Source organism: Anolis carolinensis, chromosome 6, assembly GCF_035594765.1.
Source record: "Anolis carolinensis isolate JA03-04 chromosome 6, rAnoCar3.1.pri, whole genome shotgun sequence".
NCBI lineage: Eukaryota > Metazoa > Chordata > Lepidosauria > Squamata > Dactyloidae > Anolis > Anolis carolinensis.
This window is the reverse complement of record NC_085846.1, coordinates 42,642,864-42,713,223: the sequence shown is the minus strand read 5'-3', so window position 1 is coordinate 42,713,223 and position 70,360 is coordinate 42,642,864. Positions and strand designations below refer to the sequence as shown.

The following is a 70,360-nucleotide window of genomic DNA, read 5'->3' as shown; positions in this document are numbered from 1 at the left end:
GCCACACGGTTTACAGAAAGACTACGCACACTGATGGATACCCAGATAAAAACTCCAACCATCACCCAGGTCAAAAAAACAAGCACAATTAAAGGATCTGCAAACCCCACCTGCTCCAATGTGAACTAAACCACCTAAACTGTGCTCTACCGGCTAGTGGGTATTCTACGACAGACATCAGGAGAGCTGCAAGAAGAAGAAAAGCCACAAGAACAAAGACAAAGATCCACCAGAAAGAAAAATATTTTTACCATACATCAAGGGAACCACTGATCACATAGGGAAACTGATGAAGAAACACAACCTCCAAACAATATACAGACCCACAAAGAAAATTTAACAAATGCTACATTCAACAAAGAATAAGAAGGATCCTCTAACTACTACAGGAGTCGACCGTATACAATGCTGCTGTGGACAAGTCTACACAGGGACCTCAAACGAAGCGCTCGGACACAAATCAAAGAACACAAAAGGCATTGCAGACTAATTCAACCAGAGAAGTCAGTTATAGCAGAATGCTTGATGAACCAACCAGGACACAAAATATTATTTGAGAACACACAAATATTAGACCACTCTGACAGCCTTTATGTCAGACTACACAGAGAAGCCATTGAAGTCCATGAGCAGGTGGTCATTTCAACAGAAAGCAGGAAACCGTGAAAATGAACAAAATCTGATTACCAGTATTTTAAAAAATCAGAATCAAGAACACCACTCAGAAACAGAACTCCAGACAGCCTCCAGGCAACAAAGCCCAGGCTACCTCTATGCAGATACTCTCACTGATGGACTTTACAGGTTCATGACTAGTTTTGTTTTGAAGGGATTTGGAGGGGTTTATACTTTTTCAAATAGGGCAAATGGCAAATGCAAATGGGCTTGAAATGGGCCACTGTGTATCCCAGGGGGTGGAGTATAGGGGGCACTCGCGGAAGACTATTGTGATCTCGAGGAGGCAAGCTAGGTGGGGTGCACAGTTGTCCCATTTTTCTATACCCATTGCCCCTTCAAAAGAAACCCTGAAGGAATAAAATATCTTTTATGGGAAAATATCATTTCCCCTTCTTTCTTATGCCCACTTTCATTGTTAAGAATGAATTGGGATGGAATGAGCAGGAGTCCAGCTGGCTGATCTAAAAGGCATGTGATCCATTAGCCTCTTGACTTCAGTAAGACAGAAAAATCCTGACATCCCAGCCTAATGCTGAACCTCGATGCAGGCTGAGACCGGGAGAATGCTGCATGTTGCTGGCCAGCCTGGGGTCGTCCTGGTTGCCGTTCAAGGGGTCCCAGCAATGGATAAAGGAGAACTTGCTTGGTTCTTATTTCCTCGGTTTTTGTCAGCATGTCTCTTTCTCGAATAAATTGATTTCTGAAATTGTTACCACTTGTTGTGCTTATTGCCTTTGGACCACAAGGTTGATTGTGTTAGAAATCCGGCTAAGTTTTACAGAGGCGTGCTGTAGTGTTGCCCACAGTAATATCCCCTTCACCCTCAGGACGCTCACCATAGATCAGGGGTCCTCAAACTTTTAAAGCAGAGGGCAATCCTTCAGACTGTGGAGGGGCCGAATTATCATTTGGAGGAAAAAAATCGAACAAATACCTATGCACACTGCACATGTCTTATTTGTAGTGCAAAACAACAACAACAATGAAAGAACAATACAATATTTTAAAATGAAAACAATGTAACCAGCATAAACCTATCAGGATTTCAATGGGAAGTGTGGGCCTGCTTCTGGCCAATGAGATAGTCAAGTGAATTAGGATTGTTGTTGTTGTTGTTGTGTGCCTTCAAGTCATTTCAGATTTTGGACGAGCCTAAGTCTAAAATTATTTATTTATTCATTTACTAAATTTATTTATTACGTTTATATCCCGCCCTTCTCACCCTGAAGGGGACTCAGAGCAGCTGTATGTACATACAATATATTATTAGCATAGCACAATATTAGCATTATATATTACTATATTGAACTATACCACTATACTGTAATATTATATGTAATATATAACATATTGTAAAGAAGTATGATGACAGGGATGGAATCTTTTTGGATCCCACCTCTGCCACCAAATTGCGAAGGATTCAACTTCTACCTCTATGTATTCTACTTTTCAATGTTATCGCTGCCACCACCTTTGAAAGATGCTTTGCTCAAATAATAAGCAACAATTGAAGAAACAGTAACTTGTTTATTTATAGCACAAAGCTTGATGGTCGCAAGAATGTTATATCTTGAGTTGAACGATGTTACTTCTGCACAGTAAGTGTTGCAAGATTTCTCAATAGTTTCTCTGAGCTTAGTATGGTATCAGCTTTATATGATTTGGTTCTTTCAGTTAGGAATACTGTCCTTCTTGAACTTAGTTGATCTGTACCCGATCAAACTTGGACTGGGGAGTTTAACTGGTTAACCCTAGTCCTCCTTGACTTAGGGATGTAGCCTCAGCTCTTTAGTTATCTCTACTAAAGGCTCAGCAACTTTAATTTTAGCCCTTCTCCGCTAAAACTCTCTAGCTGCTCAACTTCCTCCCACAATCCCTTCTCTCGATCTCACTCCTTTCCCACTGAACAGAACCAACTGCTCTGGTCAACCGTCAAACTCCAACTGCCCAATTCCAACTGCTAAATTTGAATTCCAAGGCTTCCACCAGCAAGGTGAAGCCACGCCCCTTTTCCTGGCCATGCCTTAGAGGCTCCCAACTTCTGTATAAGAATAACTGAAATATATAACCTTAAACAGTCAACCTAAACATAGCAATCATGAATAAAACACAATGATCATGACATCTTTACACATATAATTAATATTATTATAGGGTATTATTATTAATATTATATTGTATAACATTATAAGATTATTATCAAAATTATATATACATACAATATATTATATTATTAGCACAGCACAATATTAGCATTATATATTACTATACTGTAATATTATATGTAATATATAACATATAATTAATATTATTATATGGTATTAGTATTAGTATTATATTGTATAACATATTATTATCAATATTATATGTATATACAATATATCATATTATTAAAAATGATATAAAAATATTATATTATAAAACTGAGGGCGGGGGCCAGGTAAATGACCTTGGAGGGCCGCATCTGGCTCCCGGGCCTTAGTTTGGGGACCCCTGCCATAGATAGTGAAGGCGAAGTCAGTGCCACTTCCTCGGCCACTGAAGCCATCTGGGGTCCCCTCAAAACAGCGAGTAGCTCCTTAAATCAGTAGATTTGCCATGGTATCAGCTGGTAGAAGTTCATGTCAGAATAGGATGAAGCTTTGCACTCAGTGTTGTCTCTGTCCCCTGCATTTTTCTGTCAAGAGGCCGGGGTCAGACCTACCGAATCCAGAAAAGGAGGCCCTAATTCTTATTGTCTCAAGCCCACTAGAGTGAAAACTGACGTCTTTGAATGGTAACTGCCAGGTGGACCCATCCTTAGCTAAGCTTGCTAGGACTGCTGGGAGATGCAGTTCAAAATATAGAATGGTTTCATATTTAGTGCCCTAGGGAATCACTCAAAATATTCGTAAACAAAAGGACCGATCACCAAATAGAAGTACACAGACCAAAACAGGCACACTGTGTCATGTTTTATTTATGATCAAGCAAAAATGGTAACTCGGTAAATCAGTAGCTTAAGTTTTTGTCCTGGTATCAATTGATAGAAGTTCATGGAAGTGCTGACAGAAGAGGAAGCCTTGCACTGAATATCGACTCTGTCCCCAGGATTTTTCTGCAAAGAAGCTGGGGTCTGAGGGAATTGGGAATGGGATGCAGAGCCTTGAAAGATTGCAGATTGTCTGCCCCTATTGTAGGGGGAAAGTAGGAACTCCGTCAGCCCAATAAATTTACAGAATTATGGTTCTCTGAAGTCAGATTTTGACACAATGCTGAAATTATTCCATTCATAGAGCCAAAATAAGGCCACTGTTCAAGAATACAGAATACTTTGGGGAAAGCAATCCTTAAGGGATAGTGTCTCTGTTAATAAAATATCCAACCAAGACAACACATCAAAGACTAAATATGTTCAACAGCCACAGAGATCTTTGAGTCACACATCAGTATATATACAACTGTGACTGGAGAGAGAGCAATGAAGTATCCTAGAAAAGCATTAAGTCATTTGGCTGGCACATGTTCCACATTATTTATTTAATATCCTGCTTTTCTGCTAACAGCACAATCACATATTGTAATAACCACATGTTCTTCAGTCATTGGTGTTGATCTCATTCGATTCAATTAAAACAGACTCACAATTTCAATGGGATTTATCTATGCACTGACTCAATACTCAACATGTAACTCAGTAGGTCTACTCCAGTGGGACGAATCAGCAGGATTCAAAGCTATGTTGTCCAAATAACAATCATACCATGAAGATCTTGTAAGATTCAAAAAGGTGGACAGGTTGTATTTATAACGAAAAAAGAACAGCAGCACATACACTTCAAAGTAGACATTTACGAGAGCTCTGCTGATTAAGAGTGAGGCAGAGAGCATACCTGTTCTGGGCTCATGTAGAGCTTGGTCCCAACTTGCCCAGTGTGCCTGTCATAAGTTGGCATTGGTGTTAGAACAGATTCTTCCTCCTCATCTTGGTCCATTGCAGTCACTAGGCCAAAATCCCCGACTTTTACTATATCATCCATTGTGAAAAATATGTTGGAAGGCTAGAAATATTAACAAGTGAACACACAAATAAATTAACACAGATAACATATTATCCACATAATATTTCCTATGTCTAGTCAGTTCACTGACTTCTCCCTATTTGTGAAGTTCTATCATTCTTTGGGAAAGAAGCTCCTATTTCCTCTTTTACCCAAAGTGTAAAATATATGATTGCAACTTGAAAGTCATGTTGTTGTGAGATTGCATATTCCAAACCTGCTCAAACGAAAGGAATAGAAAAGTAGCAGTAGCACTTCACTGGCATAATGAACAGGCTGCACACTGACAGCAACAGAAAGCAGGATGTTACATAGTGGTAGTGACACTCCCTCTCCTGAATGAGACTTGTCTTCAGAGGCTATAGCTCCTACTCCTCTGCCTAACTGGCCCAATCACATCTGCTGTGAAGCATGCACAACTGCAACCAAACCCTTGGAGTATGTATTTTTCCCTCCTTAACACCTCCCCCCCCCCAATACACCATATTTGTACTTGAAGGGGACAAGGAATCCACAGCTGATCTTGACCCCACACGTGAACCTCGCTCAACGTCCCTCCAGTCCCTGCATCTCCGTTCAAGACTTCGATCTCCCCATGTCCCTGGTGTATCCGTATTTGGCCATTCCCTTGATGCAACTTCAGAAGCTGGCTCTGCACTCACATTTACTTGAGTCCAATCTGCAGCACTTTCCATCTCACTCCCAGACCCATCATTCCCAGAAAAACCCTCAAATGTTTAATCTTCCTCTCTCTCCTAAACCTCTTTCCAAGGGCCCGTCCAGACAGAACCTTTATCCCAGGAGCTCCCGCAGAAAACAGGAGGGTGGCCAGACGCCGTTCCCTGTAAACACAGAAGCAATCGCTACAAAAGGCAAAAAACACATTTCCAGGTGCTGGAATATCATGGTTTTTAGCCGAATATCTTTGCACTTCTGTATGTTCTGCTATTGGAAATCACATAATATTTAATCTGGGTTTGTTCTCAGGTTTTAGATGTTTGTTCCTGATTAGTCGATTCCTAAAAAGAAGGTGACCTTTGTCTAGAAGGCAAAATCTTTGTCCTGGGAAGAGTAACTTTGTCCTTCACCTGTTTAATGAAGTATGTGGCAAAAAATGAAGTTCCTGGGATGCAACAAGTACTTTCACATTAAGCAATACACAATGAAACAGGAACAGACACTTTCAAACCAGGAACAGAATGTCATCATTACTGCAATTAGTCAGACCTTGTTGTATGGCCATCTGTGCAGACAGGTTTCATGGTGTACTTGTGCTAGGGAACAACAGGATGGTGTTGCCGAGTTATACATCTTGGTTCCTCATTGGATGTATGCTGATAACATCCGTAAAAGGTAAAAGTTTTCCCCTGGGGTTTGGTGCTCATCTCCATTTCTAAGCCAAAGAGCCGGCGTTGTCTGTAGACACCTCCAAGGACATGTGGCTGGCATGACTGCATGGAGCGCCGTTACCTTCCCGCCGGAGCGGTAAATAATAATAATAATAATAATAAGTTTATTTATATCCCGCCTCCATCTCCCCCGAAGGGGACTCGGGGCGGCTTACAGCACAATCAGATACAAAACAATACAAAATAAAATATGAAACATCAGAAAACAAAACCAATAATAATATATACACAGCAACCGGAAAAAGAAAAAAAAAACACAACACGGTATTAAAACATCGAATTAAAAACAATGAGGTTGCAATAGTACCTATTCATCTACTCACATTGGCATGTTTTCGAACTGCTAGGTTGGCAGAAGCTGGAGCTAACAGCTGGCGCTCACTCCGTTCCCGGGATTTGAACCTGGGATCTTTCGGTCTGCAAGTTCAACAGCTCAGTGCTTTAACACACTTCACCACCGGGGCTCCGACATGGGTACAGTTTAGTAAATAGCAAAAACGTACCACTGGCTGTTGGGACATGGATGTGCTGGAGAGGAATGTAGATACTAAGAGCCAAGGTCATGCAGGTGGCTAATAGAAACAGCCATGTATAATCCAGACACAGCACCCTACCGTCCCATTTATTTTTATTTTATTTACAGTATTTATATTCCGCCCTTCTCACCCCGAAGGGGACTCAGGGCGGATTACAATGAACACATATATGGCAAACATTCAATGCCAACAGACAAACAACATACAGTATAGACAGACACAGAAGCATTTAACATTTTTTTTCCAGCTTCACGATTCCGGCCACGGGGAGCTGTTGCTTCACCGTCCACTGGTGGCTGTACGTCCCATGCCACAAGTACGGAACCAAATCTGTCTGGACAGATTGCCAGGCTCTAAAAAGTGTCAATAATGACACACCTCTATTCCTGGCTTGAAAGTGTGTGTTCCTGTTTCATTGTGCAGTGCTGACTTGGGCAGAAGTGGTCCTACCCCGTGAGGTTTGTTTGTGTGGCAGAAACTTCATGAAACGCCTGGAGGGAACTGTTTTTCTGAGCAGGACCAAGAACGCAACTTTTGCAGAAATCCACATGTCCGTATCGCTGCATCCTGGGGCTTTTAAAAAAGAACTGCCGAGGTTTCCTGTGGAGCCTCTAAATCTTGGAACAAAGCAGCAAATGTGTCAATCGGTCCTGTAGAATGTATGCCAAAACAGCCGTCAGAGCAGGCATCAAGCCTGGCTCCGGAGGGTGGGTCTTTGAAACGTATTTTGGAAGGTGTTCTTTTTGTTTAAAATTAGGCTGCCAGCGCAAAGGAGGAGGAAGGTGAGGAGGAGGCTTCAAAACCACCTGCTTGATGGACACTCCTTGCTGTTGCCACTCGCTGCTTGTCGGCACAGAAGCTACTCACACCGGGAGGGGCTGAGTTTCTGCGATTGCTGCTGCCTCGCCAATCCGGGGGGCTTTCGAGACCATCGACCATGGTATCCTTCTGGGGCCGATTTCGGGAATGGGACTTGGGGGCATTGCTTTGCAGTGGTTCCGCTCCTTCCTGGAGGATCACAGCCAGTTGGGGAATCTGGGGGATGCCTGCTCGAACTCCTGGCCACTCATCTGTGGGGTCCCCCATGCTATTTAACAAGTTGTATTATTATTATTATTATTATTATTATTATTATTATTATTATTATTATTATTATTATGTATGACACAGCAAACAAGGTAGATATGCTGGATTTCGTATCACAAAATCAGAAGTCAAACACTTCCCAAGTGTCTAGGACTGTGATGTATTTTCGGATGATGCGCGCAGATCCCAGTAGGGTGGCCTTTTGCAGTTGGCAGATCGTAATTTTCTCAATGCCATTTTGCCCCCCACACTGTTTGACATATACATGAAAGGTCATCCAAAGTTTTGGAGTTCGGAGCCACCTATGTGCGGATGACACCCAACTCTACTACTCCTTTCCACCTAAAGTCAAGGAAACTGTCCTGATCCTAAAGCAGCGTCTGTCATCAGTAATGGACTGGATGAGGGAAAACCAATTGAAATTTAATCCAGACAAGACACTGGCTGCCAGTCTGCTTCTGGGCAGGCACAAATCCAAATTCTGGTTGTGACATTTAAAGCCCTAGACGGTTCAGGTCCGGGCTATCTGGCCAACCGCATTTCCTTGTACGAATGTGCCCGGGTCCTGAGATCTTCAGGAGAGGCCCGTCTCTCAGTCCCACCTCCATCTCAAGCCCGGTTGGTGGGAATGTGAGTGAGGGCTTTCCTTCTTGGCGGCTGCCCCTCAACCCTGGAAGTCCCTTCTTCCCAGGAAAGCCAGAACGGCCCCCTCCCTGCAGTCCTTCCAGCAGCAGGGCTAAGCACTTTTTATTCACTCAGGCTTTTACATATAAAAATGTTCAGGGATCAGTTCAGGGAGTGCTGTGGTTTTTCATTCAGGGGGTGCTGTGCATGGGATGGGGGGACCGCTATAAGGGAATAGTTTTGGATGTTTAGATGTTTCTAAATCTTGTTTGATTCTTCCACACCCAGTCACTCTTCTTGGTATTGATAGTTTCCCTTTGTATCTTTCCATTAATTTTTCTTGTTTCAAATAATCCTTAAATGGATTTTTTGGGGGCTTTCCTTGATCATTTTTAAGTTGTTGGGTCAGGTTGTCTATACTCATGATGTCTAATGAGAACGCATGCCCAGTGTGGAACACATCTCACCACGTTAAAACAGTGGATGTGGCTCTTAATGAGACATGCCGCCTTATCACAGGATGCCTACACCCTACACCACTGGAGAAAATATACTGTTTAGCCGGTATTGCACCACCTGACATCAACTTCGAATATCAACCAGCACGCCAATGCCTTACATCAAAAAATAGCTTTCTAAGATCTACAAAGATACTCGCAGGAAGACCTCAGCAAGTGAGAGTCCAAAAGTGGCAGGCTAAAACCCGGAAACTCAATCCATGGCTAAGAGCGGATGAGAGACTCCCCCCTGAGCACACAGAAGATTGGGCAACATGGAAGGCACTGAATAGACTACCATCGGAAGCCCCTGGTGCAAATCCCACTCTCAGAGTCAGAGGAAGGCAAAGACGGCAGCCTCCCTCTTCAGGAGCCTCCCAGCATGGCCCCCGTTCTTCTCTTTCTCCACAACCGTCTTCCCAGGACCCCCACCCCCAACAGACCCCCTCCCCCTCTGATGTCCCCATCCCTCCCCCTCCCTCCCTCCCTCCCCCTCCCTCCCTCTGATGTCACAATGTCTCCCCAGGCGATTGGACGGTTGCTGCCTCTGGGGCTCTTCCAGCTTCCTCTGGCCTCATTCTGCCCTCATCCTCCGCTCATCGCTGCCCTGCCCTTAGCCTCGGTCCTTGCCTCCCATTGCGATTCTAGTATTTGTGTTTAGTTTTGGTTTATTGGTTTGTAGTTGTTGTATTTGTTGTAGTAGTTGTTGTTGTTGTATTTGATATTTGTTCTCATTATTGGTTTGTTTGTGTATTGTTAGACTGTTAATTGTTTTTGTTATTGAGTGTGTTTTATTGAATATATTTATTTGTAGTATTTGTTAGAGTTTAGAATCGTAATTATTTAGCTTTTTTCTAAAATATAGTATACATTTATTTTATTTTATTTTATTTATTGGTTTGTATTCTTTTTATTTTATTTATTTTATTTGCCGTATTTTCTTATTATTATTTATTATTTGGTTGTTTTTGGTTTGTTTTGTTTTTGTTTTGATTTTGTTTGTTTTTGTTTTGAGTTTTGTTTTTTTTTTTTGTTTTTTTTGTAATCGAAATGGAGGTATACGACCTGCTAAATACCGGCTGCCTGCTTCCCGAGATCCGGACGATCTATTTGCGTCCCCCTGAGCCCGAAGAAGCCTCCATCAAGTGGCCAAGGCCACCCGTCCATCCGCAGCGGCCAAGCAGGCAGAGGCGCCCCTTATGGGAACTGGCCCCACAGAAAGCAGCCCAAGCGGAAGTCCTGAGGGAGAAGGTCAAGAAGCAGCGGGAGGAGAGGCAGCTCCGAAGACCGACACGGCAGGAGCCCCCTGCCTTACAAAGCAAGCCCCACGGGCTTGGGAAGACCGGCAAGGAAGGCCAGAAGGAACAGCAGGATTCCATCAAAAAGGATCTCCGGCCGGGGTTTGTGCGCCGGATGGCCAATGTGAAAGAGACAGAAGTCAAAAGGCAACAGTCATTTCTGCCAAAGATGCCTCTGAACACGGAACAGTGGAGCCCGCCCAAAATCATTCCTAAGCCTCGAGCCGGTCCACGCCCTCCTCCCGCAAAAACCCTCGCACCTTACCCTCCCACCTGGCCAGTGACCTGGATGTACCGTCTCCCACCCTTGATCTGGACGTCATAATTCTCAGACCATAATTATCTGATCGATGGGCAACCCTCAGGCAGCGAAGCATTCATCTGAGCAAAAGGAGGAAGAAGCGGCAGAAGTTAGAGGGTAACATTAAGGATCCTCAAGAAACAAAGCGTCCATCCAGCAACATAACAAGAGAAGAAAGAAAAGCCATTTGAGAAAAAGGCCCTGGAAATAGCACCAAAAAAGCCCCCGTATGGTTCCGATATTTGGATGACACCTTCACCATTTGAAGCCATGGAGAAGACAAACGGAATAAGTTCCTGGATCACATCAACAACATCCACCCAAACATCCAATTTACCTTGGAAAAAGAAAATGAAGGAAATCAACCATTTCTAGATGTCCTAGTCATCAGCAAACCAAATCAACCATTGAGCCACACGGTTTACAGAAAGACTACGCACACTGATGGATACCCAGATAAAAACTCCAACCATCACCCAGGTCAAAAAAACAAGCACAATTAAAGGATCTGCAAACCCCACCTGCTCCAATGTGAACTAAACCACCTAAACTGTGCTCTACCGGCTAGTGGGTATTCTACGACAGACATCAGGAGAGCTGCAAGAAGAAGAAAAGCCACAAGAACAAAGACAAAGATCCACCAGAAAGAAAAATATTTTTACCATAGGGAAGCTGATGAAGAAACACAACCTCCAAACAATATACAGACCCACGAAGAAAACTGAACAAATGCTACATTCAACAAAGAATAAGAAGGATCCTCTAACTACTACAGGAGTCGACCGTATACAATGCTGCTGTGGACAAGTCTACACAGGGACCTCAAACGAAGCGCTCGGACACAAATCAAAGAACACAAAAGGCATTGCAGACTAATTCAACCAGAGAAATTAGTTATAGCGGAATGCTTGATGAACCAACCAGGACACAAAATATTATTTGAGAACACACAAATTCTAGACCACTCTGACAGCCTTTATGTCAGACTACACAGAGAAGCCATTGAAGTCCATGAGCAGGTGGTCATTTCAACAGAAAGCAGGAAACCGTGAAAATGAACAAAATCTGATTACCAGTATTTTAAAAAATCAGAATCAAGAACACCACTCGGAAACAGAACTCCAGACAGCCTCCAGGCAACAAAGCCCAGGCTACCTCTATGCAGATACTCTCACTGATGGACTTTACAGGTTCATGACTAGTTTTGTTTTGAAGGGATTTGGAGAGGTTTATACTTTTTCAAATAGGGCAAATGGCAAATGCAAATGGGCTTGAAATGGGCCACTGTGTATCCCAGGGGGTGGAGTTGAGGGGGCACTCGCGGAAGACTATTGTGATCTCGAGGAGGAAAGCTAGGTGGGGTGCACAGTTGTCCCATTTTTCTATACCCATTGCCCCTTCAAAAGAAACCCTGAAGGAATAAAATATCTTTTATGGGAAAATATCATTTCCCCTTCTTTCTTATGCCCACTTTCATTGTTAAGAATGAATTGGGATGGAATGAGCAGGAGTCCAGCTGGCTGATCTAAAAGGCATGTGATCCATTAGCCTCTTGACTTCAGTAAGACAGAAAAATCCTGACATCCCAGCCTAATGCTGAACCTCGATGCAGGCTGAGACCGGGAGAATGCTGCATGTTGCTGGCCAGCCTGGGGTCGTCCTGGTTGCCGTTCAAGGGGTCCCAGCAATGGATAAAGGAGAACTTGCTTGGTTCTTATTTCCTCGGTTTTTGTCAGCATGTCTCTTTCTCTAATAAATTGATTTCTGAAATTGTTACCACTTGTTGTGCTTATTGCCTTTGGATCACAAGGTTGATTGTGTTAGAAATCCGGCTAAGTTTTACAGAGGCGTGCTGTAGTGTTGCCCACAGTAATATCCCCTTCACCCTCAGGACGCTCACCATAGATAGTGAAGGCGAAGTCAGTGCCACTTCCTCGGCCACTGAAGCCATCTGGGGTCTCCTCAAAACAGCGAGTAGCTCCTTAAATCAGTAGATTTGCCATGGTATCAGCTGGTAGAAGTTCATGTCAGAATAGGATGAAGCTTTGCACTCAGTGTTGTCTCTGTCCCCTGCATTTTTCTGTCAAGAGGCCGGGGTCAGACCTACCGAATCCAGAAAAGGAGGCCCTAATTCTTATTGTCTCAAGCCCTCTAGAGTGAAAACTGATGTCTTTGAATGGTAACTCCCAGGTGGACCCATCCTTAGCTAAGCTTGCTAGGACTGCTGGGAGATGCAGTTCAAAATATAGAATGGTTTCATATTTAGTGCCCTAGGGAATCACTCAAAATATTCGTAAACAAAAGGACCGATCACCAAATAGAAGTACACAGACCAAAACAGGCACACTGTGTCATGTTTTATTTATGATCAACCAAAAATGGTAACTCGGTAAATCAGTAGCTTAAGTTTTTGTCCTGGTATCAATTGATAGAAGTTCATGGAAGTGCTGACAGAAGAGGAAGCCTTGCACTGAATATCGACTCTGTCCCCAGGATTTTTCTGCAAAGAAGCTGGGGTCTGAGGGAATTGGGAATGGGATGCAGAGCCTTGAAAGATTGCAGATTGTCTGCCCCTATTGTAGGGGGAAAGTAGGAACTCCGTCAGCCCAATAAATTTACAGAATTATGGTTCTCTGAAGTCAGATTTTGACACAATGCTGAAATTATTCCATTCATAATTTTAAAATACAAGACAACCACCTCTAAATAAAAAAAGATTTTATTAAATCAGACTTGAAAGAAGTCACAGTAATTAAATGCACCTAACAAATTGTTCCAAGTGCATACTGTACACCACCAACCCCAAAAGGATTGATTTGCCATTTTATAAATAAAAAATTAACATATTTACAGTGAGAAGGAGGTGTTTATCAAGCACAATCATCTCATTTCGGGAATGTATTAAGACCTGATTACTACATTCTTGCAAGGTAACGTTAGACACAATGTTTTAGGAATTACAAAAATATTGAATAAATGCTTCATTTGTTACTGTGGCAATTCAAGCTGTTCAAATCTTTTTCCTTCCTCATCTAATTTTTTTCAACAATGTCTACTGAGCAGAAACAAATCACAATTGGTCTAAAACTGGCTAATCACAGTAAAACTACTTTCATTGTGCATGTTATCCTCCAGGGACAAAATTGTAAGTTTGCTCTAAAATAGCTTTCATGTCTTACATTAATGTAATCAAGGCTATATGTCAAGATTAGAGACCAACTGGTTCTATAAAAATACAGAATTTAATTTTATTTACATAATAGCCATTCTTTCCAATTTCCTAGAATATGTACAAAGTTCACATACTAGACAGTGTATCAGAATTTAAAATATACCACATTATGAAGTGAAAGTCATGTGTTTCAAGAGATTAGAAAATATTAAACATAAATTCTTAGCTCCATCCAATGGTAGCTTACATAAATATGACACCATAAAGCTGAGAATATGCATATTCCAGGGATGCTGCTGGACACTGAATTCTTCCTGTTGAATTACCACAGTAAAATCAATCCATCATAATTATGCCAAATTATTTATTCAGCTATCTTGAATGCTTCAATCCAGATAAACTCATTGTCCGTGATCTCTGTCGCAGCACTGGTTTTGCTGGGAATTCCAAGTCTTCAAATAAAGGGTTTTCTATAATGTCCGCAGCCTCTGGTCTTTCCGTGGGACTTGGAGAGAGCATGTGCTTTACCATTGCATACTAAACAGAGAATAATACACTATATCATTTCATAAAATGGAAAGCATTGTTAGCATCAGTGCCTATATACAATCTCCATACCCATTGAAAGATACTTTCCAACCATTTGCAAAATATTATGTGGCATAATAGATTAAAGTAGAGATTTTAATTCCTGTGGTTCCTCCAGGTAGAAAAAGAGATAAAAGGATAGAAGGAAACTACAAAGTAGGTAGATTTTTTAAAAGAAAACTAATAAACAGAAAAAGAGAGAGAAACATCAAAGACAGAAATAGATTGAAGAATAAAAATGCCTACAGAGAGCTCTGGGTGAAGTAAGGAAAGAAAGTGGAATATAGGTGTATATGAGTCTAAAAAGCAGAAAGATCTGTGATCATATGAACCCTGCCTCTTTCTGGGAAATGAGAAGCATATAAATTGTTTGTAGATTCCCCATTGCATCCACAGAGAATACATCCACAGTATTATGGAAGAATAAGAGTATGCTTTTTCTATCCTTTACTATAACCATTAAAAAACCCTTATAAATGTTTTGCTTTGAAAAATTAAATGTATATTGACACAGGTTTGGCCATGAAAGAATAATTTAGGGCAGAGGTCTCCAAACTAAGGCACACAGGCCGGATGTGGCCCTCCAAGGTCATTTACCTGCACCCCTGCTCTAAGCTTTAGACTTAGAGTCGCCCTAATTTTGAAATGAAGACACATAATCCTAATTAACTTGACTATATTATCCACTGTGGAATTAATGCAGTTTGACCAAATTTTAACTGCCAAGCTCAGTGCTATGGAATCTTATGATTTGTAGATTATGAAACCGCTAGCACTATTTGGCAGAGAAGGCTAAAATTATATACAATTACAACTCCAACAATTCCATAGTATTGTGCCAAATGGTATTAATTGTACAGTGCAGATGCACCCAGGGTCACAGAGTACTATGTGCTCAGACAAGGACTGCAGCTGCCTCTTAGCTGACAAAAACTGTTCTCCACCATAGATGCCACTTAGGACTTCATTAACAGAGCCACAAACTGTTTTTCCCCTAAGAAGCTTTAAAGTAAAAGGATTAAAAAATGTAGCTTACTAATAAAATCAAGATCATTTTTAACTATACAGTTTAGCAATCACTCACTCATTCACTGGCAATTTAAAGTTATGAAATGGAAATGTGAGTTTAAGCAGTCTTGTAAATGAAAAGTCCAAGACTAACACACAAATATAGACAAGAAATTTAAATGTGTACTTACCTCCTCTGGATACTTCTCAATGAACAGATCAGGAAACGTCAAATGCCTTACTTCACTCAATGTCTGTAATAACATTTTAAGAAGGACTTTTTATTGTCACTTAAAATGATATGCTCCACAAGACGTTACTGTACTTCATATGCCAAGACTGAACTAACTTTTTCCACAATATATAAAATACTCTGCAAGCTCATCATTAAGGTTCAGTTTATTCTACAAACTAAATAACATTTACTGTACGAGTTGCCCACACTCCTAGTCCTAGTTGCTATTTATCCCATTTATAATAAATGCACATCATTAGTAATAGGTACTGTCAGAACTTCTTAACACCTTGCATAACAGGGTCTATCCTGCCACACTGCATCATATCCTTGTGGAAGACATTTCTTGTTTTTCCTTTTTGTTGTCATTTTCTATTTCTCTGCATAATTATAGTTCTTCTTGTCCCTGCACACAAATCTGAACAGTTGCATTCAAGGTTCTTGCCTTATTTCTGTCACCTTTTATTTTTATTCTTTATCTGTTTGTAACTGCTTGAAAAGTTTCACCTGTAATCCACTGATGCTTCCTTTTATTTTCTGCTGAAGATAGTATCTTTTGGATTCCTTCATGACAATGTCCTCAGCTTCAGTTCTTCTGGCTTCAAGTTCTTTAGGCTTAATAGTACAATCCTATTTTATGTTATCTTTGCATTATTTGAGGATGTTCTTCAGGTTGTATTTTCAGATGATAGTTAATTTAGCATTTTTCTTTCTCTTTAATTTCAGCTACCAGCACAGTTGATGGTCTGTGTCACAATCTGCTCCATGGGTCCCCCATGCTATTTAACAAGTTGTATTATTATTATTATTATTATTATTATTATTATTATTATTATTATTATTATTATTATTATTATTATTATTATGCATGACACAGCAAACAAGGTAGATATGCTGGATTTCGTATCACAAAATCAGAAGTCAAACACTTCCCAAGTGTCTAGGACTGTGATGTATTTTCGGATGATGCGCGCAGATCCCAGTAGGGTGGCCTTTTGCAGTTGGCAGATCGTAATTTTCTCAATGCCATTTTGCCCCCCACACTGTTTGACATGAAAGGTCATCCAAAGTTTTGGAGTTCGGAGCCACCTATGTGCGGATGACACCCAACTCTACTACTCCTTTCCACCTAAAGTCAAGGAAACTGTCCTGATCCTAAAGCAGCGTCTGTCATCAGTAATGGACTGGATGAGGGAAAACCAATTGAAATTTAATCCAGACAAGACACTGGCTGCCAGTCTGCTTCTGGGCACAAATCCAAATTCTGGTTGTGACATTTAAAGCCCTAGACGGTTCAGGTCCGGGCTATCTGGCCAACCGCATTTCCTTGTACGAATGTGCCCGGGTCCTGAGATCTTCAGGAGAGGCCCGTCTCTCGGTCCCACCTCCATCTCAAGCCCGGTTGGTGGGAATGTGAGTGAGGGCTTTCCTTCTTGGCGGCTGCCCCTCAACCCTGGAAGTCCCTTCTTCCCAGGAAAGCCAGAACGGCCCCCTCCCTGCAGTCCTTCCAGCAGCAGGGCTAAGCACTTTTTATTCACTCAGGCTTTTACATATAAAAATGTTCAGGGATCAGTTCAGGGAGTGCTGTGCATGGGATGGGGGGACCGCTATAAGGGAATAGTTTGGGATGTTTAGATGTTTCTAAATCTTGTTTGATTCTTCCACACCCAGTCACTCTTCTTGGTATTATAGTTTCCCTTTGTATCTTTCCATTAATTTTTCTTGTTTCAAATCATCCTTAAATGGATTTTTTGGGGGCTTTCCTTGATCATTTTTAAGTTGTTGGGTCAGGTTGTCTATACTCATGATGTCTAATGAGAACGCATGCCCAGTGTGGAACACATCTCACCACGTTAAAACAGTGGATGTGGCTCTTAATGAGACATGCCGCCTTATCACAGGATGCCTACACCCTACACCACTGGAGAAAATATACTGTTTAGCCGGTATTGCACCACCTGACATCAACTTCGAATATCAACCAGCACGCCAATGCCTTACATCAAAAAATAGCTTTCTAAGATCTACAAAGATACTCGCAGGAAGACCTCAGCAAGTGAGAGTCCAAAAGTGGCAGGCTAAAACCCGGAAACTCAATCCATGGCTAAGAGCGGATGAGAGACTCCCCCCTGAGCACACAGAAGATTGGGCAACATGGAAGGCACTGAATAGACTACCATCGGAAGCCCCTGGTGCAAATCCCACTCTCAGAGTCAGAGGAAGGCAAAGATGGCAGCCTCCCTCTTCAGGAGCCTCCCAGCATGGCCCCCGTTCTTCTCTTTCTCCACAACCGTCTTCCCAGGACCCCCACCCCCAACAGACCCCCTCCCCCTCTGATGTCCCCATCCCTCCCCCTCCCTCCCTCCCTCCCCCTCCCTCCCTCTGATGTCACAATGTCTCCCCAGGCGATTGGACGGTTGCTGCCTCTGGGGCTCTTCCAGCTTCCTCTGGCCTCATTCTGCCCTCATCCTCCGCTCATCGCTGCCCTGCCCTTAGCCTGTCCTTGCCTCCCATTGCAATTCTAGTATTTGTGTTTAGTTTTGGTTTATTGGTTTGTAGTTGTTGTATTTGTTGTAGTTGTTGTAGTTGTTGTTGTATTTGATATTTGTTCTCATTATTGGTTTGTTTGTGTATTGTTAGACTGTTAATTGTTTTTGTTATTGAGTGTGTTTTATTGAATATATTTATTTGTAGTATTTGTTAGAGTTTAGAATCGTAATTATTTAGCTTTTTTCTCAAATATAGTATACATTTATTTTATTTTATTTTATTTATTGGTTTGTATTCTTTTTATTTTATTTATTTTATTTGCCGTATTTTCTTTTATTATTTATTATTTGGCTGTTTTTGGTTTGTTTTGTTTTTGTTTTGATTTTGTTTGTTTTTGTTTTGAGTTTTGTTTCTGTTTTTTTGAAATTGTAATGGAGGCATACGACCTGCTAAATACTGGCTGCCTGCTTCCTGAGATCCGGTTGATCTATTTGCGTCACCCCCCTGAGCCCGAGGAAGCCCCCGTCAAGTGGCCAGGGCCACCCGTCCATCCGAAGCGGCCAAGCAGGCAGAGGCGCCCCTTATGGGAACTGGCCCCACGAAAAGCCTCCCAAGCGGAAGTCCTGAGGGAGAAGGTCAAGAAGCAGCGGGAGGAGAGGCAGCTCCGAAGACCGACACGGCAGGAGCCCCCTGCCTTACAAAGCAAGCCCCACGGCCTTGGGAAGACCGGCAAGGAAGGCCAGAAGGCACAGCAGGATTCCATCAAAAAGGATCTCCGGCCGGGGTTTGTGCGCCGGATGGCCAATGTGGAAGAGACAGAAGTCAAAAGGCAACAGTCCTTTCTCCCGAAGATGCCTCTGAGCACGGAACAGTGGAGCCCGCCCAAAATCATTCCTCTGCCTCGAGCCGGTCCACGCCCTCCTCCCGCAAAAACCCTCGCACCTTCCCCTCCCACCTGGCCAGTGACCTGGATGTACCGTTTCCCACCCTTGATCTCAACTTCATAATTCGCGGACCATGATTATCTGATCGATGGGCAACCCTCAGGCAGCGAAGCATTCATCTGAGCAAAAGGAGGAAGAAGCGGCAGAAGTTAGAGGGTAACATTAAGGATCCTCAGGAAACAAAGGGTCCATCCAGCAACATAACAAGAGAAGAAAGAAAAGCCATTTGAGAAAAAGGCCCTGGAAATAGCACCAAAAAAGCCCCCGTATTGTTCCGATATTTGGATGACACCTTCACCATTTGAAGTCATGGAGAAGAAAAACAGAACAGGTTCCTGCATCACATCAACAACATCCACCCAAACATCCAATTTACCTTGGAAAAAGAAAATGAAGGAAATCAACCATTTCTAGATGTCCTAGTCATCAGCAAACCAAATCAACCATTGAGCCACACGGTTTACAGAAAGACTACGCACACTGATGGATACCCAGATAAAAACTCCAACCATCACCCAGGTCAAAAAAACAAGCACAATTAAAGGATCTGCAAACCCCACCTGCTCCAATGTGAACTAATGTGGCAAATGCAAATGGGCTTGAAATGGGCCACTGTGTATCCCAGGGGGTGGAGTATAGGGGGCACTCGCGGAAGACTATTGTGATCTCGAGGAGGCAAGCTAGGTGGGGTGCACAGTTGTCCCATTTTTCTATACCCATTGCCCCTTCAAAAGAAACCCTGAAGGAATAAAATATCTTTTATGGGAAAATATCATTTCCCCTTCTTTCTTATGCCCACTTTCATTGTTAAGAATGAATTGGGATGGAATGAGCAGGAGTCCAGCTGGCTGATCTAAAAGGCATGTGATCCATTAGCCTCTTGACTTCAGTAAGACAGAAAAATCCTGACATCCCAGCCTAATGCTGAACCTCGATGCAGGCTGAGACCGGGAGAATGCTGCATGTTGCTGGCCAGCCTGGGGTCGTCCTGGTTGCCGTTCAAGGGGTCCCAGCAATGGATAAAGGAGAACTTGCTTGGTTCTTATTTCCTCGGTTTTTGTCAGCATGTCTCTTTCTCGAATAAATTGATTTCTGAAATTGTTACCACTTGTTGTGCTTATTGCCTTTGGACCACAAGGTTGATTGTGTTAGAAATCCGGCTAAGTTTTACAGAGGCGTGCTGTAGTGTTGCCCACAGTAATATCCCCTTCACCCTCAGGACGCTCACCATAGATCAGGGGTCCTCAAACTTTTAAAGCAGAGGGCAATCCTTCAGACTGTGGAGGGGCCGAATTATCATTTGGAGGAAAAAAATCGAACAAATACCTATGCACACTGCACATGTCTTATTTGTAGTGCAAAACAACAACAACAATGAAAGAACAATACAATATTTTAAAATGAAAACAATGTAACCAGCATAAACCTATCAGGATTTCAATGGGAAGTGTGGGCCTGCTTCTGGCCAATGAGATAGTCAAGTCAATTAGGATTGTTGTTGTTGTTGTTGTTGTGTGCCTTCAAGTCATTTCAGATTTTGGACGAGCCTAAGTCTAAAATTATTTATTTATTCATTTACTAAATTTATTTATTACATTTATATCCCGCCCTTCTCACCCTGAAGGGGACTCAGAGCAGCTGTATGTACATACAATATATTATTAGCATAGCACAATATTAGCATTATATATTACTATATTGAACTATACCACTATACTGTAATATTATATGTAATATATAACATATTGTAAAGAAGTATGATGACAGGGATGGAATCTTTTTGGATCCCACCTCTGCCACCAAATTGCGAAGGATTCAACTTCTACCTCTATGTATTCTACTTTTCAATGTTATCGCTGCCACCACCTTTGAAAGATGCTTTGCTCAAATAATAAGCAACAATTGAAGAAACAGTAACTTGTTTATTTATAGCACAAAGCTTGATGGTCGCAAGAATGTTATATCTTGAGTTGAACGATGTTACTTCTGCACAGTAAGTGTTGCAAGATTTCTCAATAGTTTCTCTGAGCTTAGTATGGTATCAGCTTTATATGATTTGGTTCTTTCAGTTAGGAATACTGTCCTTCTTGAACTTAGTTGATCTGTACCCGATCAAACTTGGACTGGGGAGTTTAACTGGTTAACCCTAGTCCTCCTTGACTTAGGGATGTAGCCTCAGCTCTTTAGTTATCTCTACTAAAGGCTCAGCAACTTTAATTTTAGCCCTTCTCCGCTAAAACTCTCTAGCTGCTCAACTTCCTCCCACAATCCCTTCTCTCGATCTCACTCCTTTCCCACTGAACAGAACCAACTGCTCTGGTCAACCGTCAAACTCCAACTGCCCAATTCCAACTGCTAAATTTGAATTCCAAGGCTTCCACCAGCAAGGTGAAGCCACGCCCCTTTTCCTGGCCATGCCTTAGAGGCTCCCAACTTCTGTATAAGAATAACTGAAATATATAACCTTAAACAGTCAACCTAAACATAGCAATCATGAATAAAACACAATGATCATGACATCTTTACACATATAATTAATATTATTATAGGGTATTATTATTAATATTATATTGTATAACATTATAAGATTATTATCAAAATTATATGTACATACAATATATTATATTATTAGCACAGCACAATATTAGCATTATATATTACTATACTGTAATATTATACGTAATATATAACATATAATTAATATTATTATATGGTATTAGTATTAGTATTATATTGTATAACATATTATTATCAATATTATATGTATATACAATATATCATATTATTAAAAATGATAAAAAATATTATATTATAAAACTGAGGGCGGGGGCCAGGTAAATGACCTTGGAGGGCCGCATCTGGCTCCCGGGCCTTAGTTTGGGGACCCCTGCCATAGATAGTGAAGGCGAAGTCAGTGCCACTTCCTCGGCCACTGAAGCCATCTGGGGTCCCCTCAAAACAGCGAGTAGCTCCTTAAATCAGTAGATTTGCCATGGTATCAGCTGGTAGAAATTCATGTCAGAATAGGATGAAGCTTTGCACTCAGTGTTGTCTCTGTCCCCTGCATTTTTCTGTCAAGAGGCCGGGGTCAGACCTACCGAATCCAGAAAAGGAGGCCCTAATTCTTATTGTCTCAAGCCCACTAGAGTGAAAACTGACGTCTTTGAATGGTAACTGCCAGGTGGACCCATCCTTAGCTAAGCTTGCTAGGACTGCTGGGAGATGCAGTTCAAAATATAGAATGGTTTCATATTTAGTGCCCTAGGGAATCACTCAAAATATTCGTAAACAAAAGGACCGATCACCAAATAGAAGTACACAGACCAAAACAGGCACACTGTGTCATGTTTTATTTATGATCAAGCAAAAATGGTAACTCGGTAAATCAGTAGCTTAAGTTTTTGTCCTGGTATCAATTGATAGAAGTTCATGGAAGTGCTGACAGAAGAGGAAGCCTTGCACTGAATATCGACTCTGTCCCCAGGATTTTTCTGCAAAGAAGCTGGGGTCTGAGGGAATTGGGAATGGGATGCAGAGCCTTGAAAGATTGCAGATTGTCTGCCCCTATTGTAGGGGGAAAGTAGGAACTCCGTCAGCCCAATAAATTTACAGAATTATGGTTCTCTGAAGTCAGATTTTGACACAATGCTGAAATTATTCCATTCATCATTTTAAAATACAAGACAACCACCTCTAAATAAAAAAAGATTTTATTAAATCAGACTTGAAAGAAGTCACAGTAATTAAATGCACCTAACAAATTGTTCTAAGTGCATGCTGTACACCACCAACCCCAAAAGGATTGATTTGACATTTTATAAATAAAAAATTAACATATTTACAGTGAGAAGGAGGTGTTTATCAAGCACAATCATCTCATTTCGGGAATATATTAAGACCTGATTACTACATTCTTGCAAGGTAACGTTAAACACAATGTTTTAGGAATTACAAAAATATTGAATAAATGCTTCATTTGTTACTGTGGCAATTCAAGCTGTTCAAATCTTTTTCCTTCCTCATCTAATTTTTTTAACAATGTCTACTGAGCAGAAACAAATCACAATTGGTCTAAAACTGGCTATCACAGTAAAACTATTTTCATTGTGCATGTTATCCTCCAGGGACAAAATTGTAAGTTTGCTCTAAAATAGCTTTCATGTCTTACATTAATGTAATCAAGGCTATACGTCAAGATTAGAGACCAACTGGTTCTATAAAAATACAGAATTTAATTTTATTTACATAATAGCCATTCTTTCCAATTTCCTAGAATATGTACAAAGTTCACATACTAGACAGTGTATCAGAATTTAAAATATACCACATTATGAAGTGAAAGTCATGTGTTTCAAGAGATTAGAAAATATTAAACATAAACTCTTAGCTCCATCCAATGGTAGCTTACATAAATATGACACCATAAAGCTGAGAATATGAATATTCCAGAGATGCTGCTTGACACTGAATTCTTCCTGTTGAATTACCACAGTAAAATCAATCCATCATAATTATGCCAAATTATTTATTCAGCTATCTTGAATGCTTCAATCCAGATAAACTCATTGTCCGTGATCTCTGTCGCAGCACTGGTTTTGATGGGAATTCCAAGTCTTCAAATAAAGGGTTTTCTATAATGTCCGCAGCCTCTGGTCTTTCCGTGGGACTTGGAGAGAGCATGTGCTTTACCATTGCATACTAAACAGAGAATAATACATTATATCATTTCATAAAATGGAAAGCATTGTTAGCATCAGTGCCTATATACAATCTCCATACCGATTGAAAGATACTTTCCAACCATTTGCAAAATATTATGTGGCATAATAGATTAAAGTAGATATTTTAATTCCTGTGGTTCCTCCAGGTAGAAAAAGAGATAAAAGGATAGAAGGAAACTACAAAGTAGGTAGATTTGTTTTTAAGAAAACTAATAAACAGTTAGAAAAAGAGAGAGAAACATCAAAGACAAAAATAGATTGAAGAATAAAAATGCCTACAGAGAGCTCTGGGTGAAGTAAGGAAAGAAAGTGAAATATAGGTGTATATGAGTCTAAAAAGCAGAAAGATCTGTGATCATATGAACCCTGCCTCTTTCTGGAAATGAGAAGCATATACATTGTTTGTAGATTCCCCTTTGCATCCACAGAGAATACATCCACAGTATTATGGAAGAATAAGAGTATGCTTTTTCTATCCTTTACTATAACCATTAAAAAACCCTTATAAATGTGTTGCTTTGAAAAATTAAATGTATATTGACACAGGTTTGGCCATGAAAGAATAATTTAGGGCAGAGGTCTCCAAACTAAGGCACACAGGCCGGATGTGGCCCTCCAAGGTCATTTACCTGCACCCCTGCTCTAAGCTTTAGACTTAGAGTCGCCCTAATTTTGAAATGACTTGAAGACACATAATCCTAATTAACTTGACTATATTATCCACTGTAGAATTAATGCAGTTTGACCAAATTTTAACTGCCAAGCTCAGTGCTATGGAATCTTATGATTTGTAGATTATGAAACCGCTAGCACTATTTGGCAGAGAAGGCTAAAATTATATACAATTACAACTCCAACAATTCCATAGTATTGTGCCAAATGGCATTAATTGTACAGTGCAGATGCACCCAGGGTCACAGAGTACTATGTGCTCAGACAAGGACTGCAGCTGCCTCTTAGCTGACAAAAACTGTTCTCCACCATAGATGCCACTTAGGACTTCATTAACAGAGCCACAGACTGTTTTTCCCCTAAGAAGCTTTAAAGTAAAAGGATAAAAAATGTAGCTTACTAATAAAATCAAGATCATTTTTAACTATACAGTTTAGCAATCACTCACTCATTCACTGGCAATTTAAAGTTATGAAATGAAAATGTGAGTTTAAGCAGTCTTGTAAATGAAAAGACATCCAAGAAAAGTCCAAGACTAACACACAAATATAGACAAGAAATTTAAATGTGTACTTACCTCCTCTGGATACTTCTCAATGAACAGATCAGGAAACGTCAAATGCCTTACTTCACTCAATGTCTGTAATAACATTTTAAGAAGGACTTTTTATTGTCACTTAAAATGATATGCTCCACAAGATGTTACTGTACTTCATATGCCAAGACTGAACTAACTTTTTCCACAATATATAAAATACTCTGCAAGCTCATCATTAAGGTTCAGTTTATTCTACAAACTAAATAACATTTACTGTACGAGTTGCCCACACTCCTAGTCCTAGTTGCTATTTATCCCATTTATAATAAATGCACATCATTAGTAATAGGTACTGTCAGAACTTCTTAACACCTTGCATAACAGGGTCTATCCTGCCACACTGCATCATATCCTTGTGGAAGACATTTCTTGTTTTTCCTTTTTGTTGTCATCTTCTATTTCTCTGCATAATTATAGTTCTTCTTGTCCCTGCACACAAATCTGAACAGTTGCATTCAAGGTTCTTGCCTTATTTCTGTCACCTTTTATTTTTATTCTTTATCTGTTTGTAACTGCTTGAAAAGTTTCACCTGTAATCCACTGATGGTTCCTTTTCTTTTCTGCTGAAGATAGTATCTTTTGGATTCCTTCATGACAATGTCCTCAGCTTCAGTTCTTCTGGCTTCAAGTTCTTTAGGCTTAATAGTACAATCCTATTTTATGTTATCTTTGCATTATTTGAGGATGTCCTTCAGGTTGTATTTTCAGATGATAGTTAATTTAGCATTTTTCTTTCCCTTTAATTTCAGCTACCAGCACAGTTGATGGTCTGTGTCACAATCTGCTCCTATTCTTGAGTTTACAGAGAGAATGGAGCTTATCCATCTTCTACGTCCAATTATGTGGTCTGTTTGATTTCTGTATTAGTTATTAGATGATGTCCATGGACAAAGTCATTTCTAGGGTTGCTTGAAGGATGTGTTTGGCATGTGCATGTCAATAAGTAAGTATCCTTTTGGATTGAATCCAGTTGCATTATTAACCAAAAGTGCTTCTCATAAGTATCCTCTATTGTGCTGCAGTAGCTTGAGTGTCTTCTGATCTGGGAGTGTCATCTTTTGGCACTATTTCTTGCTGTATTTTGGGTTGTCTCGGTATAGAGTGTTCGTGGTAAAAGAAATTCACAAGTGCTTTACCAGCACCTCCTTTTGTGCAGTCCTAACAAGTGTTAACTATGATGTCACTACCCTTGTTTCTCAAAGATCCTCCACAAGTGTCAGTCCACCCATCTTTTCACCTGCTGCTCAGCAGGTGTTTGGCACATTTAATCTGGCTCCCTATCTGACATGGGACACCCTAACAGCAGCACTGCTATAGTCAGCAGAGCTGATTGCCTCACAGAAATTTCACTATCATGGAAAGTAGTACTTTGTTGCTAGATTATACATATTTCTTTAAGTAGCAAAAGTAGAACAGTACACCTACCCTGACTCTCTCCATTTGCGTGCTGAAAGGATAAAGGAGCTCAAACAAAATCAGGCCCAAAGAGAAGATATCCACTTTGTGTGAATAAACATTTCCATGGACCTGAAAAGTTCAAGATAAAAATCAGCAATAAAAAAAGATTCAGAAATTAAATCAATCACATTTTTTCTATTCTTATCTGTGATCAAAACCATCACATACAGGACTAGAGAGAATCTTGTAAGAATTAAGATTGAATAAATAAACATTTTAAATGGTTCCAATCATAGTCTCTGAAACTTAATAGTAAACACAAAGGAAATTGCTTGAAACATGAATATTAAAAGAAATGAAATACTAACAGCAAGCATGCAAGCCCTTCCATCTGTGTGTTGTCGAAGGCTTTCATGGCCGGGATCACAGGGTTGTTGTATGTCTTTCGGGCTGTGTGGCCATGTTCCAGAAGTATTCTCTCCTGACGTTAGATAGATGTGGGCGAAACGTCAGGAGAGAATACTTCTGGAACATGGCTGCACAGCCCGAAAGACATACAACAACCCTTCCATCTGTAACTATCAATTACTACAGAAGGGTGATGAATGTTCTAAATATGCAATACACTCAAGTCTCTAACTCAAGTATTTACCCCTTAGAACAGCAGTACACCATTTGACAAAATGAAGAGAAAGGCCAAATTCCTTCCAAACTTCCATTCAACCTCCCTCCCTCTTGGCCTTTCAACCAGCCCAATAATCAAGGGAGTAGTGAATATATTTGCTGATATGACAATTTCATTAAGTGCCAGCAGAATCACTCCTTTTATGTCTTCCATTTTTTTCCTGTGAAAAAGTCCTTATGCTTAGTGAGGCAGAGGGTGTCCATTCTGTCAACTTGATTTAGACTCCAAGAGGAAACTTACCCCCCCCCCCCACCCTAACCAGAAGTCAATTATAGCTACTTCTTGTTTTGAAAAAGTTTTCTTCTCCCTTTTACAGGCTGGCTTCAAGACAAAGGTTGGGGAATAAATGTAGCAAAATTGCCACTAGGGGGCTCGAGAGGTTTTTTTTTTTCAATTAAAAAAATTGGCAGGGGTAGCCTTAACACCTTACTTTCCTCACTGTTCTGAAATGAAACACTCCTAATATCAAGCTAGAGTTTTGTGACTTGGTGGCCTATTGGCTACAACTGAATTAAATAAACTCAGGTATGAGTGCTGGTGCAACTAGAGCCAAAATAAGGCCACTGTTCAAGAATACAGAATACTTTGGGGAAAGCAATCCTTAAGGGATAGTGTCTCTGTTAATAAAATATCCAACCAAGACAACACATCAAAGACTAAATATGTTCAACAGCCACAGAGATCTTTGAGTCACACATCAGTATATATACAACTGTGACTGGAGAGAGAGCAATGAAGTATCCTAGAAAAGCATTAAGTCATTTGGCTGGCACATGTTCCACATTATTTATTTAATATCCTGCTTTTCTGCTAACAGCACAATCACATATTGTAATAACCACATGTTCTTCAGACATTGGTGTTGATCTCATTCGATTCAATTAAAACAGACTCACAATATCAATGGGATTTATCTATGCACTGACTCAATACTCAACATGTAACTCAGTAGGTCTACTCCAGTGGGACCAATCAGCAGGATTCAAAGCTATGTTGTCCAAATAACAATCATACCATGAAGATCTTGTAAGATTCAAAAAGGTGGACAGGTTGTATTTATAACGAAAAAAGAACAGCAGCACATACACTTCAAAGTAGACATTTACGAGAGCTCTGCTGATTAAGAGTGAGGCAGAGAGCATACCTGTTCTGGGCTCATGTAGAGCTTGGTCCCAACTTGCCCAGTGTGCCTGTCATAAGTTGGCATTGGTGTTAGAACAGATTCTTCCTCCTCATCTTGGTCCATTGCAGTCACTAGGCCAAAATCCCCGACTTTTACTATATCATCCATTGTGAAAAATATGTTGGAAGGCTAGAAATATTAACAAGTGAACACACAAAGAAATTAACACAGATAACATATTATCCACATAATATTTCCTATGTCTAGTCAGTTCACTGACTTCTCCCTATTTGTGAAGTTCTATCATTCTTTGGGAAAGAAGCTCCTATTTCCTCTTTTTCCCAAAGTGTAAAATATATGATTGCAACTTGAAAGTCATGTTGTTGTGAGATTGCATATTCCAAACCTGCTCAAACGAAAGGAATAGAAAAGTAGCAGTAGCACTTCACTGGCGTAATGAACAGGCTGCACACTGCCAGCAACAGAAAGCAGGATGTTACATAGTGGTAGTGACACTCCCTCTCCTGAATGAGACAATTTTGGAATTTTAACGATTAATGTGATACAGTCAACTACACAAGAAGGAATAATTTTAAAATAGCATATTATACTATATCAATGCAATCTAGGATTTTCTCATGTCTTCTCAAAGTTGTATCAAAAGCATGGTTCCGTTTAAAACCAAAAGAGGTGAAATTCCACAAGGAAGAGCAATCAATTAGAATGGGAGTATTATGCTGTAACTGCCAGATTATACTTTGGATCGTCTGCTCCAATCCTGCATGTGGGATGCCAAACATATCTCATGCCTTCCATCTGTATTTTTATGACAACTAGACTTCAAGATCAATAGCAATGATGATCCCTACTGAGGAAAGCACAGGGTTTTCACATACACAAAACTTCTGGGGTTAAAAAATATTATCATACTGTTTTCAATACAAACCTTGAGGTCCCGATGCATCAATCCTTTGCTATGTAAGAACTGAACAGCTTCTGCTATCTGTAAGAATATTAGCAGGCACTCTGTCCTTTCCCTCTCCTCCATGATACATCGTGTATTCATCCAGTCTTTGAGGTTTTCCTTCCTACAGAGTTGCATCTGGATGTAAAGGTACACTTTTGGTGTGGTAGGCATGGCTTTTGGTACAGAGTTCTTAGAGAGGTCCAAACTTAAGGTTGTAGGTCTTGGTGGAGAAACAGACAAAGGAGTTGCTGACGATGATATTTTACTACTAGACCCTTTTGTGCTTGTTTCTTTATCTCCAGAGTGGCTATCCTTTTTACTAGAAGCATTGTCACAGCCAGAGTCTTCAAAAACAATAGATGAAGAGGTCCTCTCCCTCATCCTTACTTTTGGCTTAGCTGGAGGACAAAGTTCAAAGGAACAGCTACCTTCTATATCACAATCGGAGAGAAGGCTATCCTTAATGTTTGACACAGGTTCCGCCATTTGGCTCAAGTCTCTGTTATCAACAGAAGAGAACTCCAGAGGGTAAAACTGGCACTCTGACGAATGTGATTGGTCACAAGATATCCCAACAGAGAGCAAGGTCCTCCTTTCTCCAGGTGTAGTACTAACTTCAATCTGTTCCTTTGAAGAAAATGGCTCAGTTCTAATTTTAAATGATGGTGCTTCCGCTGGACTGGGAGAACTGATTGCCCAATCAATACTTTAAAAAAGAACAGAGGGAGAACGTTTTTTTAAAAAAAATTACAAACTTTAGTTCACTGACTTAAGAGCAAAAGAAGAACAGCTTTTTGTTTTTGTCTGTAAAATCCACAGTTAAATAAGGTAAACATAATCATCACAATTTTTATTATTAAGTACATTACTTCCCCATTATTTCCCCGGATTTCAACGTATATAAATATATAAGGAATATCTCAGAAATGTGCTGAGGCTTCCCATGATATAGTACTTCTGTTATCCTGTTTCAAAATCTGGTGTCATTAAATGGCCAGAATAGAACACTGTATAATTCCCAAATTCCATTTTGTTTGCTCGATGTACCCAGGCATGGGTAATATTACTTTAAAAGGTTGTACAGAGATGTAGACTGCATAAAAACCATGAAAACAAAAGAAGTCTGAACACACAGTTTAATTGCTATGGCAGACTCAATCCAGTAAATAAATCCTCATGAATAACTAATCATAAAACTGAAAACAGTTAATATAAATAGTAGAAATCAAAATGTTAAATTTTGTCCTCCCTTGTACCTTCTAGAACACAATACAATATTCACAGATGCCTTTCATAAACAATTGCACTTTCCAAGAACCAGATACCTTTCATCTTTTAGCCACTGTTTGTCCATTCTTTCCTGCCAACTCTCGGGTGGTGCTTCTAGCCAAGCATTGAAGTAACGAACAATACAAGGATGGTCAAGCTTTGCCAAGGCCTTAACTTCACGCATCACCTTCTCACGAGCCTGATCCCTAAAATTTTAGAAAGGAAAAGTGTAAGTCAAGACAACATTCTGTTGTGATTAAGCTGCAATGGTTATTACATGGCAGTCATTTCAGTTTGTAAAGGATCCAAATGCAACAATAGATCCTAGAAATAATTCATATGAAAATGTTGAAAAGGAGCACTGTCAGCCATAAATATTGTCATTTTAAAAGCCAGGGGACCAAACCATCATTTATGATCACAAATGTTCACTCAATCCCTCTGTCACTCATATATTCTTTTTTCTGAAAAGAAGAATCTGCTGGTAGGAAAAAAGAACCCCCTTCACTCCCTGCAATTACAGAACATTAAAGGCCCTTTCTATACTGCCATATAAAATCAAGATTAACTGCTTTGAACTGGATTATATGGCAGTGCAATTCATATAATCCAGTTCAAAGAAGACAATGTGGATTAGCTGCTTTGATCATCTGAATTATATGGCAGTGCAGAAGGGGCCTAGGTAGGCACACAAAAATATTCATGTTAGGAGGAACTTTAACTATTTATTATAACTGATGATTTTACAAATTTGAAAGCCACATTGATTTGCTAGGCTATTTTTTCTTAAACTGTGGGTTCCCTTAGCTCAATGTTGGGGGCAAGAAAAAAATTAGCAACAGTAAAAGGTTTTTCAATGCTGCCCATTTATACAAATCTGTTAGCAGCATGCAGTGTTTACAGTAGACTCTGCAGAAAATGGTTCAGCTGTACTCCACGAAAGGAAAATCAGCCTGTTTAGCGACTCTTGCAAATGCTGATTTATTATCAGTAAGTGCTTGGTTTTTATATGCCTATACCTAGGGTCATGGAAAATTTATCAGTTGGAGTCATTAGTGGAAAATGTTTAAGGTTTCCTGTACTAGACAATATGAGAATAAAACCGAACATGACAACTACTAAGGGGAAAACAGCGTCATCTAACGGCATTCTTACGTGAATGAAACTAAAAAGATATTTACCTGTTTGGTAAACGTATTCTTTTAATAGCGTAATTACAATCATCAACTTTGTTTCTGGCTTCAAACACTACTCCAAATCCCCCACGGCCCAAGCACTGAATTGGCTCAAAATCTGTTAGATATCTGCAAGAAATCACACAATCACAATTGGACAATCTGTTCAGAAACATTCATTGTTCGTTTATACTCGGTAATTCCCCTGGTAGTTCCAAGTGACCTGAAATTCAGTTAGTTGACTGAACATGCTGATCAAAGAAGCAACAGGTCACTTTCTGTCTCCTCTGCCAACCTGCTTCATTTTTGTGTGAGCTGTAAAGGAAAGTGCCTTCTACACAAAAAGGCAAAGCAGGTGTATATGGGCTTAATAACTGTGCTTCCTCCGACAAACTCTTTGGTTTAAAACTAGACTGCTGTGGGAATTAGCTTCCATTTCTATATAGAAATGTGGAGTGGGGCTTCTCTTTTCCATGGTAAGCATGAAGATGCAGATGATTATCTTCTTAGCAAAGCAAGTAAAATATTTTGCAAGTGGGGAACTTTTATGCAAACAATATTTTAATCAGCCGAACAGTACTCTCTTCTCCTACTTAAGGCTACTGCACTATATGCATTTTGCCAAGCTAGATGTTTGCTTTTACCTCGATACATATCCAGAGTTCTTAATGTCAGACCAGGTGTTATCTTTAGCCTGTCCAGCAGAAGTTTCATATTTCGTATCTGTCTGACACTGGGTTTCCGACTCCTTTCGCTGCTGATGGATAAGAACACATCAGTCACAACTAAAGAAGGCTGAAGTTAGCTTGCAGTAACCAGTAAAAAGGCAATTTTTTCAAAAAGCACACAATGTATTTATTAAAAATGTTTTAGCATTCCCTATATAATGGAATTTTAGGGAAGAATACAAGTATAATTTAAGTTGGTAAAGACAAATTTAACTTAGCAGAATAAAAATTAAATAACTTATTAAGAGGAAAAGAGTGTCAAAAGTTTAAAATCATATTAAATATTTTGGAGTAAACCAACTAGGATTTAATAAATTCTTTTATTTGCCATCACAATGATGGACACCTTCCAGAGTCACACTCCAAATAGAAGACATGCTAAAAGTCTCTTGTGTCCTCCCACTAGGAGTGACACCACTAGGGGCACAGAAACAAAAGCTCCTGTAGTAGTCCTCAGCGAGATAAATACAGGGAGGGGTATACCTTCAAATATCAACTTCTCGTGCTATTGAGGCTTTAAATGTGATGACATGCACCTCAAATTCAGAACAGAATGTGCACATTTTTAAATAGCACTGTGTTATGTCTGTTATGGTATTCTAGTTAGCAGTCAAGCTGCTGTGTTTTGCACTAGCTGCAGCTTATAAAACATCCTCAGGGCCAGCCCTCCATTGAGTGCACTGCAGGAATCTAATCAGGAGGAAACTGCTGCATGAACTACTGTGCAAGGCTATTTCTGCCCAGGAATACAACAGCTGATCCCAAACGATTTGAGTCATGTAATACACTTGAAATTCCAACAAAAAAATGAATCTAGGATTATTCCCAATACATGTACCTGCTCCCGCAGATAAAGTACAACCGCATACAGTACAGGCTGTTTACCCAGTTCCCAAGGAACCACTGATTCACAGAGTCCTGTTGGAATTTAGCTTCAATTTACTGCCTTTTATCCACTTTGTTCCACCACACAGGCATCAACCCATCACTTGCACAACCCCAACTAACTCCAATGGCAAGAAGACACAGAGCTGAATGTTATCAGCATTTTGATAGTTGAATTCTCCTGCCCGCCCTGAAGTGAACCAGCATACTAACTGTTGAGCTTTAAAAACATGAAAAATAACTTTATGTTGGAAGGTAACAGTCAAAAAGGCCAGAAGTGATCAAATGGCAGAAATAATAGAGGGTATCTATGCTTCTTTAGGTTCTCCTTGCTTTTTGCCATTCTATTCTGAGAAGAGGATAGTTCAATTTTAAAAAAAATAAGAGTTAAGATACAGTAGTCACATTAATGTGTGGGTAAGTTGACCCAGGTTGACTTTTGGGTTGACTTTCTGACAAATATTTTAGGCATATACATTAGTATATAGCAGGCATGGGCAAACTTCGCCCCTCCAGATATTCTGCACTTCAACTCCCATAATTCCTAGCAGTTGGTAAGCTGTTAGGAATTGTGGGAGTTGAAGTCCAAAACACCTGAAGGGCCAAAGTTTGTCCATGCCTGGTATATAGGGTAGTACTGGCATTAATAAAGAGAGTGGTGTCACCATTCACTTCTTGAAGAGGATTCAATAAATCACCATGATTTTATTCAACAGTTGGTGCGTTACATCTGGAAGCACATTTTCCAAGCAATAACAGTATACATATTTCCTCCTCCTTTTTTAAACAAAGTGTTTCAAACTTTGTCCTTTCCACCTTAACTCTGCCTTGATTTGTTTAAAAGGTTAAATTCAGTGGTTCTCAACCTGTAGGTCTCCAGGTGTTTTGGCCTACAACTCCCAGAAATCCCAGGCAGTTTACCAGCTGTTAGGATTTCTGGGAGTTGAAGGCCAAAACATCTGGAGACTTACAGCTTGAGAACCACTGGGATAGTTACATAGAAAGATGCTAAAAAGTACAGCATATCCAATGCAGTGCACAGATGAAATTCCCCCTAATCCCACCACTTCTAGACACTTCAAAAGGGAAATTATTCTATACACCTTACTGGACAATATATACTGTATGTAAAACTTGACGATCTTCAACAAGGATATATTTGAGCAGCTGTTAAGTTTCTTATGTGTCATACCCAGAAACAAAAACCTTCCAAGAGAATATCCACAATTACATTTCTAGTACTAAATCATTCTACTTACTCGGTTGTGAGCATTGGGATGGAATAGTCTGCGTACAACAAATGTAGTAGCCACAATGCAGAATAAGATGGTGCTAACAATTTCTTTCCACCAGTGAAGTAACAGAACAGGATCTTTTTTACGGATATTCTTATAGCTCATGCTCTCAGAAAACCGGACTGTGATCTGAGTGCTCCGCCTGTTCCTCTCTCGTGAGTAGTATGGCAAGAAATAGCCATTATCTATGATTTCAAAAAACCAGTAATGATTTCACAAGAGTGTTTTTAAATCTGCAAACTAAAAAGATCTAATTTCTTTAAAATTAAATTTGCCCACCTGAACTTGCTAAATGGCAGAACAACAACATATAGACGGGAATCCAAAGGTTTCATCCAGCTTTAGAAATGTTCAGTGAAACCTTTTATTTCTTCCTCTTTGTAAACAACAGACTTATACATAATTCCAAAAAGGCATTTCAATAACCTCCCTTTGCAATACTATTTTTTGTCACATGAGATAGGACAGACCAAACCATTTCAAAATCTACTTAGGATTCCAATGACTTATACATACATTTGATTTTCAAAAAATAGGGAAATCTCTAGCTGTGTGTGAATGTGTGAGCTGGTCAAATAATCACTAAAGCCAAAGCATAATTAACACTTACCATAAGGATACTGCAGGACTGAAAGGGCACCATTACTGTATTCTTCGTGAGAAAATTTGTCATTGCTGAGGCATTTGTCAAATTCATCAGATCCCACTATAACAGGAGTTCTAGAAGGAGAGTCTAGAAAAGAAAGCCAAGTTTTCCAAGATGAAATATTTAGAACAACAATTGTCCCTCCACATTTTTCGGGGTTAGGGGAACAGGATTAATGCAAAAGTGAAAAAACTGCAAATAGTAAAATGGGGTTTTTTACTTGTAAAAATTCTAGGAATATTTCATTTCTCTAGCATGACTCTATGGTCAGCTTTCAATGGGCCTTCTAGATTCTTAGAGAGGTGTTATCTTTAAGAACTGCTAGATCCTCCAGCATGAGTATCTATTACAAAGTTCAACCCCCCAAAAATCTTAGATTCTTGATTTTTAGGCCTGTTACTGGGGTTCTTTTGGACCGCATCTGCTCTAGATTCTTAGATATGGTTATCATGATTTGTATGGGCGAGCAGATGTGACTGGCAGATGCCATATGTTCTGTATTTCAAAAGACTAGAGCTGATAGGGGAAAACTGATGCCATTTTTGGAATCAGGAGGTCAAATATCTAGAAACGGGTCAAACTTTTGAGGCACCAAAATGTGTGATGGCCAGTGTTATCAGCTTCTGGCCTGACTATCGAATCACAGTGGAAGACCTAGAGATTCCCAGAGAGAACATTGTAAACAAATCCGTGAATAATTAAATACACAAAAATCAAATCTGCAAATGTGAAGGGCCAACTGTATTAATTTGTGCGTTTTGTTAGTTTTATTACTATTAATTTAGTGATGGTGAAGAGGAATTTGTTACTTTTGTCTTTTGTAAAAAGATCGGATTTATGGTATACATTTTCCGTAGTAAAACAGTCATCTATTGAAAGAAAAATAATACATTTTCTATTATTAGTTATGTTCCCCTTCCAGTGTGGGGAAAATAGAATTTATGAAACACTTACGAATCAAGGGCTTCCACCTGATTACAGGTAAAGGGGTGACTGCATTATCATTCCTGGACTCCAAAGCTTTAGGGTTGGTTGGAAACTTATCAGAAATTCTGACTGAAGATTGAAGGTACAGTTGGCCTCCAAACATACCTGCATAGTAAATGAAATATTATATTTCTCTTAGCATTTATAAAATGCCCCATCTAACATTCTTAAAAGGTATTTCAGTGAATCAAAGTATTCCTAAAAGAGGAAACTAGAATGTTAGATCACACATGACAAACACAAGGCCTGCAAGCCAAATCCAGCCCACTATGTCATTTTATGTAGCCTGCAAGGATTTCTATGCCAGGGCAACAAAAGTTACATTTATACAGTCTTGCAATTACAAATGGCTTTTTGAAGACCATCATAAGACTAATCTGGCTCTCAGTGAATAATGGGAATTGTGGTTCTGCATGAAATAGGAGTTGTGGTTCTACAAGATCTTTAGCCTTTTCTGCCAAATGGTGCTGGTGCCTCACCAAACAACAAATCCCAGGATTCCATAACATTAGGCATAGTAGGTAAAATGGCATCAAATTGCATTAATTCTACAATGTAGATCAGGCATGGGCAAATTTTGGCTCTCCAGATGTTGTAGACTTCCAACTCCCAGAAATCCCAATCAGCTTACCGGTTAGGAATTGTGACAGTTGAAGTTCAAAACACCTGGTGGACTGAAGTTTGCCCTTGCCTGATGCAGATGGACTCTCAGTCAAGAGTTATGCTGAAATTTCCTCAGATTGAACTGTAGATTTTGACATTCAGTCTGAGGCTGCCCTACTGAGAATGGTTCTGATCTTCATGGGCCCCATGGTAACCACATGTCTGTCCTACTTGGGATCTAGCACTATTCATTGTATATGACGCAGTTCAGAGAATGTTTCTATCCTGGATAGATGATTATTTGGGTGCAACTCTCTTACACTGTTATCATAGACAGATTACTTTTTAATGGGCCATAAGACTTGATGACTCTATAGCAGCAGGTAGCCAATTAATATCCACCCCAGAATGTTAATGAACCCAAGTGGTCTTGATAACAGCTTTTGAAGGGATCCCCTGCCAAGTCAGCTGGCTTTTATATAGAAGCATCAGCTGACTCTGGAATGGTTAAAAGGGCAATGTGAAAGACATAATCTCTTCAGAGTGTAACTTCTCATTAAATAAAAAGAAAGTAGCAGTCCTGCATATTCTAGTTAGCTAGTGCTGATGAAACAAGTGGAATGAAAGGTTATGTGAGCTGCAGAAAACCTGGAACAATTTCAAATTTAATGGCCTTACCCATAGCATTACTGGCGGTAAAGAATTTGTGATCTTCTACTACTTATGCACCTGCATAGTCGTTCAAATAAGGGATTTTCCCCAGTAAAGACATATTGATCTCCTTTCAAAATTATTAGAAACTCTCAACAAGTATAAAATTCTGCAGCCAGACTGTTGACTATAGATGCTTATGGTAGCATACAGCAAACAAAACCATATGACAGTTGTGTTTAAATTTGACTGGGTGATGTTTTCAGATTTCGTTTCTTTAAAGTTGGTTTGACTCATTTTTTACGTTTTTACTTAATTGTTTTATTCCTTTTTGGGGGGGAAATGTGGAATACATATAAGTAAATACGAATTATATAAGCAGATATCATACCTAAATAAACACTGGACTCCATAGCTCCTCTGGCTTCCATAAGATCTTCATCATCTTCTAAGACATCATTGCCAGAAGTGTAGCTTGTATCATCAAAGAGACTGATTGGAATCACCTTGCCATCTTTAACAAGCCAGGCAGAAGCAACTGGGTTGCAAAACTAAAGGTGTAAACATGGTGTTTTAAGATCAATACAATAATTTTCCTCTGTAACATTTTTCAGTGTGCAACTTTTTGTGACTTCATTTAAATGGCTGATAAATATTACTGAACAATAGCCAATCATAATTACCACAAAGATTTCTAATGCAAAAAGAGCAAGAAAACTGGGACAGCACAGCAACAGTATTAATATGTTTCTATCTCCAGTACCTGATATTCCCATTCCAGATGTCCTCCCTTTTTATTAAATGCCATAACCTTCCAATCAGCTACCGAGACCTTTATCACTGTATCCTTCATTATAGCCTCCTGCTGTTCTTCCACATCCGAAATGATTTTTGAATCACCTTTGTTTAGATTTGGTTTTAAATGGCCTTCAATAAATCCTGTTCTTGTTTCAGTGTCTGGAACATAGCGCAGCTCAAAGTGACCAACACTAAAATTCCACCTTTAAGAAAAGTTAAAAATAAAAGTTCAAGAATGTGCCTCCAAATCAAACCTATTTAATTTGTGTAACAGAAGACAAATATATTTCTGAAGTGATGCAAGTCTATTAATCTGAATTGAACTAAAAAGATAAGACATTAATTTTATCCTAGAAATTTTGAATTCACAAATAACTTTTATATAGGCTAATAGTTATTGCAGTAGATAATTAAAATAGTGTCTTATCTGAAAAGTAAAAAATTTATCCTGGAATTGTGTGCTACTGCATGTTTTATACATCATCTTGTGGTAATCAATTCAGAGTTACCAAATAGTAATCTGTCTGCAGAATTCATCTGGTTGCTTGGAAATCTTGTAACAGTATGCTGCAACAAATAGAGAAGAAGCACCACATTCAACTATCCCTCAGAATTGCGATAGTCTTACTTTTCATTGCCACTGCGAGGTCCAACAGCACGAACTGTTTTCTGGGTCCGATGAAGAAGAAGAATATCTTCCTGTTCTATCTCATCATCATCCCAGCGATGACAGCCCATAGCTGAGCAAATGTATTTCACCTGCAATAAGAAGGAAAGCTTATTCTAAACCGTTTCTTCCTAATCCTTTCGGTACAACCTTATAATTATTGTTACCCACAACTTCTGACCTTGCTCCTTATTACTTATCTCCCATTTCCATATTTGTACCCTGACAGATTTATGAAGACTCCTAATACATGAAGTCACCTAATACATGGTGCTCAGTTGCAAACTAATACAAACCCCTACAAAACATACCTTAGCTTCACATATATTACAGGGTGTTTGAAAAAGAACTCCCTAGTTTTAATGTGTTTTAACTTAAAACTAGGGAGTTCTTTTTCAAATACCCTGTATTACGCTGCTTTGTACACATGCATATTACAGACTTTCTTTCATGAATATCTGTTGGAGTTGGTTGCCTGCCACAGTTTTAAGCTAGCTTTGAACTGCATTAAATGGTTAGTGTAGATGGGGCCCAAATGATACATGATCTATAACATACATAAAAGAGAACACATAAAACTCAGCAAAAGAGAAAATCCTGACACACAATTAGATATGTGCTATGAGGAGGAATGGCTCCTGCTCCAATCTCTAAACATCTCTATAAACTGGCATCGCATAGATCCATAGGTTTGAAACATACAGACTATTAGGCAGAAGCAACAATGAAAACAAAGTAACTTCTAACTAAGTTGTATGCATTTCTGTATGCTGAAAAGCACAACACGCAACCATATATACAGCCCATCTCAGCAATGTATGTGGAAGCCAGAGGCTAGCTATTTGTGACATATCTGCTGCTAAAAATCTACAGTTCTTTATTAGCATTTTACCTTTCCTGAACGTGAACTCAGTCCATAAGTTGTCAAAGATTTCCCTCCAACCAGAACAAGATCATCACCAAATCTATAGGATGATTCAAGAAGAGATTCAATGGTGAAAGGAACAGCTTCCATGCTTCCTCTATCACGATCCCACTGGAAAAGGTCTCCATCCAAAGAAGGAATAATCATTTTATTCCCAAATACCTAAAGAACATTAATTAAAAAAAATATGGTACCATTTAAATAGGGTGGGTGGAGGCAGGATATAATATCAAAAAGAGTTATAAAGCCTAAATCCAACTACTTGTCCTAATTATTGTATGACCAACAAAGCAATGGGATTTACATAAGCATAGATTTTTCTTCCAGCAATTTATGAAACATGAATAGTATTTTGACTTTCTGTATCTTCATACTGATTTAGAGTGTTTACCTAGCAAATGATAGGTCAAAAAAGAAAAACAGATATCAGAGATGTCTTAACTTTCAAAATATTTTACGAATGTTCTCAAATTATATGTGTATTGTGCTATCAATTCATTTTTGTTCCAATATGGATGGAAACTTCTGTTCATGTAATGAAAATGCCACTTTTAGAGTCAGAAATTGGAAACAACTTTTACTCATATTCATCCTTGGTTCAGAACATTGTCACATAGTTCTAAACAAAGGAATGTAATTCTCAAGCAGATCAACAGTGCTTTGAGACATATTCCTTTCCAAAAATGAATGCATATATGTGAAATTCCAATTTCTTAATATTGAGAAGCTAAAGAGCAGCTATGAAGTAAGGAAAGTAGAAATGTGCTGTAATTTGGGGTGCTGGTAACCTGAATATACAATATGGTATGGTCTCGGTTTAGGTAGTATGTCTTCAGTTTTATGTCAGAAAGAACTCTTGACTATACAATATTCATGTAATTAAGAAGACAGAGAACATAATGTCCATGTGACTCAAGTCTTACTCATTGTCTATGAATACTGTACTGTGAAACATAGCAATTAACCCAGCAATGAAATATGCATACTTCCTCTCCATCTCTTCAATAAATCAGTTTATACCTAACAGCTGCATTTTATCAGTAACCAATCTTATATCCCCTGGAAATTGTATGGTAAGACAATGGTGAAGGAGAATGAAGCAAATATGATGAAGGCAAGAAATAACGAAATAGGCATACTAAGAGACTGATCTCAGAATCTGGAACTTTTGACTTTTTGCCTTTGAACAATAGCTCAGCCTATATGATTTCACTAGTTATATAGCTCCACTGCCTTCTTGCTCTGACTCAACACCACAGTGCCAGATGTACACTTTTAAAATACTAAGTGTAATATGTTTACATAGACTTCATGTAACCCATAGATTCTCCATTACTAGTTTAGAACCTGGGTCCTCTTATATATGAAGAGAGCCAGTATGGTGCAATCAATAGGAGTTCCATATACAGTAGAGTCTCACTTATCCAAGCTAAACGGGCCAGCAGAAGCTTAAATAAGCGAATATCTTGGATAATAAGGAGGGATTAGGGAAAAGCCTAATAAACATCAAATCAGATTATGATTTTACAAATTAAGCACCAAAACATCATGTTATACAAAAAATATGACAGAAAAAGAAGTTCAATACGCAGTAATGTTATGTTGTAATTACTGTATTTACGAATTTAGCTCCAAAATATTGAAAACATTGACTACAAAAATGGCTTGGATAATCCAGAGGCTTGGATAAGTGAGACTCTACTGTATTAGCTCTGACAATTGATTAGTGACATATTGTGTAGTAATTGCAAAGTATTTTTAAAGTACTAACTTTATTTGAAAAGGAAGGATGCTTGAATTATGACAAGTTAGACAGGCTAATTATAAAAATGAACTTATTGTAAGATAAAGGGCTTAGGTTTTTTTAAAACAACCAGTTAAGTAAGATTTCCATAAATGTGAATGAATCAGTGAAAACACTGTTTTGCTTTCATAGCCTACGGATATGCCATTTTAAAAATGAGACTGGAAAGGAAATAATACAAAGTAACAGTAACTATTTTTAAGAGTCAGTTTTTAAGGCAGTTGAAGCAACCAGTTAGCAGAAGACCTGTTTTGAAGCATCATCGGATTTTATTGCTTTCCTACTTGCATCCTCAAATTAGTCATCAGCATTTACTTTCTCTTCATCTGAAGAGTGAGTTAACTTTCCTTTTCTATTTTTCCCCCAGTCTTATGTTGTGATGAACACTGATGAAGTTTCAGCAGCACAGATATGCAGTATTTTGGGAGCCTGAATTGATAATTGTTCAGACTGATTTCTTTTTACGATTGTAGCAGTATAAAAAAGTTTTGGAGTTCGGAGCCACCTATGTGCGGATGACACCCAACTCTACTACTCCTTTCCACCTAAAGTCAAGGAAACTGTCCTGATCCTAAAGCAGCGTCTGTCATCAGTAATGGACTGGATGAGGGAAAACCAATTGAAATTTATCCAGACAAGACACTGGCTGCCAGTCTGCTTCTGGGCACAAATCCAAATTCTGGTTGTGACATTTAAAGCCCTAGACGGTTTAGGTCTGGGCTATCTGGCCAACCGCATTTCCTTGTACGAATGTGCCCGGGTCCTGAGATCTTCAGGAGAGGCCCGTCTCTCGGTCCCACCTCCATCTCAAGCCCGGTTGGTGGGAATGTGAGTGAGGGCTTTCCTTCTTGGCGGCTGCCCCTCAACCCTGGAAGTCCCTTCTTCCCAGGAAAGCCAGAACGGCCCCCTCCCTGCAGTCCTTCCAGCAGCAGGGCTAAGCACTTTTTATTCACTCAGGCTTTTACATATAAAAATGTTCAGGGATCAGTTCAGGGAGTGCTGTGGTTTTTCATTCAGGGGGTGCTGTGCATGGGATGGGGGGACCACTATAAGGGAATAGTTTTGGATGTTTAGATGTTTCTAAATCTTGTTTGATTCTTCCACACCCAGTCACTCTTCTTGGTATTATAGTTTCCCTTTGTATCTTTCCATTAATTTTTCTTGTTTCAAATAATCCTTAAATGGATTTTTGGGGGCTTTCCTTGATCATTTTTAAGTTGTTGGGTCAGGTTGTCTATACTCATGATGTCTAATGAGAACGCATGCCCAGTGTGGAACACATCTCACCACGTTAAAACAGTGGATGTGGCTCTTAATGAGACATGCCGCCTTATCACAGGATGCCTACACCCTACACCACTGGAGAAAATATACTGTTTAGCTGGTATTGCACCACCTGACATCAACTTCGAATATCAACCAGCACGCCAATGCCTTACATCAAAAAATAGCTTTCTAAGATCTACAAAGATACTCGCAGGAAGACCTCAGCAAGTGAGAGTCCAAAAGTGGCAGGCTAAAACCCGGAAACTCAATCCATGGCTAAGAGCGGATGAGAGACTCCCCCCTGAGCACACAGAAGATTGGGCAACATGGAAGGCACTGAATAGACTACCATCGGAAGCCCCTGGTGCAAATCCCACTCTCAGAGTCAGAGGAAGGCAAAGATGGCAGCCTCCCTCTTCAGGAGCCTCCCAGCATGGCCCCCGTTCTTCTCTTTCTCCACAACCGTCTTCCCAGGACCCCCACACCCCAACAGACCCCCTCCCCTCCCTCCCTCCCTCCCTCCCTCCCTCTCCCTCCCTCTGATGTCACAATGTCTCCCCAGGCGATTGGACGGTTGCTGCCTCTGGGGCTCTTCCAGCTTCCTCTGGCCTCATTCTGCCCTCATCCTCCGCTCATCGCTGCCCTGCCCTTAGCCTCGGTCCTTGCCTCCCATTGCGATTCTAGTATTTGTGTTTAGTTTTGGTTTATTGGTTTGTAGTTGTTGTATTTGTTGTAGTAGTTGTTGTTGTTGTATTTGATATTTGTTCTCATTATTGGTTTGTTTGTGTATTGTTAGACTGTTAATTGTTTTTGTTATTGAGTGTGTTTTATTGAATATATTTATTTGTAGTATTTGTTAGAGTTTAGAATCGTAATTATTTAGCTTTTTTCTAAAATATAGTATACATTTATTTTATTTTATTTTATTTATTGGTTTGTATTCTTTTTATTTTATTTATTTTATTTGCCGTATTTTCTTATTATTATTTATTATTTGGTTGTTTTTGGTTTGTTTTGTTTTTGTTTTGATTTTGTTTGTTTTTGTTTTGAGTTTTGGTTTTTTTTTTGTTTTTTTTGTAATCGAAATGGAGGTATACGACCTGCTAAATACCGGCTGCCTGCTTCCCGAGATCCGGACGATCTATTTGCGTCCCCCTGAGCCCGAAGAAGCCCCCATCAAGTGGCCAAGGCCATCCGCAGCGGCCAAGCAGGCAGAGGCGCCCCTTATGGGAACTGGCCCCACAGAAAGCAGCCCAAGCGGAAGTCCTGAGGGAGAAGGTCAAGAAGCAGCGGGAGGAGAGGCAGCTCCGAAGACCGACACGGCAGGAGCCCCCTGCCTTACAAAGCAAGCCCCACGGCCTTGGGAAGACCGGCAAGGAAGGCCAGAAGGAACAGCAGGATTCCATCAAAAAGGATCTCCGGCCGGGGTTTGTGCGCCGGATGGCCAATGTGAAAGAGACAGAAGTCAAAAGGCAACAGTCATTTCTGCCAAAGATGCCTCTGAACACGGAACAGTGGAGCCCGCCCAAAATCATTCCTAAGCCTCGAGCCGGTCCAGGCCCTCCTCCCGCAAAAACCCTCGCACCTTACCCTCCCACCTGGCCAGTGACCTGGATGTACCGTCTCCCACCCTTGATCTGGACGTCATAATTCTCAGACCATAATTATCTGATCGATGGGCAACCCTCAGGCAGCGAAGCATTCATCTGAGCAAAAGGAGGAAGAAGCGGCAGAAGTTAGAGGGTAACATTAAGGATCCTCAAGAAACAAAGCGTCCATCCAGCAACATAACAAGAGAAGAAAGAAAAGCCATTTGAGAAAAAGGCCCTGGAAATAGCACCAAAAAAGCCCCCGTATGGTTCCGATATTTGGATGACACCTTCACCATTTGAAGCCATGGAGAAGACAAACGGAATAAGTTCCTGGATCACATCAACAACATCCACCCAAACATCCAATTTACCTTGGAAAAAGAAAATGAAGGAAATCAACCATTTCTAGATGTCCTAGTCATCAGCAAACCAAATCAACCATTGAGCCACACGGTTTACAGAAAGACTACGCACACTGATGGATACCCAGATAAAAACTCCAACCATCACCCAGGTCAAAAAAACAAGCACAATTAAAGGATCTGCAAACCCCACCTGCTCCAATGTGAACTAATGTGGCAAATGCAAATGGGCTTGAAATGGGCCACTGTGTATCCCAGGGGGTGGAGTATAGGGGGCACTCGCGGAAGACTATTGTTATCTCGAGGAGGCAAGCTAGGTGGGGTGCACAGTCGTCCCATTTTTCTATACCCATTGATTCTTCTCTGAACCAAAATCATTTCTCTTTTTAAACCTGCCAGCAACCTGTGTAATGATGTTCAGTTCTAAACTGGAATGTGTCACACACACGCCTTGCATTTTTTATGTACTTGCTTACTAAAGGGAAAAAGCATCAGCACTATGGTTCATTAAAAACTCTTTAACATTCCCGTTTACTGTGATTCCTGAATGCAAGCTGTATATAGCTTACAGACAAACATACTGTAAAATTTCAGATTTCCGACTCGCTGTTCAATACAAAACATCACTTTGATGATCACTTGAATACTTTCAAAGGAGAACTCTGGAAACACATTTGATTTTTTTTTAAGAGCAAATTAGAATTGAGTTTTTCCTCAATTTAGCTATACTTCTACTTCATGACATATTCACTGAAAGACTTGTTGTTTTTTCAATATCACTGTAGCTGGAGGTAAGTACATGTTCACTCAGGTTCACTCAGGTATGACAGAGCGGAAGCTAATGGAAGCCATGCCAAACATTTACAACTTTCCTCCTGTAGTTTTATGCTTTAAAATGTTTAATGGATTGTCTAAAAGTGCCAATAACTTTGTGACTACTTCACCTCCATCAGAATGCATTCCTCCAGTCTTCAGTGGCCCTTTATGGAACTAACATGGATATTTATGGTAATCTCAATTTATACCACAAGTCTGGGAATATGACCCTGATTTAACCCAAGAATCTTCTGTAACTCTCTAGTTGCAAATAAAAATATATTCTATCAGTCATCTGTTCCCAATCACTCTGAAAAAGGAGTAGGCAGCCAATAGTTTAAGAAGCCTAAAGCTTATAGCTCAACAACATCCTGTCTAGCACAAGTCAACAAAATCAAACTTTTTGTACTCATTAGAAATGAGAGTAAGACAGTTTAAATCAATGTTATGCTGATATTAAATATTTTAAATATGACAAATGGTACATTACAGCGGACTACTGTAAGGTTTGCACATTTCGCATCATGTTTGTGTAACACAAGCCAACAAGTATTTTTCATCAGATATAATTTTAGGTCATTCTTATAGGTTTTTTTGTGCTGAATTCAGATCTGTGTTTATTTCTTCTCTCTCACACATGTAGTCTTTGTGATGAAGCTTATCAAATAATTAATGCATTTACGGACTGATATCAATAGAATCTAATTAAGTAATTACAATTCAAACACAGTAATCCAATATAAACTTGTGCTTGCAAGTTTCAATGTCAGTCAGTATGCTTAAGCTATCTATGTTTGATCAGAAATGTTTTTCAGATGATTTCCTGATTTTCACGGTACAACATTATGGTTGCATTCCACGAATCTTGGTAGCACTGCTCCATCAACTGAATATCTCGGTGGAAGCGTTCTCGCTGCTCATCACTCACCATGCCAAGATTTTCAGGAAAGAATTCCAGGTGGGAGCACAAGAAATGCATTTTCAGTGACATGTTACAACCCAGTTTCTGGTTAAGTATCAAGCAGATTCTGGACTCCTGTTTGCTGGAAACCTGTGGTTATTAAGGAAGTTTTCACAAAACCACTTAAATGTTGTCCAAGACAAAACTGAAGATAAAGTATTTAGTCTGCAGCAAGTTATATATAACTATACCTGCTTACTCAGCATTGCACCATTAGTAATAAGCTATTACACAATGTAGTTCCTATTGGTTGTTGGATACTGCACCACAGGGATGCAATCATTTAGACCTACTCCTGGCTGGAGTAAGATAATATGCTGACATAGGCAACTTACTTAAGCAGGCATATAATAATTTAATTATACAGAATTAATGATAGCCCTATACAACATGATATGGTACAAAACATAAAAGCAGTCATTATTAATATCTGTGCGTAAATGCATTGATTATTCGATTAGCCTCATGGCAAAAACTGCAAGTGACAGAGAAGAAATAAACACAGATTTGAATTCAGCACAAAAAACTCTATAAAACTCTATAAGAATGACCTAAAATTATACCTGATGAAAAATACTTGTTGGCTTGTGTAATTGACTAGGTGCAGAGAAGAGAACAAAAATGTAATTATGTGTGTGTTGGGGGGGGTGTCACTTTTATGCATTATTTTTGTTACTACACAATCACGCTGATCTCACTTTAACAATAAGTAGGTATTTAGCAAAATAATTCAACATTTCTTTTTCTTGTCAATATTTGATTAAATCCAGAACTTCTATGAAGTTTGAACAGATTTTAATTCAAAGAAATGTTCAACTTTCCCCTAGTTAACAACTTTCACTCAGTCACCATAATTTTCAGATGTTTTATGTCAAAGACTATCCAAATCAATTATTTCAATAATGATTGCTGTAAAAGCCAAACTGCAAAAGCAGATGGCGATTACTTGCCCAGGTTCCTGAAGTGAGCAAATCAGAATCATACACAATCCTAACCATGTTTTATCACTGATGCCTGCTTATTAGTCTTCTTGCTTGGAAATACTTTCAACTATGATAAACAACTAGCATTGCAGAATCTCTGTTAAATCTGTGAAATGCTGCTATTTGCCCTGATTGCAGGATTAGGATGTTTGCCCTTGCCCTTGCCTGTGACCTGCTTCTTTTTAAAAAGGAAGTTACGCCATAGTAGTGGATAGCTCCATCTGCTTATGCCTCAGGGGAGAAACTGGAAGAATAACCAGTAAGAGACGGAAAGTCTGGATCAATACTGGAAAGAAATTAACTGTATTTGATCCTGTAAACTGTCCTCTTTGTGACTTCAATAATGAAGCCAAAGATAATTTCAGTTTTGTGGGAGGGTTTAAAATTACAAATTATAACAATGACCTTGTTCTCAAGCAGAAACATATTGAGGCTGTATAAGGTAGCCTCTTATTGGCAACATGGTTGGCCACTTTATTTGCACTTTCTCACTAAAGTGTATTAAATTAATGGCATTGTGTGTAAAAACTTGACAATGATTACTCGTTTCTGCGTTATGCTTCTTGCCTAATCAGAGATGGCAGTGAAAACATCCATTAGTGTGGGGGAATCTTCTCTTGACATAAAGCATATCTCTTGAATGACTGAAGATCTCAGGGCTTACTGATTGACAGATAGCCAATGGAAGGTTTTAACAGGAATTGAAGCTAAGGATGATTCAAGGGTGAGAACAAAGCTCAACAAAAAGATCACTGAAACAGAAGATTGCTCAAATCCAAAAGTGAATGTTCCTAATGAAGGAGATTGTATGATGTATGCAACGGAACAGAAGACAGATTATGTGTGATTGGGTGTGCTGGAATGGGTGGGATTAAACCACCAACCATTACATTTATAATTTTTGGAAAGTTGCACTGTGCAGGCAATCCATCGTTGAGAGTCACAGAGACAATAAATTAAAATTCAACTTCTACAGATAGGCCATGATAAAGCCACTTCACCACAACATTTTAGATAGACTCATTCCTCAAAGTCCACATTAGGTTGCCAATGCACAATCCGTTTACAAGGATAACATACTCATAACATTATGTAACACGATTTTTGTTCCTGGATTACAAATGTCATTTCCTAATTAGTTCTATCATGAAAACATGTAAAAAGCTTATTAAACTGTAAAACCTTTGTTTTTGCAGGACAACTTGCAAACATTTTGCTATATTTTTTGCAATGAATATCTCATAAGAGTATCAACCAATTCAACATCATTTGTGGCAGCCACAAAAACCAAGTGTCTGGAGTAGAGCAACTACTTTCAAAGTAAATACCACACAATTAAACAGGAAACAACACTTTCAAATCAGGAAATGAAAATGTTGTTACACAGTGTAATCTGCACTATACATCATGTCAAAGACTTGCTGGGGGACCTATTCGTGGCAAATAGTCAGGCATGGCATACAAGTGGTAGGCACACAAGCCTGACCAGAAATCACTGCTCAGTATCCTTTATCGAGAAGTGGATGTAAAATTATATTTTAAAAGAGAAAGCACACAAAGAAACAAGTTTAAAAAACAAAACCCAAACTGTTTATCAATGCAACCAGTTTCTTAGACTATTACAAAATCAAGTATTTTCATTAAAATATAATTACATTGCTTTAGTATTTTTAGAATAGGGATATTTCTGTCGTAAGTAACAATAAAAAACATTGGAGCAATTTTACTAAAAGCCTATATAGTAAAATGGAATGATTACACTACAGGTTGGGCATCCCGCATCTAAAAAGCTTAGGACCAGAAATGTGTCAAATTTCCTACTTTGGAAAATGTGCATTTGCATATACAAACATAATGAGCTATCTTAGGGATGAGACCCAACTCTAGGCACAACATTCATTATGTTGCATATTAATTTTTATACACATAATTTGAGAGAAGATTTAAAATATATTTTTAATAATGTTGTGCATGAAACAAAGTTTGTATACCATGAATAATCAGAAAAGAAGGTGTCATTACATTATGTGGACAAGTTTGGATTTTGGAGTATTTTGGATTTCAGAATTCTGGATAAGGGATGCTCATGGTCAGAAGATATCAATGACAATGAAGGCAATCCACAATTAAGTTAAAAATAAAACTTTTCTTGATCAATAAAAGCTAGGAAAATTCTCTTTGGCTTGTCCATTTTTATTTGCACATCGACAGGAGGAAAAAGAATGCATAAAACAATGAGATCACCACAGGCTTCTCAAAGATTGGGGACATATGCTCCCACTGGTATTAGGGGAAGGATTAAATAATGTCTTTTGTGAGGAAGTAGAAGGGGATTTCACAGGCAATAAGAATAAGCAGAAGCATGCAAGTTAGATAAAAAATGACATCATCCCTCCCCTTTCCCTTTCCACTAAAGCATTACCTCACCTCCTAATGCAAGCATGAGTCATCTAGGAAGTCATGTGTTACCTTAATAGCAGAAACTAGGATACCACGAGATACTTACATATACCATATCAACAAAGTAAAAAAATATTTTTTCAACTTCACTGACTGAAAATATTTCTACATTGATACCTCATGTGGCATATATAAGTTACCTTAACTTATATATGATAACCTATATTTTGTACACTCCTTCTAATATCTAAGTTAAGCCGTCAAATTCATGTTTGAACGACAAATGTAGTTTTCATAAATACAAGGGGACTCCCTAATACACACTATCTAAGTCTGTACATCAGCTTTTAAAACATCATGTCAACACTCCTGTTTCAGGACAAATATCTAACATTTTTGAAGGATGCCACTTGTAGCATGCATAATTGTTAAGTAGCACAATTTCAAGAAGCAACACTTGATAACATTTGTTAAAACAGCCTGTGAAAACATATATTTCAAATTAATTGAGGTTGAGAAAGAAACTGTGGAGGGGAAAGGTTCTACTATCACCAATATTTTTTTAAAAAACAAGCAAAAACAAAGAGAAGAGCTGTGGAAAGACTGAGAAGAAGGAGTACTAACCAAGCAGCATGAACCTGATGGCAGATGGAATAGGCCTGTAATAAGTATACTGGACCAAATGCAAAGGAAGAAAGCCCCTAAAAACTAATCAGCCTACAACTTGAAGTATGTAGCAGATGAAAAACTCATTTATTTGAGAAATTTGTTTTACACTCACTAGAGTTTACGGTTTTTTTTTATTATCTTGGCCATCTGGACAATTTCTGAACATTAGCATTTTCCATACGGGGAAAAATAAACAAAGTTCAACCATGAGTAGCCATAAGAACTAGTGTGCACATTCACTAGTGGTCACTATTATTGGTATATTTGGATATTAAGCAACAACAAGCAGTAGGAAACCAAAGCCCTGTGTTTGACAATATGCACATAAAAACAATAGACAGCATCTGCCTGTGCAATGTATGTTTAAGTATTCAGAAAAAAAGTAGTATGAATAAGAGCTGAGACAGAGAGATGATGAACCTTTATCATTGCTACTTTTTGTTTGGGATAAATAACACCTAATTACACCTGCACTGAAATCATGATTTTACTTTTCATGGGGTAAACAGCACTTCTCTACCAAAGAAAGACAAAAACACAAAAACAAAGGTTTAAAGTGAAGGAAGGAAGTTTCATCTACAGACAATAGGTGGGCCACTCTACACATTTGCCTGTCTCTACTTTCCTAAGCAGAAGCCACTACTATTCCTTCTTTTATTGGCTAAAAACACTGATAGGTGAAGAAAGCCTTCAGGTCACATCTTGTTTGAAAGCTACTTTCTCAGAACAATGTTTCTTATGTCATGTTCTATGAGGCCTAGAGACCTTACTATTCATGCAAATTCACTCAAACTTCAAAAGCAGAAGCTGACACAGCCTAGCAAAAGTTACATTATGATATCCAGAGGGAGGGATTCCAGGCTTTAAAAAGGAATTGGAAAATGGAGAGTAGTATTCAATTCTCTTCTCATCTGAAATCATTAACTGAAAAAACCAACCAACTATCAGTTCTGGTAGCTGAAACTATGAAATATTACATATTGAAATAAATAGGCTTAAAAAGGAGTGATAAAAAAATTAGACAAAGGCAGTGAACTCCTATTTTAGACCAGTCATTACGGAACTTGTTTTCAAACATTAAAACTATAATTTGACATTTCTAATTAAAGCGAAACTTGCAATTCAGCAGGATGAGGAGTTAAACAAATGTTCGACACATCTTCTACATGTTTCCTCATTTCAAAGTAAACATAACTAAGCTCAATGAAGCCAACTCCCAAGCAAAAATACTTAAGAATATTTTTTTAAAATACACTTATAAACTCTACAAGCAAGTGGTTGGAAACAGTAAACTTACCTCTGGTTTACTGAGACTAGATGAGACAAGAGAACCAGATCCCACATCTAGGTCCCACTGTTTTCTGCCACCATTTTCTGGATCTAGAGCAGCAATCCGTCCATCCAAAGTACTTATAATTACTAATGATCTAGAAGAAGAAAACATGTTCAGAAGGGAGAACTTATTACAGTAGAGTCTCACTTATCCAACATAAACGGGCCGGCAGAACGTTGGATAAGCAAAAATGTTGGATAATAAGGAGATTAAGGAAAAGCCTATTAAACGTCAAATTACGTTATGATTTTACAAATTAAGCACCAAAACACCATGTTTTAAAACAAACTGGCAGAAAAAGCAGTTCAATACATGGTAACGTTATGTAGTAATTACTGTATTTACAAATTTAGCACCAAAATATCACAATGTATTGAAAACACTGACTACAAAAACATGGATGACTAACAAATTGACTACAAATAAAGATAGAATGGCATAAAATGAACTTGCAGTAACAACATTTTCAGAAGTTAAATCCATAAAAAGTTCAGTCCTTGCTGCCTAGAGAAACAGCTGTGGATCCGGGTGAGAGGCAGACTGCGTTGGATAATCCAGAACATTGGCTAAGCGAAGGTTGGATAAGCAAGACTCTACTGTATATCAATATTCAGCTTCTGAGCTTGCCCACCTAAACATTTCACAAAACACATTCTCCTTACTATTCTATACAATTTTGCTGTATCAGTATCTCTGCCTAAGCCATTTTTCCTCTGTGCAAGCAACTCCTGAACTTGCTGACCGAAAGGTTGCCAGGTTCGAATGCCGGGAGCAGAGTGAGCTCCCGCTATTAGCCCCAGCTTCTGCCAACATAGCAGTTCAAAAACATGCAAATGTGAGATCAATAGGTACAACTCAGGCGGAAGGTAACGGCGCTCTATGCAGTCATGCCGGCCACATGACCTTGGAGGCGTTTACAGACAATGCCAGCTCTTCAGCTTAGAAATGGAGATGAGCACCAACCCCCAGAGTTGGACACAACTGGACATAATGTCAGGGGAAAACTTTTTACTGCAACCAACCCAGATCAAAGCAATGTAGACAAATAATAACACATTGGGTGCCATGCCAAAAGATCTCAGCCGGCATTTGGAAACAACAGACATTGACAAAATTACGATCTGCCAACTCACCCTACTGGGATCTGCGCGCATCATCCAAAAATACATCACACAGTCCTAAACACTTGGGAAATGTTCGACTTGTGATTTTGTGATACGAAATCCAGCATATCTATCTTGTTTGCTGTGTCATACAGTGTAGTTGGGTCAATAATAATAATAATAATAATAATAATAATAATAATAGTTTTGTTTGTATCCTGATCCCTCTCCAAAAGGGACTCGGGGCAGTTTACAATAAAAATACAATAGACATATTAATAAACAGCAACCAAAGCAACACAGATCAAGAAATCGTAGTACAAAAACAAAAGCAACCATAAGCATATATTATATACGTCAGATCCTAATTTGTGCATCCCAATCTATAAGATCATCTTATTTGAACTGAAATTATTTTGCAACACCTAAATGTTTATTTGGTGATTCTGTAAAATCCATCACAAGGTAATGTATTTATGAAAGTACTGTGTTGAAAATACAGTGAGTCCTTAGTACTTGCTGGCGTTTGGTTCCAAGACACCTGGTGGGTACCAAAATCCATGGAAGCTCAAGTCCGATAATAAACAATGGTGCCACAAAAAGATGTTCCTGAGAAAAATAGCAAAAACAAAGTTGTTTTTTGCAATATTTTAAGCCAAAAATATGAAGGGTCAGCTGTACATTTTATTTTATTTTTTACTTAAGACTTTGTACTGACCTTGGTATGATCTCATATGCTCCTGCATTCTGGGTACAGCAAAGAGGGCTATACCCAGCTGCAAGGTATTATAAATGTTCATATTATGATAGATATTGTACTGTATTACTAGAGCCTAAGCCGCACATTTTTATTTACTACTTGCTTTGTTCCTTAAGGCAAACTAAGGATATACATGGAGCTCTCAACTTTTGTGGGAGTTGGGGAACCAAAAGTTTCACTAAAGCGAGAAAATCACAAATTACCTAAAGTGCCTGCGTGTTCGTTTGTTTGCTCACTCAATTATTTGGCTCCTTCCTCTCGTTCTTCCCGACCACCCTCATCCCTTTTCTCACTTAATTCGGGTAGATGTATTCCTTGTCCGTAGCACCTTTTTCTCCGTCTCCCACCTTCCCTCTTGTTTATTATTTCCATCAAAACTGCAGATAAAGCACCAGAAAACATTCCCTTGAGTCACATGGTAGTCCAAGCTCTTCAAATACCAGTAAGTGGGCCAAACAATTGTGCAACTTACAAAGAGATATTATGTCTTACTTGACATACCTAACTTTAGACAAGCTCTCTTATTTTAGATGATGTTTTAAAATTATATTCTTACACTGCAAAGTATTTGCAATCTTCTTGAACGTTTCAAACATTTGTTCTTTGGGAAACCATTTCCAGAAAAAAAAAACTTCTGGAGTCGAAATGCACACTTTACTTGAATAATTGAAGTTACAACAACTACAGTCATATCCTGCTCAAGATTTATGTATTCAGAGCAGGAACAAAAAAATTATCTTAAGCAGAAGTTAAATATTAGCTGTCCACTGCTTTCTCGTGGATAACTTTACCCATATGCAGCAGGAAAGAAAAAAAAGCCAATGTAATACTAGGCTGTATCAAAAACCATACTGTGTCCTGATCAAGGAAAGTAGTAACACCATTTTATTCTGCTTTGAGCAAATCTCAACTAAAACACTGTATCGAGTCCTGGGTACCACATTAAAAAAGGATATTGACAAACTAGAAAGTGAAGAATGACCACGGTTATTAAAGATATGTAAACCAAGCCTTAGCAGGAACAACGTATAAAAAAGAAGACCAAGGTTGCATCTACATTGCAGAATTAATATAGGTTGATACCACTGCCATGGTTCAGTGCCCTTTCTGCCAGGCAAGTGTTGGTGCCACAGTAAACTCTTCCTCCTAGGATTTCAAAGCATTAAACCAGTGGTTCTCAACTTGTGGGTCCCCAGGTCTTTTGGCCCACAACTCCCAGAAATCCCAGCCTGTTTATCAACTGTTAGGATTTCTGGGAGTTGAAGGCCAGAACATCTGGGGACCCATAGGCTGAGAACAACTGGATTAAACTATGGCAGCTAAAGTGGTGTCAAACTGCATTAACGCAGTGCAGATACCTCCTAAGATGTGATTGCTATCTTTAAATATTTGCAAGGATGTTCCGTTGAAGATGGAGCCACCTTTTTCCGGTGCCCCAAAAATGAGAACACAAACCAGTGGATTCAAATGACAAGGAAAGAGATTCTATCTATACATTAGGAAGAACATTTCAAACTCTAGAACAGACCACGACGATTCTAATTTGGAGACATAATAGAAAAGGCCCATATCAACATGGCAACCAAATGGATCTCACAAAGGCATTATATGGAAAATGGAGTCTTTCTCTTACAATATAAAAATTGGGATAGTCTATAGCAGTGGTTCTCAACCTGTGAGTCCCCAGATGTTTTTGCCTTCAACTCCCAGAAATCCTAACAGCTGGTAAACTGGCTGGGATTTCTGGAAGTTGTAGGCCAAAACACCTGGGGACCCACAGGTTAAGAACCACTGGTCTGTACAGAAGGAAGTGGTCCATCAAATAAACTAATTTAGGGTTACCTAGTTCCTTTCCATCCAATAGTAAATTTTGCTCTCTGACTATTCACTAAGCAGAACACTACTTTCGAACTAGGTGTTATGTATGTATAAACAAAAGGCCCCAACAAGCAGTTCAGTTTCCACAATCTGCACTAATCAGCTTCTTAACCAAGGTCAAGGTAGTTCCACATAAATTGTATTGGAACATTCTAATCTCAAAACTACCAAGATGTGATTTGTTGCATCTAGCCTATGTCTATTCAAGAATGAAAGTAGCCAAAATTGGCATTTGCCCCTCACTGTTACTGAAGCCACTAGGGCCTCTAGCGACAGAGATGAATTTAAGAGCACCCTGAACTGCCACTCCTATTCCAGTTGAAAACAGTGCCACATCATCAAGTTCCGACAGATTGTTTATTTATTACTGTTTGAAATATTTATAATTCCCCCCCTTCAGCCAAAAAGCTCCCAGAGTGGTTTACACAGAGCTTTACAATCTAAATAACCTAAGACACACAATGAAAGGGGGGTAGCAATGAGGGAGCTGATTTCAGTGGATTAGATGGTGGCTGCTCTTCATCTTTCTCAGAGACTAAAGCAATGACAACTGGAATCCAGAAGAAATGGCTATCATCAGTCATTTGCAGCTAGATATGATGGCTGCCTGACTTTTTCTCCTTCCTCAGATGCCAGAACAATGGAAGTTGGATGTAGATAGGCAAAACTGCTCTTTAAAAATGTAGGTAATAAAAAAATATTAAGGCATGGCAAAGGAGAGTCTCCAAACACATGAAAAGGTCCAACACTAATTCCCAGTCCTGGAATTTCTTCACCTCTGAAGTAAGCTTTTTCTGAAATACTGTCATTTATATTCTTGAAAGCAATGGAGTATAACTATATAGTAAAAGCCAAATAATGTTGATGAAATTATAAGCACTTATCTATAATGTTTACAGTGACTGGAGTCTAAGGCCTTTTCCACACAGCTGAATAAAATCCCACATTATCTGCTTTGAACTGGGATCTATGGCAGTGTGGACTCAGGGCCCTTCCAGACAGGCCCTATATCCCAGGATCTGATCCCAGGTATTCTGTTTATCCCAGATTATCTGGCAGTGGGTACTCATATAATCCAGTTTAAAGCAGAAAACCTGGGATCAGATATTGGCATACAGGGCTCTCAGATAACCCAGTTCAAAGCAGATGTGGATTATTCTGCCTTGATATTCTGGGTGATATAACCGTGAGAAAGATTAAAAGCATTTAAAAAACAAATCCATATTCCACTTCCTCTTGTCCATTTGTGCAAAGTATTTCAAATATCCTCCTTCATATGCCTGTGTGCATAGAAAAGTTGTTGTGACTGCGCCTTCGGGGATTATGGTTGATGGGGATGGAATTCGAAGAGGAAGAAAAAACCCTCGTGATGAGGGTTCACTGGAGGAGTTGCGCAGGAAGCGATTTAGAGAGCTATATGGGGGATCTTCTGAGGAAGATTCAGATGGGGAGATGGATGCTGAGGAACAGGTGGTGGCTGGGGAAGCGGGCACTGAATGGGCACAGCCACCGGAGATGTCTGGGGATTTGGGGTCTATGGATACTTCTGAACCTGGGGTTTCTGCAGGAGCTGATCCCAATTGGGATGCTTGGAGAAGGGAGGATGGTTCTTTAAGTGTTCATGGGGCTAAGTGTGGGCAGGATGATTGGGACTCCGACGAATTGCTAGGTACTCCAGATCCACGAGCTCTAGCTGTGTGGAGCTCAGACTCTGAGTAGATTTGGGACACCTGGTGTTTGGGTGTGAGTGTTTGGTCACCCAGGAGGAAGGGGAATAAAATGGGAATGTTTGGCCACTGCACTTTGCGTGTGGCAAGGTGTTGCTGAGGCGCCATTGGGATCTCTGTGTTTCCATGAAGACTGGACTTGGACTATGATTTGAATCTGCTGTTATCACCTAGCTTGGCTCTCGCTGTGTCTTATCGTGGACCTGTTTTGGATGACTGCACCCTCTTCAGACCTTGGATCGGAATTTGACCTTGCTACTGCCTTCGCCCTGTGATTGATGACTACTATCGGCTTTTGACTCCTGGCTTGCTCTTTGGACACCGCTGTTATCTCCTGACCTGACCTTGGAATCACGGACGACGTCTTTTCACCATCCTTTTGGAGCCTTCGGCTTTATCCACATTGTGGAAGCAGTCTACTGCATTCTTAGTTTGTTTGTTTGTTTCCTGACCAATTTGGTGTTTTCTTTTGGGAACTGTTCCTTTGAAAACTACAGAGCCGGCTGGCAGGGCTTGGACTCAGAAAGTGCAGTTTGCACTAAGTTTGTTTAGCTTTGTTTTTACCTGCTTGTGTTGCTGAATTATATTTTTGTTTGAACTGCTCTTGAAGCACTGATAGTGAAGTGTTTCAAGGTTTTTTCTGTGTTAACATTACTTTTTGGCTTATCTGCTGAATAAACTCTATTTTTGTTCGCTAATTGGCATCTGACTCTTGACAAAGGTCTTCAGTCATTTTTTTAAATGACAGTATTGAGGGAGAGCATTCCAGAGAAGGGGGGGCTATAGAAAAGGCCTTTTCTCTTATTACCACCAGCCGTACTTGACATGGGGGTGGGACCCAAGCTGTTTAGGGTTTTAAAAGTCATAACCAGCACTTTGAATTTCGCCCAGTAGCAAACTGGGAGCCAGTGGAGCAGTTGTAGCATGGGAGTGGTTCTCCCTCTGTATGAAGCCCCAGTTAGTCTGGCTGCAGATCTTTGTACCAGCTGAAGCTTTTGAGCCCTCTTCAAAGGCAAACCCATGTATACTGTTTCTTGAAGGTTCAGCACACACATGAACTACTCATTCTGCATTATTATTTAAATGCTTATATCCCACTCTGTAAGCAAAGATCTCAAGGCGGCTTACAATTAAATCAACTTAAAACAATAAATAACAATCTTAAAAGAATTCAATACATTACATTGTGTAGAAATAAAAACTACATGTGAGTTAAGTATGGTAATGTCTAAACCGATTCTAGCTTTCTATTTTCTTTGTTTGTACTCACTTATTGTCACTATCACTTCCAGCAGTGTTTCTTTAGTGAGCAAAGTATGACCAAGTATGTAATTATTCAAAACACAAACTGGATCCTTCAAAACTACTAGTGAAAAAAATGCAATGGCATCATATCTGTGAGAAGAGGAAGGCTGATTCTACGTTATAGAATTAATGCAGTTTGACACTACTTAATCTACTATGGCTCTGTGTTACAGGTTCTCAAGCCTTCCCTGTCAAACAGTACTGGTGCATCACCAACCATGATTCCACAGCACCGAGCCATGGTAGTTAAAGTGGTTTTGAACTGCACTAATTCTACAGTGCAGCTGCTCTAAGAGTGAGCACATATTCAGCCTTCATGTATCTGAAGTAGTGTTTGAAAAACTGATTCTGCATGCTGACTGGGGCGTTCTGGAAGATGTTGTCAAAAAGCCAAAAAGGTCAACACACTGGGCTGGATCCAGATTTAGCTATACCTGAAGAACCAATGAGTCATAGATTTCATAGATTACAACACATTTTCACTTAAATGTCTATACTGGTATCTGGATCTATCACTATAGGACAGGGATCCTCAAATCTTTTATGAAGAGACCAGTTCATGGTCCCTTAGACTGCTGGGGGACTGGACTACAGTTTGTTGTTCTTGTTGTGCGCCTTCAAGTCATTTCAGACTTAGAGTGACCCTAAGGCAACCCTCTCACAAAGTTTTCTTGTCAATAATTATTCAAAGGGGATTTGCCTTTGTCTTCATCGGAGGTTGAGCGTGGTAAGTCACCCAGTGGGTTCAGAGTCGCAGTCAAGTCACTATGCCATGCTTTATGAATCCCTTCCCTTTTTTCCCTTCCTACCTGCCTACCTTTAATTTCTTCTCTCAGTTTCTGACCTACCCTTCTTCCTTCCTTTCCTCTCTTTCTTTCTCCCATCCCCCTTGGGGGGGGCATTTTGGGGGGAGCAAGAATGGGCTGCAGAGGGTTCCTCTGTTTAGAGGGTAAAGAGAGGAGAGGAAAAGAGAACTAAGAAGCAAGAGGGAGGTGGAAAAGATTCCCTCCATTTTGGGGAGAGAGAGGGGAGGAAAGTTAAGGAGTAAGATAAGCATGGTTGGTAGCGGCGGGGGGTGAATGTAGGCAGCAGCGGTAGCCTAAAGTTACTACCTTGGAGGGCCATATTCAGCCTGTGGGTCATAATTTGGGGACCCTAGTTCTTGCCTTGGACATAAGCCTCTCACATCATAAAGATTGTCAAGTGAATTTCTGACTTAGATCCTTCTACACTGCCTACATCCCAGGATCTGATCCCAGATTATTTACTTTAAACTGGATTATATGAGTTTACACTGTCAGATAATTTGGGATAAGAAGTTAATCTGGGATCAGATCCTGGGATATAGTGGCAGTATGGAAGGGGCTGTTGGCTGCACCTGCAATTAACAATTAATGTGGATGACCCCACTTTGACTGCAAAGCATCAATGCTATGGAATTTTACAAGGTGTTTCATTTTCTTAGGCAAAGAATGCTTGTGCATTACCAAATTACTAATCCTGGGATTTCATAGCATTGAGCCATAGCAGTTAAAGTTGAGTCAATCCACAGTCAATCTATAGTTAGATCAGGCCTGCACAAGCGGAAAAAAAAGATTAAATATCATCAGACTATGCAAGCTCCTCGAAAGACTGAAAATGAAAGTGGTGTTTCTGTCATATCCTTTGTGGGACTGCAGGCATAGAACAAAGTTAATCAGACCACAACATGTCTTTCTATTATATCTTCCAGTCTAACTGAATCTGGTATACTAATAAATCTGTTAAAAGGAAGGAAAAAAACACTTATCTTACAAATTACATAGCTGGGAACAGTAACTGGGAAAGCATCATGTGTGTGGGAGAAGAGGGAGGATGCATTGTAGAAATAATGCAGTATGAGACCACTTTCATTACTATAGCTCTATGTTATGGAATCATGGGAATTATAGTTTTACAAAGTCTTCAGCCTTCTCTGACAAAAGGTGTTGGTGTTGCACCAAAGTACAACTCCTAGGATTCTATAACATTAAGCCATGGCAGTTAAAATGGGGTCAAACCGCATTCATTCTATAGTGCAGATGTACCCTAGTGAAGTGCAGTGCTTAGAAGTCTCCCCTTGTGGTCCTTGGAAAAATTGCTGATAAGCAACTCCCATTATGCTTGACTGCTGGATTTGCTAACAAAGGCTGGTAGGAGTTGTCCTTCAACAGCATCTCACCAGCTCCTCACATTACAGAAAGGAGACGAACTTCAAATGATGCATCTACACTGAAAAAACAGTGCAATTTAACTGTCTTGGCACAATGCTAGAAAATCTTGGCAGTTGCTTTTTAATAGAGCACTGATTAATAATATTTATTCATAGTAAACTATTAATTTTAATAATAAACTAAACGAGCTGTCAGAATTTAAAGTGTATCCTTTTGGCCTCTACCCAGATAATGGAACAGGACCCCCATCTCTTCCTGCAGGCATACCCAGCCAAACATGAGTTTTGCCTGCCCTACTACACATATGGGAGATTCTAACACAAACTGGGAAGGGTTGTTTTTGGATGACATCTCTCAGCCCCCTTCTCCACTGTAACATAAAATCCAGATTTACATTCTATTGCCATGTTGTCCATTCTGCATCTGTGTTTTGTGCAAGTTTTTTAAATATTTTCATCTATGTTATTTATTATATCTATATTATATATGTTTTTGAAATTGTGGTACCCTGCCTCGAGCCATCAGGAAAAGTGGGTAATAAATAACATTATTATTATCCCACCTTTCTCCTCATAGGCACTCAAGGTGGCTAATGTCATGGATAAATATGATGTATGGTTTGAATGGAATTGTATGAACGATGTATGGTTGGGGGTCTATAGTCTAGAGATGCCATCATAAGAAATGAAGCATGGAGAACTACAAGAAGGATGTGAAGAATTCATGAACTGTAATTAAAAGTTGCTGAATTGTTGATGGTCAGAGACAAATGATTAATCATAACCAGACTGAAATGTTTCATGAGTGTAAAAATTAAAATCTAATAAAATATATTTTAAAACTACAGATTCCCACAAATCCATAGCTGCTTGTTTTGGAAATTACAACTTTCTTCAAGCCTTCCCAGTAATGTGTTTGTATATAATCCTGTTTCTTACTTATTGTATGCATGTTCTGATATGCAGCTTTCTTTCCTTTACTCTGTTTGCCTGAAAAGTTGTGGGAGGGGCCGCAGACCACATGATCAGCTCTGAGATGAGCACAGAGCTCAGACACTATTAAAATTTGAGACTACTCAGATCAACACTTGGCCTGCTGTTGTTTGTAAGAAATATACCCTGTACCATCTGCTCAAAGAGATTATCTCAAAGATATCTGTAACTTGAATGATAAATTGTGTACCTGTGTATGCTGAACATATGAAGTTGTGAGTAAACCAAATGTTATTTTTACCAAAGTCTACTTCATTTTGTCTCTTGAGTGCATAATAAAAAAACAAGTTTTATGGGAGAGTAGATGTATTTTTGGGCAATTGCTAAACACTTATTTCATAGCAAAAGCATTGCATAAATTGGTATAAAACTGATAAACAGTAGAAGGACCAAAAACGGGCAACAGCGATCACATTGTCTGAGCCTCAAACAATTCTTCCTCTGTACGTGAAGCAGGACACGGCAGACAAACAACAGATGTGGAGTTGCCTGCTCTGCTCCACAGGCGCACAAGGTGGAGGATTCTTTTAGGTAGTGCCATTTTGCCAAGTTGTCTTTTGATCTGCCCAATCCACATCTGAGTCTGTTCAGGGACTTCCAAGTTGCCCATGCTTGGTTCGCCCCTGGAGGCAGACCTTCATCTCTGTATAAAACTATTTTCACTTTTCTGGCCCACTACCCTTTTTAGGAGCCAACCCAGGTTTTTATCAAAGTGTGCTTATTGTTTATTGGTATATGTGATTTTATTTGTTTATTATTTGTTTTTATTGCTGAGATTTATATTGCTTATTGCCTGGGCTTGGCCCCATGTAAGCCACCCCGAGTCCCCTCAGGGAGATGGAGCGGGGTATAAAAATAAAATTATTATTATTATTATTATTATTATTATTATTATTATTATTATTATTATATTCATGGGGGCATCCAACTTGGTTTTCCTGGCTTAGCTGCCCAGAGGGATGCCCTTGCTGTTGCTCTGGGAACATCAAGCTTTTCCTTGAATGGAGTCTACTGGGAGGAGGCTGAAAGCCATGCAGTGGATGGCATTCACAGTGTTCAATCTGGGGGGGGGGGGCAAAGTCAGCTAGCTTGTAGTCTATCAACAGGTGTAGGTTTAAGACATACTGTGATTATTCTGCATGTTTTGTTCAATGCTATGGTCACCTGCTTCGAAAGGGCAGACTTGTGCCAAACAGGTCTTTTAAAACACTTCTGAATCACTATTTTGTGCATTGGCATATTCTCTGTTTCCTAACAGATCAGAGACAACAGGTGATCAGTCTAACAACTGAAAGCCAAATTGCTTTGCATAATTACATCTGGTTGTGTACCACTTGAGAAGATTCCACTCAAACAGGTTTTTGGCTCTACTCTGAAAGATCATGTTTTTCCAAAAGATTATGATCTCCAAATGGTTATAGATGCCATTTTCCAAAAGGTTATGAATACCGTTCTCTCTCTCATCCTTCATTTAATGCCTTCACCTGCCCACAAAAGCTAGAGAATGCTAAAGATCTTGTAAACGACTATTTCCATAGCACTGAGCTAAAGTAGTATTACAGGTAAAGGTTTTCCCCTGACGTTAAGTCCAGTCGTGACCGACTCTGGGGGTTGGTGCTCATCTCCATTTCTAAGCCAAAGAGCCGCCGTTGTCCCTAGACACCTCCAAGGTCATGTGGCCGGGATGACTGCATGGCACACCGTTACCTTCCCGCCGGAGCGGTACCTATTGATCTACTCACATTGGCATGTTTTCGAACTGCTAGGTTGGCAGGAGCTGGGGCTAATAGGGGGCGCTCATTCCGCTCCCGGGATTTTAACTTGGCACCTTTTGGTCCGCAAGTTCAGCAGCTCAGTGCTTTAACGCACTGTGCCACCAGGGGCCGTTGGAATTTAGTGGTATTGAGCCTCATTAATTCTACAGTGCAGATGCAATCCAAGTCGGTCAGCATCCCACCCAAGCCGCCTCACCTGCAGCCTCCGCCCCGGGCTGCTTCCTCCTCCTCCTGCTCCTCCTCCAAGGGCGAGGGGGTCTGGGCCACGCCGCTGGCCTCATCGTCCTCCACGGTCACGTCAGCGACCAGCGGGAGAGCGGCGGCTGCCACGCCACCGAAGCCGCGTCCGGGCTGGTCAGCTCCATCCGAAAAGGCCGCTGCCTCCCTCAGAGGGACGCAAAGCGGCACGAGCAGCCAGAGGAGCACCAGGGAGGGCGCGGGCCGAAGCCTCAGGCCCATGAAGCGGCCCTTCCCCCGAACCGTTACCGCATCGGAAACCCCTCAGCCCGACCGCCGTTACTTTTCCCTCGTCCGGCCTCCGCGTTCACCACTAGGCATGCGCGCTGGCGCCAGGCTGCAACCTAACCCGCTTCTGCTTCTCCCAATCCCCGCCCCCTCCTTGGGCCACGTACCGGCGAGGCGGTGCACAACCTAACTTCGGATGGCGCGTCATGTCCAATCTCCGCACTCAGCCCTCACTTCGACTTCCGACGCGCGATGTTTATCAACACGCGCGCTGAGCCAATGGCGAGCACGCTTCTAACTTTCGCGCGCCAATCGTAAGTTTCTCCTTTCCAAATCGTTATCCCATTGGTTCGTGCTGCTGCTCTACCCCAAGCGTTGCTGACACTTCAGTGATTGGAGATCATTGAAGCGGCTGGTGGAGTGGAACGATTGGCTGCGGCCTTTCCCCGCCCCTTCCTGATTGGGCGACGCCGATGCTTTCTACGTGGCCGATTCTGAGTGTCGACTACACGCTCGGGGGCTGAGGGCGTGTTGGGGGCGGGGCGTCTTAAAGGGACAGCGACAACAACAAAAGCCACCTTTGTGAGTTTGCAAAGGCGGGAAGTGTTGTGGGTGTGCTCATTTCACAAGGGACTACTCAAGTATGACAGAGTTCCTCTACTCTTTTGTAGAGCTGATCCAATAGTCGGACTGTAATAGAAGCCATATACTTTCAATAGTCCATTTTCTACACAAGGCATGGGCAAACTTGGGCCCTCCAGGTGTTTTGGACTTTAACTCCCACAATTCCTAACAGCCGGTAGGCTGTTAGGAATTGTGGGAGTTGAAGTCCAAAACACCTGGAGGGCCCAGGCTTGCCCATGCCTGATCTACACTGTCGAATTAGATGTTATATGACAGTGTAGACCCAGCCTAAGAAAATCATGGATTTCTAAAACATAGAATCATAGAGTTGGAAGAGACTACATGGGCCATTAAGTCCAGCCCTCTGCCATTCCTGAAAAACACAAAGCACCCCCGAAAGATGGCCATCTAGCCTCTGTTTAAAAACTTCCAAAGAAGGCACCTCCACCACACTTGGAGGCAGAGAGTTCCACTGTTGAACAGCTCTTAAGGTTAGAAAGTTCTTTCTAATGTTCAGGTAGAATCTCCTTTCCTGTAATTTGAACCCCTTGCTCCAGGTCCTGGTCTCCAGGGCGCTGAAGCACAAAGAGTAGATTCTATATGAAAGGTGATCCCACCTCAACATTAAGAAGAACTTCTTTCCTTTTGTTGCTCTGTTACAGTGAAATGAACCATCTTGCCATCTTTTTACAGGGTCCAGAAAGGCATCTTTCTGGTATATGTTAGCTCTCTAGTTCTGCATGGGAGAATTGTCTCTTACAGTCCCTTCCAACTGGGATATGATCCCAGGTTTTCTGCTTTAGGATGGATTATATTAGTCCACACTCCAAATAATCTGGGATAAACAGAAATCCTGGAATCAGATCCTGGGATATAGGGCCTGTCTGGAAGGGCCCTATGTGATTTTGGGATTCTAATTTGGAGATAATTTCACATGTTGAGTTCCATAACTGAGAAGGCCACTCTCCATGTACTGTAGCAACAAAATAAATTTTATATAATGCAGTAAATGAGATCATTGCTATGTAAATATCTCCAAAGAGCAAATATGTGGTGCTCCTGATATAATGACTGCAGTGCAGCAATCCGGTAGTTTGAGTTAGACTCCAGATTAAAATTATGGTATGAATCATGCTGTGTAAACTAGGGCAGGCTAAAGTATGAATTCCTTCCAAGACAAAGCATGCTGTGAACGATATAATGCCCTTTGTTTTCTGGCACTGAATAACTGAGCTGTGAAAAATTAAATTATTCCTTGCCTTTTCAAATTACCATAACAATGGGAGAGCTTCTTGTGTCTCATGGTTAATTAACTATACTGTACCATCATCAGTTTAAAAACAATGACCCTTTGAAGGACACAGCATAATGAAATTTGTTCTTTGGTAAAGACCGTTTTTAAATCACTTCTATTTTTCAGAAATTGTGTTGGCATCTTAGGACACCATTCCCCAGGATTAATTTTGCATAAACTCTTCTTATACTGTTGTTTACTGTCAATGAAGTCCCAGTAGGTTCAAAGGGTGCTTTCACGGGAGGAAAAACGATGTAAAGGATTTCAACCTGAATAACATTATTTAACACGATTTTTGTTCCCGAGTTATAAATGTCATTTCCTAATTGGTTCTATCATTAAAACATGGAAAAAGTTTATTAAACTGCAAAACTTTGTTTTTGTGGGATATCTTACAGGACATTTTGCTATAGTTTTTCAATGAATATTTCATTGAGTCTCAATCAATAGTTTGTGGCAGCAAAAACAAAGTTTCTGGAGTATAACAACTACTTTCAAAGTAAGCATTGCACAATTAAACAGAAAATAACACTTTCAAACCAGAAACAGAATTTTTTTCCAATTTTTTTTCATAGTGTAATCTTTTTCATACATTTTAATGGGATTTGTAGAGGATACATTCTTAATGGATTGTGATCGCGCTCTTTTTATAGAAGCTTCGACCAGGAAGTAAGCTGGCTCTAAAGATGTCAAGCGTGACTCGGAATTCATGATTTCATCTGCTCTATTTGGAACTAAGCCCTATTCATAAGACTTTTGATGTAAAATTACTGCATGATATTGTGCCCTATTTTAAAATTAGCATATATTATAAGAACCTTGTTTAAATATTTGTGAGTCAGGTTAGATTCTTGTTGTCATGAAAAGTGGGAGACACCTAAAAAGAAATTCTAAAGAAATAAAAAATGTTCATGTAACTTAGATTTAAATCCTAAACACAGTTGCATGGGAATAGATCTTACACTGTAATAAGACATACTTTTGTATAAACATCACTGTTGATCTGGGAGTGACGGGTCACAGAACTGATGCCAATGTAGTGGTTGAATGTTCATTATATTGTGTAGATAAGGCATTCTCAAACTGTGCTCCATGGAGCCTTTGGGTTCCATGAGTGATAGTCAAAGGCTCCATGGTGCCATGCTGCCCCCTCCTCCTCTTTCTTCCTCCTTCTCCTACTGAGAAATGCAGGGAAATTTAAAGTTTGGAGCTGTCAAAACAGCAGCAGTAGCAGGACCCTCCCAGGGCACAGACACTTTCTCCGCTTTCCTCGTGGCACATACTCTTTTTGTTGCCACCCAGATACCTCCCCCGCCTTCTTTGTTTCCAAAACCCTGTTTCCTTCTCACTACTTAGAGTGCTTTGATTGTGCTTTTCCTGCATGGCAGAAGGGTGTTGATGGCCCCTGAAGTTGCTCCTATTATTATTATTATTATTATTATTATTATTATTATTATTATTGCTGCTACTACTACTACACCTATTACTATTGCTATTACTACAGAGGCTAAGTTGCCATCTGCCAGGGGCTCTTTGTGCTTTTCCTGCATGGCAGAAGGGGGTTGACTGGATGGCCCCTGGAGTTGCTCCTATTATTATTATTATTATTATTATTATTATTAAAAGGCCAGATGTGGGTGCTTTTCCTGGAGTGCATGGCATAAAGAGGTTGGACTGGATGGGGCCTGGGGTCTTCCACTGAAATACTGTTAAGTTTATATTAAAATTGTTCTCAATTTTAAATATTGTATTGTCCTTTCTTTTTTCTTTTACACTACAAACAAGATATGTGCAGTGTGCAGTGAATTTGTTCATGTTTTTTTCAATTAGTTCTCTGAAACACTCTCCATCCATCTGCCTGTGGCCTGGCCCATCTGTCAAATTATAAAACGCAATGCGGCCCCTGTGTCCAAAGGTTTGGCCATGCCTGATATATACACATTATATATACTATATTATATAATATATAAATATTTCTTGCGGCTTTATGAAAAACTTTTGCTTCAAAAAGGACTCAGCGCCTGAAAAAGTTTGAGAATCCCTTGTGTAGATTCACTTCCATGATATCTCATTATGCAAATGCGGGTGTTCTGAAATCTGAAAAGAATCCAAAATCCAAAACACTCCTGGGGTGCAAGTACTCCGTAGAATTAATGCAGTATGACCCCCACTTTTAATGGCCGTGCCTCAATCCTATAGAATCTGTAGTTTAGTGCAGCACCAGAAATCTTTTGCAGAGCAGACCAAAGACCGCTAGAATATCCAGTTTCTATGGCTTCTTCTACACTGTAATATAAAATCCAGATTTATGTTTTGAACTGGATTATATGCCAGTGTAAACTCATTTAATCCAGTTCAAAGCAGATAATGTGGATCATCTGTTTTGATAATCTAAGGCCCCTTCCACACAGCTGAATAAAATCCACATTGAACTGGATTATATGACAGTGTGGACTCAGATATCCCAGTTCAAAGCGGATATTGTGCCTTGATCTTCTGAATTATATGGCTCTGTGGAAGGGCCCTAGGCCCTTTCTATGTTACCATATAATCCAGGGTCCCCTCCACACAGCTAAATAAAATCCTGCATTACCATATCTGCTTTGAACTGGAATATATGGCAGTGTGGACTCACATAACTCAGTGCCCTTCCACACAGCCATATAACCCAGGATATCAAGGCAGAAAATCCCATAATCTCTGCTTTGAACTGGGTTATCTCAATCCACACTGCCATATATTCCAGTTCAAAACAGAAAAGTGGGATTTTCTTCAGCTATGTGGATGGGGTCCCAGAATATCAAGGCAGAAATTCCCACAATACCTGCTTTGAACTGGGATTTTTGAGTCCACACTGCCATATATTCCAGTTCAAAGCAGAAAATGTGGGATTTTATTCAGCTGTGTGGAAGAGACCCCAGTTCAAAGAAGATATTGTGGGATTTCTTGCCTTGATATTCTGGATTATATGGCTGTGAAGGACCCAAGTTATCAAAGCAGACAATCCACATCTGCTTTGAACTGGATTATATGAGTCTACATTTCCTATAATCCAGTTAAAAGAAGATAACCTGGATTTTATATGGCAGTGTAGAAAGGGGGCCTATGATGCCATAGGATTGGCCCCTTCTACATTGCCATATAATCCAGATTATCAAAGCGGATAATCCACATTATATGAGCATAGACTCCCATATAATTCAGTTCTGATTTTTATATGGCAGTACAGATGGGGCCACTGAGCCATGGCAATTCGAATGGGATCAAACAGCATTCATTCTAAAATGTTTCGGATGAGGGATACTCCGGGCCCTGCCACACAGATGAATAAAATCCCATATTATCTGCGTTGAACATGAATATATGGCAGTGTGGGCTCAGATAACCCAGGGCCCTTCCACACAGCCCTATATCCCAGAACAGGAGTCCTCAAACTTTTAAAGCAGAGGGCCGGTCCACAATCCTTCAGCCTGTTGAGGGGCCGAATGATCATTTGGGAGAAAAAAAAAACGAACAAATTCCTATGCATACTGCACATATCTTATTTGTAGTGCAAAACAACAATAACAATGAAAGAAAAATACAATATTTAAAAATGAAAACAATTTTAACCAACATAAACCTATCAGGCTTTCAATAGGAAGTGTGGGCCTTCTTCTGGCCAATGAGATAGTCAGGTTAATTAGGATTGTTGTTGTTGTCTGTCTTCAAGTCATTTCAGACGCTGGGCGAACCTAAGTCTAAAATTATTTATTCATTTACTACATTTATTTACTACATTTATATCCCACCCTTCTCACCCCGAAGGGAACTCAGAGCAGCTGTATGTACATACAATATATTATATTATTAGCATAACACAATATTAGCATTATATATTACTATATTGAACTATACCACTATACTGTAATATTATATGTAATATATAACATATAAGAAATATTATTATATGGTATTATAATTGGTATTATATTGTATAAAATGATAATATTATTATCAATATCATAAGTATAGGCCCGGGCTGTGGCGTAGGCTGGTGAGCAGCCAGCTGCAACAAATCACTCTGACCAAGAGGTCATGAGTTCGAGGCCAGCTCGGTGCCTAAGTTTGTCTCTGTCTTTGTTCTATGTTAAGGCATTGAATGTTTGCCTTATATGCGTAATGTGATCCGCCCTGAGTCCCCTTCGGGGTGAGAAGGGCGGAATATAAATACTGTAAATAAACAAATAAATATAATATAATATATTATTAAAACTGATATAAAAATTTATATTATAAATGAGGGCGGGGGCCAGGTAAATGACCTTGGAGGGCCCCATCCGGCCCCCGGGCCTTAGTTTGGGGACCCCTGTCCCAGAAT

General features: G+C 39.7%; 1 protein-coding gene and 1 long non-coding RNA gene across 4 annotated transcripts; both read right to left on the bottom strand.

The window, feature by feature from the left end:
• Positions 1-13,172: 13,172 nt before the first annotated feature.
• On the bottom strand, positions 13,173-17,795 carry LOC134292405 (uncharacterized). Its single transcript, XR_009999650.1, has 2 exons — positions 15,429-17,795; positions 13,173-14,178 (listed from the first exon to the last, which is right to left on the bottom strand). It is a non-coding gene; the product is annotated as an uncharacterized LOC134292405 (long non-coding RNA).
• Positions 17,796-22,600: 4,805 nt separating this feature from the next.
• Positions 22,601-64,349, bottom strand: eif2ak3 (eukaryotic translation initiation factor 2 alpha kinase 3). Of its 3 annotated transcripts, none has more exons than XM_008113087.3 (17): positions 64,250-64,349; positions 51,850-51,979; positions 39,667-39,861; positions 38,736-38,866; positions 38,073-38,310; positions 37,701-37,860; positions 36,023-36,160; positions 35,033-35,155; positions 34,387-34,607; positions 32,159-32,271; positions 31,521-31,643; positions 30,396-30,545; positions 29,050-29,776; positions 28,125-28,292; positions 26,323-26,424; positions 24,877-24,939; positions 22,601-23,604 (listed from the first exon to the last, which is right to left on the bottom strand). In XM_008113087.3, exons 1-17 carry the CDS (start codon positions 64,288-64,290, stop codon positions 23,440-23,442), a joined length of 2,988 nt encoding a protein of 995 aa, XP_008111294.1. In that variant the 5' UTR covers positions 64,291-64,349; the 3' UTR covers positions 22,601-23,439. The 3 variants fall into 3 exon arrangements, with proteins under 3 accessions (XP_008111294.1, XP_003222450.1, XP_008111293.1); XM_003222402.4 differs by lacking the exon at positions 64,250-64,349 and adding an exon at positions 63,814-64,220 and having other exon boundaries at positions 32,159-32,268; XM_008113086.3 differs by lacking the exon at positions 64,250-64,349 and adding an exon at positions 63,814-64,219.
• Between the last annotated feature and the right edge of the window lie 6,011 nt (positions 64,350-70,360).

What these genes read in the sequence shown, in the direction of transcription:
- eif2ak3 (XM_008113086.3), bottom strand. Translation starts at nt 64,076, where the DNA reads ATGGGCCTGAGGCTTCGGCCCGCGCCCTCCCTGGTGCTCCTCTGGCTG. An exon ending in ATCTGGAATGGGAATATCAG is followed by an intron (nt 37,861 to 38,072) that starts GTACTGGAGATA and finishes TTACACCTTTAG; the next exon opens with TTTTGCAACCCAGTTGCTTC. An exon ending in CGCAAATGGAGAGAGTCAGG is followed by an intron (nt 24,940 to 26,322) that starts GTAGGTGTACTG and finishes ATGTTATTACAG; the next exon opens with ACATTGAGTGAAGTAAGGCA.